Here is a 55,723-nt window from a genome sequence, read left to right on the forward strand (position 1 = left end):
AAATACTGCTTAATCTGAAAGCTCTAATTCTGTGAAAACATTCACTGAACAAGAGAGTAAGTCCGGGGGGATCTCCAATGAAAGACAGCATTAATTTTTTTAGCATTCATTTCAAAATACTTACGATAATGGATGGGGTAGATATTAAACACTTAGAATTTTTTTGGTAGCAGTTTTCTTTTTTTTTCTTAAATAATGATCCTTCATAAAGCTAGATGAAATACATGCAAAGATTGCCCTCTAGAGGACATTCTGATTGTTGATACTTTTTTTTTAAATTTATGGTTGCAGGATGGAGGGTCATTTATTCCTTCTGGTTTCATCCTTGTTTTGCGTTTTGCAATGCATGCATTCTAGGAGGATGAAATCCCAGGAAGAAAGGTACCAAAATATACCGTAGTCTGTCAGCCATGGCTTGATCTATCTGAAAACACATTGTTTTTACTGCGTGTCCTGTAGACAAATAAAGGAAGGACAACACCAAAACCAGAGGAATAGCTGGACTGTGTCTACCTATATTAGAACTTGACCACTATGCTTAACCTGATAGACTGGTTAATTGACACCCTGTAATTAGATGGCCAAAAAGTTCGCTTAAAAGCCTGTACCACAACTTTCACTACTTCCATTCTTCTATAACTTTACTCTAGTTGCAGTATCACATAAAATTCTCTGTCTCACTCTGCTACACTGCCTGTAAACTTGAATTGTACCTTGATTTCCAGCACTGTTATACCTGGCATTTATTGCTTCTCTGAATTTATCAAGGAGTTAGCATGGAAGAGCTGATGATACAAAACAGCACACGATGATGCAAAGAACTGTCAGATACAGACATCCAAAGAAAACAGGTAAATACAGCAAACTTTTATTAAATATACCATCCAGTTATGAACATCCTTTTATTATTCTAATAAATTTTGTTGGCAACACAAGCACAAAAGGTTCACAATCAACTTGTGCTTACTTTCATAGATCTTACTTGCTGCTGCCACTTGGTACATATATGATCCCTAGAACTAGGAAGTTCAAGAACTTTTGCCGACCCTTTAGATTTTTGGTGTGGATCTAAATACTTTCATTATTAGATCAAGTACAAATTTTATCAAACTCTTCATCTTACACGTTTAGCAGCATTCAACAAACTTCATTTTAAGTGTATTTCTTTTATTTGCCTAATTGTTTTTTTCCAGTGGGAATACAGAATGGCTTGCAAAATGAGAAAACTGTATGTGTAGCCCCATCTTTTGCATCTGAGAAGAGATGACTCTAGCATCTTGACAAAATATAAAGCATTCATCAAATAATGGTCTTTCTGTGGTCTGGGAGGTTGTTGTATATTGTCACGTATTACCACTGCAGCCTCAATGCTCCACTTCATGTTACATGTTCTCACCTGAAGGTTTGCAGAACTGGTTTTTTGTTTGTTTGTTTGTTTTGTTTGTTTGTTCTTTGTCAAGTCAGAACCTTACTTCTCTGTTTGCTCTGCTTGCCCCTTGCCATGGATAATAAAGTACTGACAGCTTGATCACTACTTTTAAGCAAGACTGGCATGGAATTGCTCCTGGCAGGGCAAAAAGCTTATTTAAATCAACTCCTTAAGTCTACCAATTTTGGTAAAACAAGGTATGGTTAAAATGGCTTATATGAAGTAGAAAAACTTTGAAGAGTTTTTTTTTTTTTTTTTTAAGTGCTCTACTGAGTGCAAGTATATACTCATGGACCCTGACTTCTTCCATTTTAGTTGCCTGATTTAAACAAAAAAAAAAAATCAAGAAACATTTAAAAACTCCCTCACAGTGTTATAAAGTGTACTGAAGAATTAATTTACAATGATCATGTTGTATTCAAATAAATAATTGTGTGGTAACTTGCTAGACACTAACATTGTTGAATCCTGTATAATCAGATTTCACAACAAATTATGGTAAAGCTGTAATTGATTTGGGTTTAGCCTAAGACCTTAAGCTCTTAGCCTTATTTCACATTAAAGGAGTAGAAAATTCATATATGAAACATACCTTAGAAAGCCTTTATCAAACATCTGAATATCAATCTCACTTGACTTGTATATCACGTTCATTTTAATTTAGTAAAAAGCAATATTTTTCTACATTTTAGAAAAGCCTCTAGCCTGGCTGTTTTAATTCAAGCAGTAGGAAATTCTGCTACAACAATTATCTTAACTATAAAAGCTACATGTGTGTAGCTACTTTGGTGTTCTTCATCCACAGATTGGGTTGTTCAGCAACTTAAGTCAAACTACTTGAATTCTAATTGCATCTCAGGTTGTTGGTGAATCAATCTCTGCTGTCAGTTTTTTGCCACTTAGAGAGGTACTGCCAGCTCTGAAGACACTTTTCAGCCTTGCTTCCTACAACTAAAAGCTATTTGGCCTAAACAGAGATCTGCAGCTTTAAAACTGTCCATACTAAGTAACTGGTATATTGAAAATAAGAGGTAATCTATATAGCCACTCCATTAGAAGAGTTAACCATAACAACAAATTATAATCCATTCATTCAAATAGTAGTTTTAACTACTATATATTTTGAGTTCTTCTTCTACACACTGTGAAAAAAGGTTGAGCACTTGGTTAGTGTCAAGACATCCGTTTTGCAGGATTGATTCCATTTCACTTATCTTACTTTTCTCCAGCATCTGTATCTTTTGCAGCATCTCTTTTCCTTTGTCCTGCAAAAAGAAATGTCTGTATTTCACCACAAGCCATACAAAATATGTAGTGTTCACCCTAACAAAATGCTGTTGTACTGTCCTTATCTAACTCTAATTGTTTCTAGGGTACAAGTTGGTGTTTGTAGAAGTTAGCATCATGGTAGATTTTCTTAGATCAGTGCTTCTTTTCTCATTATCTAGCACTCACTCTGTCTCCCTACATACTTTGATGGAATGCAAAAAAAAAAAAAAAAAAAAAGGGGGGGGGAGGGCAGGAGAGCTGTTCCAGGTGTTTATGTTAGCAACCCCACTTAAGTTTTGTCTCTCTCTTTTTTTTTTTTTTTTTTTTTTTTTAGAACATGTTAGCTGTGTAAACAGGAGACACTACTGTTACAGGTAAGTACCTCCCTGTTTTACCTTTGGGCCCAGCTATCTTTGTGATCTCTCCTTTCCTGGTGTCACACAGAAGTTCCTCAATGTGAACTGCTTAACGCTGTGTTGTTTGGGCTGCTTCACAGTAACTTACGTATTTCAGATTTCTATACTGCTACCTCCATACTGCCATTTAGGTCAGCAAAATTGGGGTCTACAAACTGTAACTATTGTCATAGAGCTACATACAAGTCAGGTGCTTTAAACATGTTTCCAAATTCTATCTGGTTTTAGTATTTGGTACTATCTGGTGCTGTCAGGATCTTGAGAAGATGTACTAGTGAATGTAGTGTCAAGGTCATTAGCGAGATGCTAATTTGGGAAAGAGAGGAAGAAACTAGCACTGGGGCAAGAAGAGAGAATAAGGGGGGGGTAAAAAGCAGCAGAAGATTGTGTCAATACATGACTAGAAGAACTGGCTTTACAACAGGAGCTGAAGTTGGTGTGGGTAAGGACAAATCAACTATTCAAATAAAAAAAGCTATTTCCATTGTTTATCGTGGTGGGGGGAAGAATGTCTCATTACCCTCTAACCCCAGAACTGACATACCGTAGTATCTAATACACTCACTAGGATTAGTTGGAATTTGGTGCCAAGATGTCATTATATTAAGTCAACCTGGGGCACTTACAGAAACTGAGTAAAATGCAAAATTCAGGTTTTGCTCCTAAGCTTGTCTGGTATATAGTGTACCTGAGGGGGTCTACCCTCTACCCCCAACACAGAATGGAAAAGGGCAGGATCTCCTTACTGACCCATATTTGCCTGCAGCTGCTCAACCACTCCTTGTTAGCTAACTAGTTTGTGCATTTGTGGCCTGCTTCTTTCTGTGCAATATAAGCATTACAAATAGCTGTACACCCAGGCCTAACCCCAGACAACTAAGTGCTAGTTTCAGTTTTTTGTGTTAGAAGCATATGCCTGCCAGATGCCAAGATGATTGGCTTCTGGTGCACTACAATGTTCTTTACTATCCATCAAAGGGCATTAAGTGGTATCGCATTAACAAAATGTGAGCAAGGAGCTTATACAAACCACGTGCTTGCATTGAAATCTAATTTAATCAACATACCTTCATGGCTTCCATAGCTACAGCAGCACTTTCATGTTTTTTATAGAGCTCATGTCTTCGATCTGGCTTACTCTGAAAACGTGGTTGCTTCTTAACTGGATCATCATGACCAAATGTAGGGGAGGTGGTTTTCAATAACTGAGTAACATCGGGCACAAAAATGAAAGGCTTGAATACAGACCTAGAAAGAGAAAATAAAACAGAGATCCTTCACTGATACAATTTTGATAAAATTAAGTCAGCAGATTGCTGTATTTTTCCCCATACTTCTACTTGCTTCTCTCAAGGAAGAATTTTTTAAAAAAACAAACAAACAAAAAAAACACTTCTAAAAAAAAATCCTTTAAAAAAAATCCTAATGCGTTTTTAAGTCAGTGTCATAGCAGTGTTCCAGTAAGTAAGTAAGTTGGTAGATGACACCAAAATGTTCATGAGCATTACTTTTGCCCTACTTTTTGATTTCTTTCAAAAACAAACCAAATCAAAAAGGAATGTAGTTAGATAAACTGCAATACTTTTCATTTAGATACTTGTACTTGCAGCTTTTTATCATAATGGCTTGTTACTACATCACCTTGCAGGGTCTGGAGTTCCTGTAAAGAAGTGAATACAAGGCAGATTAGGCTCCTGAGGCAGTACAGACACCATGCTTCCAGTTGTCATAAAACCGCCTTCCATATTAATGCCACTCTCTTTGTCACGAAGAATTTCCATCATCGTTTCAGAAGTGATAGAACCTATTTCAGATACAAAACAATTATTTACACAAAACTCTATTTATACTATCAACTAAATGGCATGTTTTCTACAACTGGCTGCTTTTACCTTCAGTAGGCAATGCTAATTTTAATTTGTATTGGCAAATAAAAAAAAATCCCAACAGTATGCTTTAATATGTAATATACTTTAAAATACTACTGTTTTCCCACAAGAATTTATTTCAGAGGGTAGGTGATAATGAGCTATAACATTTATGATCAGGGAGAGGAGGGTGATGTTTCCCAGAAGGGTAAGATACACATGGCTAGCAAATGGTCATTCACACAGTAACTTTTCAAATGAAAATTAGTAGCTTGGATTAAGGGCTGAACTTTCTAAGTATTATGTGGGAGTTGACAAGACAAATAATCATATTAGTTATTGGTATTTGTACACAGTTGATACCACCAAGCTGCTTTGAAAATATAAAAAATGATAACTGTGCATGGATTTTGCATGTTATTTTGAAAATGAAACACCAAGCCTGTGGTTATTTTTTTTTTTGGTTTGGTTTTAACATCTGACCTTTCAAAGCCCTTAGGCTACATATTGACAGTTGAAACGATGCACTGGAGTAACTTAAACCCAGAGTCAACAGAAACTAAAATAGTACATCCATTTGCAAAGAAGACTTAATCAATTACCTATGTGAGGTATAGTGTCTTTATGACAGTAACTCTTTCTTCTCAGTGAGGTGAAACAGAACCCCTTCCACTCTGCATCTGGCCTTCAAATGCTGTTGCTGTTTGTGTACTGTACACCAGAGCTTAAAGGCTGGTGTAGTATAGTATCACTACACAATCCAGTATTCTAACAGGCAGTACTTGCAGTAGTTTTCTTTTCAGATTTGGTGTACCAGTTGAACACGTGTAGAGCGGAAAAAGACTAGGTAATTCACTATTTTTTCCTTCTGCTTGAAGGTACTGTTAAATTTTTTTTGTTGTTGCCTCGGTGAAGTTCTAGCTGCGTATTTTTTTTTTAACTGCCTAGCCGTCTGTTCTTACAATATACTACTGCTAAGTCAGATGTTCCTTTTTTTTAATACACAGTCTGAATTGCCTGTAGACAGGCATGCTAGGAAATGCACCATTTCAGCAAACAAACACACGTAACTATTCCCACAGTTGCCTGGGCCAGTCAGAATTCAAAAAATCAGCACGCTAGATAAACTGAAGAAATTAAGCAGCAGCAGTCAGTTTGTGAGCTGCAAGTTGGCAACTTGTCCAGCAGAAAGGATGGTATTACATGTTTTCTACTAGTGTTTTTTTTTTTTTTTACATTACTTTATATTCCTGAAATACATTCCTTATATTTTGAAATGTAACTGTTTATCTAAAAATGGTGTTCCTGTGGTAGACAGCCTGGAAAAAAACTTTAATGCCACTAAGTGAAAAAGCTGGGAAGGGTAGATTAAGAAACTAGCGATTTTACTGCTGCTCTAAACTAAATAGCTTTTAGTTAAGGCACCTATTTTAAAATAAATCTCAACAAGACTGAAACCATATGAGGTTGATAACCTGAACACCTAGTGTGATTGTTAAAATGGTTCAGGTAAATGCCTGAAAATGGGGATTTAGAATGAAAACCCTGATAGAATCTCAGCGTTATCATCATACAGGTAAATACAGGTATTATGAAAATGCTTTCAGTATTCAGAACCTGCAGTTCCCAAAATGAATGCAGGATTTACATGATCACTATAGCAGGACAATAAAAGGTAATTCATTCTGATGCATGAACTAAATGCTAAACTTGGCCTGGCAGAGCTTAGCCAAATTAAAAAACAAAACAAAACAAAAACGGGTGCAATGTTATTTTGGTTCAGATTAATTATTTCAAATGAACAAGTGAATACGGATGCATCAAAAAGCTTCCAGATGGATGTATTTGGAAGTAATAGCTTCTCTCTATACAGGTCTGAAAAATAAGTTAGCAATTAGGAGAACCTGCTTACTATACAGAAAATTCTTTTATTCTGCTCTCAGTGTTGCATAAGGTTGCTGTAGCAGTTATTGGTGAAACCACAAAGATTTTAAAAACAATCTAAAAAATAAATGCAAGATGTGTGTGAAAACACTGTGCCGACGTCTTAGGACTGTATGAATAGGACCAGATTAAAGTTGTTCACAGGGCTGTTTGTGGCTGCCACCCAATAGGAGTCTCTACCTGTAATTACGGGTATAATAATAATACATAGCCTATCAAAATGTTTCAGAGCAGGGCTTACAGACTACTTAGCTGTATGGTCATAATGTGACCTCTCAGCATTGTCACTGTAGTTGTGTCTGATAATGGACCCTTGGCTTAATTTTTCCTCATCACCAAATTGGCAAAATGGATAGAAGACTCCAAAGTTCAGAGTTTCTCCTTTAAGGAAAAAGTTGTTCTAAGAAATTCTGGTTCACCAAATCATCTGCATCAGATGTTTAATCATTTATGATTTAAATTAATGTAGCTCACTAAACACTTTGCATCTCTTTAAAAAAAAAAAAAAATATCAAAAATGATACCTTTGTGTTTGTTCAGAAGTTTGTAGCCTTCACAATAGCGGCCCCTGGATGTAGTCATTCTGGCAGTATTTACGTAAGAATATGTGGCAGCAAAATCAAATTCCTTTTCCCCATCCCACCAGCCCTTGCTTTTGGCATATTTCTGCAGCTCTGGATGTTGTCTGTCAATCTTAGTCGTGATAGAGAGCTGGTTGGAAATATTCCGTACACCTCCTGCTGGGAAGGTGAAGAAAGAGTTATTTTAATTCTTCAAATGCTTTTTCCAAGCACTTTGTTTACATTTAGCTTAACAGCTTACTGAATCAAATGATGCATTGAAGAGTTTCCTACGAGATCTGTGCAATAATGTAGTTTATTTTTTGCACTCTCTCCCTGGCTGCATGCATCTTGATTGAAATTCCGCTGCTACCTCAGTTCTGAGTCATTTACTTCTACCACCACCATCATATTTCAGGTTCTGTCCTGATTATTCCTGTCTTTGCATTCTACCTCTTACACCTCCAAAGACATAGCTTGTCCCTTTAAGTCCACTGGAAGAATTGACTGCTTCAGGACCCAGTGCACTGAATCTGTCAGTATCACCCTGTCACCAAATGAAATTGTAAAATGAAATTGTAATTGATTACCATCATCTTTAAGACCATACATCTCATCCTGACCTTGTTGTACTCTGTTTTCCAACTGCAGAAGTGGTCATCTCTGAACAGGCCTCCTGTGTGTCTCGGCTTCTCTGTCAACCTGCTACCCTAAGATGTAACTCTTGTTGCTCACAGGCACATGTATGTATCTGGAGGTTAGTTTCATGCCTTAAAGAAATGGTAACTGAAAACTGGAGATTTGCCAATTGTCACTGCATTCAAAATACTTGAAACAAAGAGCGTCATCCATACCTTCTACTTTTTCTGCTGCCCAGTATTTTCCTGATGTCTCCAGCACCCAGGCTTCCTTTCTGTCAGCTATCAGAAAACTGTTATGGTACGTAAAAGCCATGTGGCTCTCCATACAGTTTCCTCCCTGTCCATATTTTTCTAGCAAATCAACTATGACAGTAAGAGCCTTTTCAGCTGTGTCCGCTCTCTCGAGTCCAAGCCTAAAACAAAAGGAAGACGTTATCTTTGGAACCATAAACTTTAAACATTATCTATTCAGCATGGATATTCAAATTGAATTGGAATTAAATTAACAATCAAAAGGAAATGCAGAAAGGTAGGCAGAGGGCTCTTAGGAAGTGCCTCTGAATCTGAAGTGGGTATTGGTCTGGGGGGAAACAGTGCAAAGAAGAGCTGACTGCCTGCTGCAGGTTAATGAGTTACAGTGGCACCCAGTGACACAGACAAAAGAAATTATCATTTACATGGAGATGTATGGCTAAGAGTGAAACTTAGTAGTATGTGTGTGAAAGATGGGGGAAACAGGAAATGAGAACAGACCCTAGGACAGCCCCTGTACATTTAACCAGCCCAAACACTAATTCCTGCGGTTCAGCTGTGCTTTTAAGAGTCTTGGCTCAGTTTAGCATATGCTTTGCAGAGAAGAAAGAAGTGTGATAGTTTCCTTGACAGATTCTGTTCTGGTGTGCGACACCTCTCAAGGCCTCCCAGCTCCCGGCAGAGCCCCCTGCTGTGCCAAGACATGCTTATCTGAACCAGGGCTGGAACAGCAGAATAGACGGATGTGTGTCCTGAAAGTGCAGGCAGGTATTACAGAACTAAGCAGGCGTGCTCTAAAGCTAAATTCCAGGCGGGGTACCATTGACCAGCCCAGCCCGCGCAGACCTCACGAGATCCATGCCCAGGAGAGCTTCATCATCGCAGACTTCGTCTCGGCCCCACACGGCCTCGTTGCCGATGCACACCCCGTGCTCGTTAGCGCCCATTTCTGCTCCCCACAGCCACGAGGGCCGGCTCAGGACGACGGCGTAGGTGTGCGGAACCTGCTCGATCTCGATGTAGGTGCACTGCAACGAGCCGGAGCGCGGGACGAGTCACGGTGCGGGCAGCCCGAGGGAGCCGCTCGGGCCGCGGGTGCGCAGCGGGGGAGGGAGGCAGGGAGGCCGCTCACCTGCAGCGCGGCGCCGGGCGGGTGCTGTGCGGCGGGGCAGTGCAGCACCTCCTGCACCTCGTCCCGCGGCCGGTCCGAGTTCTTGCCGAACACCACCCGGCCCCCGGCCGCGGCGGGCGGCAGCGCCACGAACGTGTCGCAGGAGCGGGGAGGCGGCCGGGCGGCCATGGCGCTGCCTCTGCGGCCGGGGCGGAGCGGAGCGCGGCGGGGGGGGAGGAGGAGGAGGAGGAGAAGGAAGAGGAAGGCCCGCCCGCCCCGGAAGGCCCGCAGCCGGCCCGGTGCGGACAGGCGGCGGCTCCCCTCTCGCAGCCGCAGCCATGGGGAAGTCGTTCGCCAACTTCATGTGCAAGAAGGATTTCCACCCCGCCTCCAAGTCCAACATCAAGAAGGTGAGGGGTGAGGGGTGCCGGGGGGGGCTGAGCTGGTGCCCCGGCGGCGAGGCCCGGCCGTGCCCCGAGCGCTTCGCTCCGTGGTGTCCGGGGCTTTCCGGAGCCGTGCAGGGGCTCGGGGGGGCGGCCGCAGGCAGCGGGGCAGGGAGCTGGGGGCCGGCGGGGTCGGGGCTGCCCCCGCGGCTCGGAGGAGCAGGGAGGGGTCGGGCAGCTACACTCGAGCTCACGCCCCCAGGAGATCCGCAGCGTGAAAGACCGCTGCCGGCTGAAATCAGGCGTTAACTGGACATTCAGAAGCGATTCGCGTTGATTTTGGTGTTCTCGCTTTCTAATGAACGTCTCCCGTGGCATAAACTGACCTGTCGTGGCAACGCCGTCCTCAGTGTTATCTTTTCAAGCTGATGATTTTGGTTTGGAAAAGCAAGTGTTAATAAACAGGGGGAGGAAAAGGCAAGAAAAAAAGCTTAAAAATAGTTGCAGTTTGAGACTTCTTCACAGGCTTGTGTAACTCTCTTTCCCTGGCTCCGCCTCCTGAACACGCATCTCCGTTGATAAATAAACACCATACACCAACAAGGGAGCCCCCCTCCTGGCACCGTGTGCTCTCCTTTTCCCAGTATTTCCCTGCTGTCTGACCTGGCTGCTGAGATTTCATCCCCAAAAGAAAAAATGTCACCATTCCCAGAGCTCCTGAGAGAAGCTGGGGTCCGATCAGGGTCTGCCCTGAGCCTTGGGTGTCAGGGTGTCAGTATGGGAAAGCCCAGGGCATTTTCTGAGCTTACTTTCCATTTGTGTTCCTAAACTTTTCCACGTTTTATTTCTGAAATGTTGTTGAAGTTTCAGCTTATCTTTTATACAAAGTCAATTTACAGTAGACTAAACAAGTGATGTAGTTGTACATGGATCTTTACAGTAAGTTCTTGTTTGTTTAAAGTAGAAACTGACTTGTTTTTACTAGGTATGGATGGCAGAACAGAAAATATCATATGATAAAAAGAAACAAGAAGAATTAATGCAACAGTATCTTAAAGAACAGGAATCCTATGATAACAGGTGAGAATTGGCATACCGTCACATGCTTCTTCCTTCCACCTCCTCTTTTCATGACAGCGAAGGTCATCTGAGTGTAAGTTATTTCACAGACTGTCCGCCACTGACCGTAAGTGAGGTCAGTGACTTGTGTGTTATTATCTGTTTAAGCAGAAGTCACAAGAACTTCTTTCAAAAGGTTTATGTGGGTCCTCATTTTCCTTTTAACATCTGCTACATTGAACAGAACAGCAAGTAACCTTGTACAGTGACATACTCTGATCACACAGGAATCTGTTTTCCATAATTTTGTGAACACAGAATTGTGTTTCAGTTGTGTTTGAAATGCGTGATCTTTGGTACGCAGTGGAGCATACAGAAGTGTTGACTGGTCTCTCAGTTCTTTTGATATTCAACGTTTGGTGCTCAGATTAACAAATGACAAATTTCAAGTTGCTATCACAATTTCCTGCTGCACATTTCTTTCTTTTTTTTTCTTCAATAATTAATACGAATGTGAATGTTTTGTGTGTAACACTACAAACTCTGTCTTTTTCATTTAGATTGCTTATGGGTGATGAGCGTGTGAAGAATGGTCTTAATTTCATGTATGAGGCCCCACCTGGAGCAAAGAAAGGTACTCTGGTTTCCTGACTGTGAGCAAACAGTGTTGCAAAGCTAAAATCACTCCAAAGAAACAAGCATAGTGTCTTATATTTTAAAATAACATTTTCAAAGCGAGTTAATGCTAGAAGGTATAGTTTTTAGTTCTTCCTGTGGGAATATGTGGAGATGCATACTATTTAATAATTTTGTTGTAATAATAGTTTGATTCCTCCTAAACTGAGAAATTGTTTTTAAGCAGCAGTTCAATGTGAAGAGAAGAAAAAGATAAAATAACTTTTATGGCAACAGCAGAAATTCAGTCCTTGACTAAAGGTGTTTCTCTAACCAATTACAAAGTCATTGCATGAGGGGCAGGAACTAGACCTTACCAACACAGTAACTCAGACTACACAAACCTGTGTTTGGCCTGCTCTCCTTTTTAGAAACAGCAAGGTCACTTTTGCTTAAAAGATCTGCTCAAAATTCAGCCTGATCCATGTCAGGCATGGGAGATATCAAGGAGTTAATTAGCTGAAGTGTTATAAAGAAATAAATACTGAATGATCCAACTCTGGTGGGTCTGTGTCTATGTTTAGTAGATTCATAAATATGAGTTACTGATTACTGTCCCCACTGAGCTGAATTTCTGAATTTTTATTTTTGAATATATATATATAATTCTATCTGCAATAATATAGCCAAAATATTTCATCATATTTGCCTGAAATATTTATTTTCATCATATTTAATATTTTCATCATATTTACTGAAATATGACCTTTTAATTTTTTAAAAGTTTTAAATATGACACTTTTAACATGAAGCTGTACTGGTAAGTATGGGCCCATGGGACTGACACAGTGATTGACACAGTAGTTTTTGTTAAGTAGCTTTTAGGGTATTTTTGAGATCCTTTTAACCAAAGAATTGAGTTTAATATAAATTGAACCTGTTTTGCAGTAAGCCCATGCCTGCTAGGAATCATGTTAAACTTTGTCAGAGGAAAACCTTTCATAAATTGCAATTTCAGTTTCATGAATTGGCTAGTGAAAAAACGTATTTTAACAGAGTACTGTACTGTAGGAGGCACTATTTTATTTTGAGAAATTTAGGTTAGGTTTCTCTACTAAGCTTCATCTATTAAATTCCAATTGAGTTGACTATAAAGTTAATGATAACCTACCAGGGCAACTCCTTGTATAACTGGTATGACAGACGAAGTGACTGTGAAACAAATCCTTCTCTCTCTGAAAAGCAAAGAAAACTTCACATTGTAGAGTCCAACTCCAGGACGTTTCTGCTGCCTGATGGTATAATGTTGCTTTGGCAAACTTCTAAAGTTTTTTGTGCTTCTATATCAAAGCAATATAATTCTAAGAAGATTTGGTTTCAAAGGATTTGTAACTGCATGTACTAGAAGCTGATTATTTATTAGTGTGCTCTATTTACTTTATGTTACTTTCTGAGTATTTGTGCTATTGTATTAGTATAAACCGTAAAATACTTTGTTTCCAGATTAGGTGACAGCTGCATTTTAAATGTATAATTAATGTATCATCTCTTTTCTTTTCATGATTTCTGAAAACTTGAAGAGGAAGCTAAAGAGGTATTTCATTACACCATTTCTTTTGCTTTCTACCTATTTACTTTATTATTTTTTTTTTAAAAATCAAACTTTCTGTGTTTTCTGTTTTATAGCAAGAAGGAGAGACTGAATACAAATTTGAATGGCAAAAAGTCGCCCCTCGAGAAAAGTAAGATATCTCAATTTTATCCAAAGAAATATATATTTTTTCCTATTTACCTTCCATAACCTCTTATTTTTCTTACTTCTTACTCTTTTTAAGCAGGTTGTATGTGTAACCCTTCCATTTCCTCACAGTTAATTAGTAAAACCTCTAAACCTGGAACCATTTCCTTGATCAGCTTAGTTTTTCTTTGAATTTTATGTCCGTGTTTGAAAATACATTAAAGCCAACATTTACCAGAAGCATATCTCTGAAATAGGTACACTTAACAATAAGAGGTCTCAAAGTAGTTTTGTATGTGATGATTTAAAAAAAAAAAAAAAAAAAAAAGTGAATTTAATATGTTTGTTTTTTGTGTTTGTGTAACAGATATGCTAAGGATGATATGAATATCAGAGATCAACCATTTGGTATCCAGGCAAGTTACATAAATTTCACTCTGTGGATGTCTTGGGTATATTTCAAATATTATCTAACCGCAGAACATTCACATGGACTCTCTTAATTTTATCATCTGTTTATCAGTGAGTTTAAAAGCTTTTTTTATGCCTAATAACATGTACATTTCTTTAAGTGTTAGGTTGAATTGTTAGGTAAATTATGGTTTGTTTGTTTGTTTTCCTTTTAGGTGCGGAATGTGAGATGTATTAAATGCCACAAGTGGGGTCATGTAAACACTGATCGAGAATGTCCTTTATTTGGCCTTTCTGGAATTAACGCGAGTTCAGTCTCCAGCGATGGTTCAGGTAGGCAGTGAATGCCTTTCAAAGGGTCTGGTTAGAAATTTTGGGGAAAATCATCAGGTGTATTTTGGAAGGTTTAAGTTTATCTTATTTGAAAGGGTTAATAAAATGGGGAAAATGCTTCTTTATTTCAACTGTGCTATCCCCAATTTCAAATTACTTCAAAAGCTAGGGATCTAATTGTTTAATTAGTAACACATTTTAAAAAGAATCTGTAAACACTGTTGCCTTTAATTCTATCTGTGGCAAAAATTCAGAAGCTGCCATTAAATTGTTTATATAAGATTGACAATATCTGTCACAAAACAAACAAACAGAAAAAAACCAACAACCCCATATTGTCAAAGACTGTCCCAGTTCAGAAATTCAGATTTGGACAAACTGCTTGGAAATCTGTAATGTGGCAGGATGTCTTTGCTAATCATCTGGGGAGAAAGGAGAGTTTTTTTTTTTTTTTTTTTTTTTTTTTTTTAAATATATGTAGTTGTTTTTAATATGGACAAAACCATCTTTACAAATGCCTGGTTTCTTCTCAGCTGTCTTATTGTTGCTTCAGGAACTACTTTTTTTTGTTTCTCTTTATGAGTTTTCTGTTAGTATTAGATTAAATTTAAAGAAGTGGATGGATATAAACATTCAAATTGAATGTTGTTTGCCTACAGTAGTTTGTTATAAGTTGACTCAAGTTTGTAACACTTCTGATATTCTTAAAGTTGTGGTTTGTTAGGAAACACCTGGTAACATAGGTGAGTCTTCAGACTTGTTTTGCATTTTAAGATCACGTGCCATGTGTATTCAGTTTTGTAGGGATACCATTACAGTTGCACACTTGATAACATCTATTTTTCTTCCATTTTTTCTCAGGTTATCTATTTTATGTAGTAGCTCTTAGTTTTATTACATGTTTAGCCTACCAACAATATTGCCGTTCAGAATTAGACCACCTAGATATGTCGTTTCTCTGAGATGAGACGTAGAAGACTTAAGTTAAAGGAAATAGTGTCTCTTACACTCCTCTGCTTTTAGGCATTGTCTGATGATTATACCATTGTATTAGCAATCCTGTAGTTTACATTCACAGCCTTTATATTCAATAGGTTATAACATTAAATCATTTTCTTACCTTGTTCTTATCTTAGAAGAAACTGTGCTTGGAGCATTTGGTGGTGGCGGAATTACATGGTGCAGCTGTAGGTGTCAGATATGCTTTTGTGCTGCAGAACTTTTTCTTTCAGTTCAAATTATGTGGGCAATTTTTAGGAGCGCTTGGCTGGGAAATTTGAAAACATTTGTGCATACTTGCACAAACTTGGGAATGGACTCATCATTTGTAACAGTGTAAAATGGACACTTTGCAGTGTCAATGTAAGGCTAACTACTTGCTTCAAACCTAACCAAACTAATTATCTAGATGCGGGCAAAGTTTGACTGCGTGGGTGTTTCCTACTGAGAGAGATTGTCTCTAGTTAGCTTCCCAAACAGCCATACGTAAGCCTAAGAGAGGTTGCACATGATGAATTTTGTATGAAGGAAAGAGCTGTAAAATTATTTATATGTTCTCAGACTGTGCAAATGACCTAACATTTTCGACGCTGGAACTTATACGACAGTGTGCTATGCTGAGCACAGACTTCTTAACAGGCTGAGAGGAAAGATTTCAGCAAGTAGGGGCGGGTGACAGATCAGGATTTGTATATATATAATTTGTTAGACACTGTTCTTGGATTTAAACAATCAGCTGTGATGATACTACTACTTTCTCTTCCTTTCTTTCAGGCAAACTATATGTAAAACCACTAGTAGTAACGTTAAACAATTACTTTTGATTTAATAGCAGATAAAAGGCTTATAGGAAGTAGTAATATCATTAATTAGATCAGCAGTAAAAAGGTTGTCTGCTTTTTCTGACCTCAGGCATGCAATCCTTTCGTCAGCTTTTCTAAATCTTAATCTGATTTAAAAACAAGCTAAATTATGCACCTTTAGGGACTTCTTTAGTTTGCATGAGTGTAAACGAAGCACACAGTTTAGTGAGAATACAAGTTACTGAATTCACTGATTCTATTAAGACTCGTAACTTATGCACAGGACAGATTAAGTTTGTCTCATATAAATAGTATTTTCTGAACCCTGAAACCAGTCCTGTGTTGTCTGGAATGGGAGTAAGTGTCTTTGCTGTGCTGTGGATCTTCAGTCAGCTCTGTAAAGTTAACCTAAACTGAAAGTCAGTCAGTCTGTCAGGGCAGTGTTTATTTATTTCATAACAAGACACTGTACTACTAAAAAAAAAACAAAAAAAAACATTCTGACATGTTCTGATCAATGCCCCCCTCCCCAGATATTCTTGGCTTTGACTATTTCTCTTTATTGCTCTTTGTATCCTTTCATTATATCTACCCAATGCTTTTTTTATTAGCCCTAATGCTGAATCAGTCTGCACCTCTAAGAACTTTCTTCTGTTCTTCTGTAAAACACACTTCTTCAAGCTCTGCTTTTATGTCTCTAGACTAAATTTCTAATTTTTTTTTCTGATTATTTTACAGTACTTCGAAAATATCTGTTGCCACACCATTCTTTTTTGATTGGCTAGAACTGTAGAAAATACTGCTGTGTAAGGAACAGGCTTGTTGGTTGTTTTTTAAAGGTGTATCTTTGGAATTTTTAGATAGGGTCCTTGAAAAGAGTTCTGTTGCTCTGAAGTTATTTACTTAGTAGCTCTTATTCTGATCTGTAGTCTTGTCATCCTAAAAAAAAGATGATCTAATGATTCTTTTTTCATTTAACTGATTTTTTTTTTTTTTTTCTAGGCAATGCTTGGTAGTCACACTACCTAACTTTAGGTTAGGTTTCTTAAAACTTTGAAAATCCTTCTCCCTTGTTAGAACATACCATGCATCAGCACAGTGTTGGAAGGTGCTAGTCCACGTACCACAAATCATCCTGGCTGGTAGCAAATTCCAAAGTAGTCAGTGCTTGAAATCCCTTGACCTTGTGGTAGTACAGTTGATACTAGATGCCCATTGACATTGCTGATTTCTTGAGAAGTATCTTGTGAGAAATGGTGTGGGTTCCCTGTGGAAGGCTTCTAAGAGATATGTTCTTCTGAACCTTGCTGTTCTGCTTTAGAGAAGCACACCTAATGCAGAGGAAGGTAGATAACTTTGTCTTGTTCGCTGCTCTCTTCCCGCATTTACCCAAATGTGAGTAATTGGATTCATGTCTGAATTGCATCATGCAATAACTTTGAAGTCTTTAAAAATCTCCTTTGTAGAATGGTCACTGCTCTCAGGAACATTACTGAACAGCTAATTAATCTGGAAAGGAAACAGTGGTAGGCCACAGTATTGCTAACAAATCTTGATGCATTTACAAAGGATTGGCACTCACCTAATAGGAGGGAAACTTTCATCTTTTTCCTTGGTTAAAAGCAAAAGCTCTTCCCAGAAAATGATGTGAAAATTGCTTTATTAGGAAAACTAAATTACTGAGTTAAAAACTGCAAAAGCAGCAGTCATTCCCCATCCTTCTTTTCTTCCCCCCAAAAAGCCGACATTCAAAGATCTTCTTTGAATGGCATCTTCAATTTAATAAAAGCACAGGGGGTAATTTGTATCTTTAAATGCCCAAATCAGTAAGTTTCGGTAGGACTTGGACTCGTTATTTGAATGAAAAGTTAAGTAATGCAGAAGCTGTTTTACCAAATGAGTATTTCATGTTAAAGGGAAAGAAATAGCATGTGAGCAGAACAGTGAATTAGAGGTTTGTATGGTGAGCTGCCAAAAAGCACAGTTCCTGCATTTCAGCATTTTTGCCTTTTTTGTTTGTTGACAGAAGTTTTCCAGAGTAGTCTGCCATTAGAAGGTGCTTCAAAAAATTTTCTACTTTGTTCTTCTACTACTAATACGAGAACTGTACACATGACTTCTAATAGCCAGCATTGTTTCCTTTGACATCTCTACAGGCAAAGAAGATATTGAAGAGCAATTAACACAAGCGCAGTATGTGTTTTGTTCTACTGTTCTCCTCCTCCAGGAAGAGAGCGAAGTAAAATATCTTATCTGGGCTCAGGCTTTTTTTTCAGCCTCAAGGGAAATGGTTGAGTTAAAAATGAATGAAAATGAAACTTCTGTGTCAAATTGAATTGCATTACCTAAAGCTCTTGCTCTTTTTCCTCATGAGGAAAGAGTTATTCATCTCCTATTTATAATTTTTCAAGCATCATAAATAACCACCATTTTTTCTTTCCCATAAATTCTACAAACTGCAATTCTCTTGTTTCAGCAGAAAGATACTTGTCATCGAATTTATCTTATGTGACGACTGCATTGCGATCTTCCTCTTGTCACATAAACCACAGCAGCAATCGCCAATCAGTTTTAGTGTTGAGTAACTTGCATGCAAAGAGCAGTTGACTTTGGTTTGCTCAGGTGGCACTGCTGCAGGTTAATGCATGCTTGGCACACAACTCTGTTTTATGAGGAAAAAAGGCCACTATGTTTTGGGATCTGAAATACACTGCAGCGCTCCAACAAACAGAAAAATAATTACCACCAGTACCTTAACTTAGGCTTGGTGGCTTGGTTATTTTGCTTCTGGGACTGCTTTACTAATCTAGCTCGTAATTCATACTGGAAAAAAAAATAATAATCTTACCATTAAAAAAGCGCCTTTTGAATAATATCTCACCAGTGAATAGAGATTATTTTTGCAATAAGGCAATTTCAGTGGATGTGGTTATCATGGGATAATCACACCCCTGGGGTACAGCCTTGTCTGTAATCTCCCAGGAGTGTAATTATTTCATGATAACTGCACCCCCTGGTGTTGCATTATTTCCATTATGAAATTCTTAGTTTTAGATATAAAGTAACTTACTTTGATCACTGGAAACTGCAAAGTAGTGTTAGAATGCTCCAGCTGTGAGGCTTACAGAGACCAACTTATAAGATTTACTTCTCCTTTGCAAAGTTAAATTAGGCAATCAAAATGCTGCTTTGGGCTAAACTGATTTACAGTTTGTTGTTTTTTTTTTTTTTTTTTTTTTTTACTGATAGAATCGTAGCTTTCAAAGTTCAGACGATGAAAATACCTGTTGTGGTGCTGACTTTGTGCAACTGCATGTATATGCATGTGTAAAATATGTAATGTGTACCAGGAGAAAAACATGTCAGTAGCCTCTGAAAGTTTGACTGTACATTTTTAAAAATTATTAATCAGCAACATCTGTTTTGTTGTGCTTTTCAATAATTTTTGTGTGTGAGGCCTGAAAAACCTTTGACTTTATTAGAACAGGGACTCATAGGTTTTATGTGCAAAAAGTTTTTGAAGTAATGTTGTTAATTCACTTCAACATTGCCTGTAACTGCCCTGGCTGGGTGAACTAAATACTCTTTTTTTTTTTTTTTTTTTTTTTTTTTTCGTGCAAGCAATCTATCTTCTTCTTCCATTTTGAAGGAGGCAGATGGAAGAAATTGATAAAAAAAATAAAAATAAAAATATGAAAGCTTAAACACTTACAACTTAAATTATATCTGTTTTGAACAACAAGAACAACAAAAAACTGCTAGGAAACAATTTATTACTTTCTTATGAAAAAAGGCATTACTACATTATGAAATGTAGTCTCAGATGGGGAGGTAATTTTATGAATGCTCTAGTTAGTGAGATACTAACATTAAAAAAAAATAAAAAATGTTGGCCTAGGAAACCTAATCCTGGAAAGTTCTGGGCATCCTTCTCTAGTATGAAATCCTTCAAATATTTTGCAATCAACTGGCTCTGTACATAATTCTTCCAGTGAAATTACAGTGAAAGCAAGTACTGTAAAATGATTTAAATGTTAAGGATAATTCAGACAAATAATAATAAAAATGTGACTGGATATCCAGAGCCTGATGTTCTACCAAGATTTTTTTGAAGAAAAACCAAAACAAAACAAACAAAAAAGCCACCTCAGTTAATGCCAATAATTTTTTTTTTTTTGAGTATACCTGAACTAATTGGGGTTGTGTCTGTCACTTGATGATCTGAAGCTTTTTGGGGTGTAAAATTCCTTTCTACGGTAAATGTTGAAATTATCAACCATATTGAGCCAGGAAAAATGAAATCTAAGCATATATTATTATGTCTGTAATCTCACTCCATTTTTTTCAGTGACAAGTATGGTACCATTTTGTTTTTCAACAGATAAAAATTTACATTGTATTGGGAACGCAGGACTGGATTGAAGTGTTCTCTTGAATCTGTATTAACAAAGAGAAAGTACTTGAATATGCTAACTGTGACCATTTGTATTAATGGTCATCTGTAGAAACGCATAGTGTATGAAACTTTCCTTTATGATCTGCAGCTGAGACCTTTGATTGTGAACAGTAGGAGCCCTAACAAAATCTCCACATAGTTCAAGAACTGACACATTTTAGAATAATCCTCCATTTATGCTTCAGAAGAAGCCTCTGTATTTGGTGTGAATGCATAAAATACAGATTTCTATTAGAAGCCTTTTGCTTGGCATTTGAGTGATAAATATGGATTGCTATAGCAGCTTGATAAGTTAAATGGTTTTTACTTCTTAAAAAAGTAAAAAGGAAATTCAAGATTCTCTGAAATAGCCTATGACAAAAGCATGGCAAAGTGTTAAATTCAGCTAAACTGCAGCTACTTCGAAGAAAAGCTAATTAAAAGCCAGAGTTTTTGCATTCATTGGTCTCTCTCAATGCCAACTGGAGCAGTTGCTTTGAAGTGTAAATATGGTCTGAATGCAGTCATCTCTGAAATGGATGGAAAAATTATCAGTAAAAATTTTCAGTTATGAATTAGTGGAGGCAGCATAAATTTGCTGGGTTCTTCAAGACAAGGATCATGGTCACATAATTATGATGATAACTCCTTGTCATTTAGATAAATAAGAAACGTCTATTCTTATCTCTGTCATAACCACCATAAAAATTCACACAAGATGCAGTGTGATTATGCTCAGTGCATTTTATGTCATCTGCAAAATAACATATCAAACTGCGCGGAGAGCACAAAAGCTGTATGGATATGTTATTGACAAGCCTGTCCATGCGAATTCGAAAATTAGTTTCTGTTTTGAAGAAAACCTAAAAAGCCTCGTATCCAAATGTTAGGCATTTGCTTCCACACAGAGAAGGTAACATTCTGAATTCAGAATATATTCATCCTCCTTGCGATGGTGTGCTAAGCTAAAACCCACTAGCAGCATGGTTTTCCAACACCTAGTTAACGTGAAAGAGCTGTTTGCAGTTCAGTTGTGTCATGTGTGAGCTTAGGATGTGCAGTTCATCTTTAATGGATAATTCAATAAAATCCTGTTTGTTTTGTTTAAGGATCACTAATGAGGGGGTTTTAAAGTCTGAGTGGTAGTTGCCAATTTGATCGATCAATTCAACAGCAGAGCATGACTTTAATATTGTTGTCACATAGAAAATCAAATTTCAATTTGGAAGAGTTATGGCATCATACTGTCCAAGATGCATGTAAGAAAGAATGATGACAACATGCTTAGGCCTACTTTGTTAACAAAAATTACGTGGCTATAAAGGATAAGTCTATAAAGGATACAAGAGTATCTTGTCCTTGATTCATAGGTGACTTTTTAAACATTGATAGAGGGGCGTATACTGAGTGCAAAGTATACTGCTGAATGGCTAGCATATCAGCCAGTGTGCTTTTTCACATTTATGTTCATATGAGCTGCCTCTCCATTAGGAAATCATGAGATGTCGAATGGTATGATGTGATATTTTGAAAATGATCACATCTGTAAACTAGAAGATATCCCACACCAGAATGCGTTCTTGGCATAGGAAAGCTCTACAAAACTCCAAATGTATTCTGCATATTCCGGTTTGATGAGACACAAAATGAGCATTAGTTAAAATGAAGGTTTAAAAGTTGTAATTAAAATGGCACCATGAAAAATCTACTCCTTTTTTTCTGTATTTTTAATTGAATAGTCTACTTCAATTTGTAACAATACATAACAGCAACCACTATGTAAGCGCAACTGGTTGCTATAATTTCCTTTGCTGCAGGTGGGCATATTGGTTACAATATTAGTGCTTCTTATCTCTTTGTTTTCCATATGTATTCCATGATAAAAACCTAGTTAGAAAATTAATTGATTGCAAAGACTACTTCAGTTTGTTATCTGTACTGGTGACGGCAGTGAAAGCTTTTATCAATAAATCGAGGAGATACTGTCGAGTATGCATCATGAGTAGATAGATGTAAAAGCGCTATTTTTAGTGATACTGGCAATCACAATATTATTGTCTGTCCTTCCTGCCACTGAAACTGTTGTAGAAAAAGTGGTATTTAATCACAGTTGTTATGAAAAGAGGCTTTAACATACTGTTCTCTAATGTTGGGTAATTTGAAAAATGTGCTTTAGACATTTTAATGGAGGTCTGCTGGATGGTGTGTTACAGCTAGCATTGTTCTCCCAAGAGGAGTCCTTTGCCCATGCTCATTAGAGGAAATACTTTGGCAACAACAAAGTGTTACACACACAGCTTCATGAGAAGTACAGACAGAACTGAAAATGAGTTTCAGCTATAGGTTTTTCTCATTTCTGGGCTGAGAGTGGGGGTAATGATGTGGGGCAGGAGAGCTTGCTGTAAGCTAGGCATTTAGTAATTGAAATCCAGAATTATATTGCCCCCTGGTTGTTTAATAGAAGCAGAATTGATTCTGTTAAATTGATCTCAGTTAAGTGCGATAAGAAATTGGAGTGTTCTTTGTTATAAAAGCAAATTGACAAAATGTTGTAGAAATCTTGGTATGATATCCTTCTGCAATTCAGTATAATTGATGCTCACATACGCTTCAGAAAAATTCTATTTACAGCTCTTCTATTTATTTAATTGTATGAATATTGTAGGGATGCACCAACAGCTGTCAAGCTAAGGTTGCACTCAGGTTGTACTTGATGAAGACTAAAAACCCTCTTTTCACTCTTCATTGAGTGGTTTGAGCTTCCAGATTTAATGCCCCACCTCTGAGTCAACTGAACTATCTCAATGTTTTCCTTAAATGCTATCTTAAAAAGAAGAAAGAATTAATGCATTAAGAACTTCTCTGAGAAGTAAGAAGCAGGAATAAACTGTAGCCTGTTTGCTTGAAAACATTATTCCTTGAGAATTGTAAAGACCATGAAAAAATATTTTTAAAATGCTTTTGTGAGTCTTTATTTATGGAGCCTGTGCAAGTCCTTAATATAATTTTAAGTACCTGTAGCTGCAGAAAACTTAACAACATGTCTTAACGCACAAAAATAAGTATGATATCAGCATACAATTAATTTCAATATGTGGCAAAAAGCTTTTCTGAGACTGGATTTTACAAAAGATAAATGTTTCAGTTTTAAACAAGTGTCATCTGGAAAAGTTTTAGGTTTTTTTTTTCCTATCAAAATGTAAATTCCAGAAAATAAGCTTGACACATAGTCATATTCAAAAATAGCAAGGTACTGTATTTGACTTGTTTCAGAAAGAATAAAAAACAGATGATGAAACATTATAGCTTTGAACTTATTTTTAGTTAGCTGATGGATGAATGCTGAAAGACTAGTTGTTAGAAGTCCTAGCAATCAGCTATTTTTACAGGATTCCTGTATCTAAATTGCTGTCAACTCATGACACAATGTCATCTCCAGACCTTTTCACCTGCATGAGATGATTCAGCGAGCTTCTTCACAGACCATCTCACAAGTCTATAAGGAAACACGTATATGAGGGCGTCAGTTTGCACAGTACACAGTGTTTTTCTACCTTCATGTATAAATGATTCCTTGGAATCATATTCCTTGCTGTTCAAGGAATACCTAGCTAGCATCAGTTCCCAATATCTTAGCCAAGAGCCCCTCAACTTAAACTTACTATCTGTTCTTACCATGTTAAACCATACAGGGTTGTTTTTTTTTGTTTTTTTTTTTTTTAATATTTTATTTATTTAATGAGAACTTAACTGAAGGAAGATGCATAGCTATAGTTGACTTCAGATTTTGTCTGAAGATCTTGCAGGGTGATGTTGTAAGTGTAGTCATAAATCAATGATAAACCGAAAGGATTTACCTCTTTGGCTTACCAAGTAAACAGTTTGATCACAGTGGACACCGTCATGTCTCTAACAAGCACGACTCCACAGCCAGTCACACCAATGAAAGGAAGATGCCCTCTACCTGAAAGCACACTGGTGGCTCCACAGTTTTAGCTTTAGCTCCTAATAAGCCAAGGACACTTCTGAGAATAATTTTTTTCAGACATGCTATGTGAGGTTCAGTGTTTGGTTTTGTTTTTTACTGTTTTTGTCTTCCTTGTTTGTATTAGCCAGGAGAAATATCCTACTTAATTTTATAGTGTGGAAAGGAGTGTGGTTGTTTGCTCACACATTGTCACCCACAGCTTTTAAGACTACTACAAAGCAAACTGGCCTGCTTGGGTTGTGCCTGGCCCCAGTCTGCGCATGAAGGGTTGTAAAATAGGACTTTGTTTTTTATTGTACTTTCATTTATGGGGTGGACTTATTTTCTGTTGTTTTCTGAACCCTTTGGTTATAGAAAAACTAATGTATGTAAAAAAGCTTTGTGGAGGCATTTCCTTACAAGCCAGGATGAATTTAAATTACTGTTCCCTCGCCACAATTAAAGGGAGACCAAAACAGAAATAACTTGATTCAGAAACCACTTTAGTCACAGGGTTCTGTGGGTATGTTTAATGTAGCTTGTATACGTGCAGAAAAGAGGAGTAACAGTGATTCGTTAGCTGTCCTTGTTATCGTAGTACCATCTTGCAACTAAAATGTAGCAGATGGAGCCATGAATGTGTTTCCCTGATGGCATTAATAAGCACAGAAGCAGAACTCATAAATTTATTTTTAGCCTAGTTTGCTTTCCTTTTAAGCATACCTAGTATGTGTGTTTGTTTTTTAAACCTAGTGCTGATTTCATCTCTTAAAAAGCAAATGGAAACTAACTCAGAGCTTTGTGTGTGGTTGTGTGGTGGATCCGGGCTTGAGCAGGCCTCTCACAGGCCTGCTCCCATCTGCTGGTCTGTGCTTTAAAGCACAACTGCTGTCAGTTGGACAGAAAAGCACAAACATCAGTAATATCGTGCATTGAGATTAGCTTTTTATGTAAAAGAGGAAATGACTTTACTTATCTCTTTCCAGTGCTGTTGTGAGTAAAGAATGCCTGATCAGTTAGCGCTGTGCTCTTGTAGGCAGGTATGCCTTCGTGCCTGTCTGTTCGTGCACGTCTGTTCGCTAGTCTTTGTGCATGACTGTAACAGTAGGGGCTCCCTCTTAGTCTTCTTGCAGATTTCCTGTATAAATTTGGACAAGTTGTGTTTCTCTGTTTACCTAATCACACTGATGGGAATTGTTAGTTATACAGTACAGTTCAAAGTGTGTACAGTGCCCCAAGACACCAAGGGGGAAATACCTGCAGAGTTAATTACCTTTCTTTGTTAGGCAGTGGCTCTTCCCATGTTTGAATAAAGGGGAGAATACAGGCTTTGATCAGGTCAAAAGTTCTGATTTCTTTGCTATGGTGAAATCTTTCTTTGAGAATTTGCACTTGTCTCCATTCAACTTCCTCATACAGGGCTTGGTTTTGATTCTGTACTTGGCACACACGCATGTGTGTTAACAAGCATGTATAGGTACACCAGGGAGCTGGAACTTTTGTTTCTTCTCTTTGATTAGTCTTTTAAATTTGAAATAAGCAAAACTGTAGATGCAAGAACACATATATGTTCATTAACATCAGTGAGCTTATAATTACACTGTAACACATATAAAGAAAAAACTCTTTTGTTAAAAATGTATGTGCAGGGGAAAAAAAAGCCCCTACTTAATAGATCATATAAACTCAAGGAGAGACTAAAAGGTATCTCATTAAAAAATTCCTTTGCCTGGTAAAATAAGAAACTTGTAAAGAAACACGGGGGCTCCTTAAACTATTTCCAAAGTTTTATCTTCTTCAGTCTTGTTTTACATAAAGGCCTGTTTGTTTCTGTGAACAAAGTGTTATACAGGAAAACTAAGAAAAAGATGAAGCTGACTTGTTTTGAGAAGGTACTATTTCATATTTTCCATAATAAAAAATTCCAATCACTTTTCATACTTTTCCACATTAAAAATTCATGAGTTTTGTTCTTCTCCACGACTAAGAAACTCTTAAAACCGCAAAGCGGGATCAATATTTTCCATAAGACTAAGTTAATCTTATCATTTGCAATTAGTTCTCTGAAGTATTGGTAGTCGTCTATTTGATGCTCAGTTTTACATTGCTTCTAATTGTACCTACTAGATTTATCTTATGCAGTATTGCTAATTCATTGACAGGAAGGCTAGTGAATGAACTGGTATGGAAATTTACTAATGTGACCAACCAGAGAGGGTATGTTTGGGGTGAACAGAAAGCAACTGATCAGAGAATTACTTCAGGTTTTGCTGATTGCAGTATTCGTTTAAAGCAAAAGATTGAGTTATGGGATGTGTAAGTGACACAGTCAAGCTTGAACAATCCAAGCAAAGCTGATGTGCCTAATCCTAAACATCTACTCTAATGCAACATACTGCATATTTTGAAGCTGAAACTCATGAGAAGACTTACAGTAACGCCCAGAGACCTGTTTAAGGGTCACTAAACTAAGTAAGGACGTAGATTAACTTTTTTGTGTATTTATTTTCCATATATATACCAAGTTTCTAATGATAGTTAGTTGCTACATTTAAGTCAATTCAAAAATATGTCATTTTGAAAAATGCCTTATTGGTGGCATATTATCAGTGTACTTTCCCATTGTCTTAGGGGAGAGGAGACACTTAAAAGTCTTACTGTATCGTTTAGTTTCTTTAGTTTTCCTGTGTTTTTTGTACTGTAGTAGAAATACACTACTAGACTTACCTAAATATATTGTTTTCAACATGACAAAGTTACATAAGAGAATCCCCTTGTACTTAAAGAAAAATGCAATTATTTTCTATTCTGAATCTCCAGACTGCTGTTTTAGAAAATCATATCTGATTATTTGCTCAGCAGAAGATTATTGACTTGATTTAGCTGTGATTTTACTTAACAAAGCTTCAACTGAATTCCTACTGTGGAGTCCAAAAAAGGTAGAGAGATATAAATGATACATTCAAACTGTGATTTTTGTGAACAGGGCCATCAATGCACCCCTCGGAGCTAATAGCGGAGATGAGAAACAGTGGGTTTGCACTGAAACAAAATGTACTGGGGAGAAACTTGACCGCAAATGATCCATCACAGGTAATGATCTTTTTACCAGTAAGCTGAAAATGTCTATAAATCTAAATGTGATTGCTTGTGAATTGCTACTTAATGTTTTCCAATATGCATATCCATAGGAAAGCTGAATAGCTGTACCAGTAGAAAATCTCCAGAAACTTACTGTGTTCTCCAGCTCTGTTTTAGTCAGAATGGTGAATCATGTTACTTTTTTAAAAACTATATGTAATAAATTAAGTACCTCATTTGGATGACAAGAAATTTAATTTTTCATGAAAGAATGGTTACGGGTTTTGCCACTTAATATTGTTACACCTGTTATTTCTGAGAATGCAAAAATTTAGTTGTCTTTATTTAGACTGCACAAGGTACACTTCTAGTTGAGGTGCTTTGATAAAAATGTAAAGTGTAAAATATATATATATATATATATATATATATTTATTGTGCAAGCCACAACGAAATAACCTTTGCTCATGTGGCAGGATAATCAAGCCAGCAAGTGACCAAGTTTGAAATAGAGAGGGGACAACAGCCCTCAGCTGTCCTTTAAATGCTGGAATAAATCAACAATTCAGTGTGTACCCGTGCATTTAAAAAAGCTATGCACCCCAGAATACATGTAACAGATGGGCACTGTTAAATGGATCACTGAGATACCAGTCTGTTTGCTTTATGTTAGGTGTGATGGTTGTTTTTTTGTGTGTATGTGGAAGAGCTTTTTAATCTTTATTTCTTCTTTCCCCTCCTAAGTGTGGCTAAAATTAAAAACATCATAGTGGAGAACTGTAGTGTTCCAGATGCACATAATTTGAAGAATTCAGGGTCTTAAAAGTAGCTATGCTTTGATTGTGATACTGTAGGCAGATTGTATGATTACAGTATTTTGCGTTGCTAGGACACTTTATGAACATTTAAAGACTAATAACGCAACAGGTAAGGTAGATGTGCTAATGCCCATTTTCCTAATGACTAAACTGAGATAGAAGAGTAATTTGCCTAAATTACTCTGGGTTTGAGCAGGACTAGCATCTTACCTGTTCACCCAAGCATGGTAACAATGAGGTGACTTATCCTAGAGAATCATATGGGCTCCAAAATTGGTTCATTTTTATTAACTATTTCAGAAATGTTTCTTTCTCTAGCAGTGATTTTTCATATGTTACTAATAACTTCTGATGTTTATCCCCCACATTATAGCACCTACTCAGTTTTGAGATAGGATGTGGGTGGGTGGTTTGTGTTTTTTTTCCTTATAGCAAGTATGTCGGTCTTCCAAAGAGTTTTCAGCTGACTTGGTAATGCAAGTATATTTGTGCTTGTGCAAAAATAAGGTACATGCAGATGCATCACTTTTAATACAGAAGTCTGAATGAAGAGGTTATTTTTATGCAAAAAATTAATGTCCTACAATATTTTCCTAGGAATTTGTTGCAAGTGAAGGAGATGATGATCCAGAAGTTGAATTTTTAAAATCATTGTCAACCAAACAAAAACAGAAACTTCTAAGGTAAGTGTTGGTACCTAGGGGAAGGGATCAGTATTGGCAGTAGTTCTGATTCCATCATTGTCTTGTGCAGCATTGTCCTTGTAACTCTTCTATGCCATTGGTACAGCAGAACATCCACTTAGCTTAACATACACTTGACCACAAATAGCACTGTGCAACGTATTTTTTTTAATCCAGCTGTTCTGTTTTAATACATCCATTCTAACCTAGTTGTGCTGCATTTGCATTGTGCCTCATTTCTAACTGGGATACTGAAATAATAATTGGTTCATTGAAAATGCTGACAATTGGTATTTAAAAATATTATTTTGCATTCTGTTGCTTACAGTATCTTCTTCTGGTATTAAAAATTGTATGTGCTGGTTTACTGGCTTACAATTTGGCCAAGTTTGTTATCATCATCATCTTCTGTGCAGCTAAAGTCAACTTGATGGTTGGCCTAGCTGAGCACTGCTCTAGGATCAGGGTTTTGTAGTTTGCTGCTTTAGCTAAGCCAGCAGAGGGAGCTCCCCGTATTTCTCTAGTTCTAATAAAAAGTTAATGAGGTTTTCATTCTTTGCTTCTACCCTACTGACTTTGTACGTCAGGCAACTCACAGTTTTTTCCTCTGTTAATTTGCAACATTATCTTGAAATAACCTGAGCGTTTCTAAGATGAAAAGTATGAACTACTGCCAGGTAGATCTCATACAGGTATCACTAGTTAAAACAGCAGTCAGCCTTTTGGGTTAAAAACACATGTTGTATACATGGGGAGCAGAAGGGGAGATAGGTGTATGGTTAAGCCGTACATGGGTAGGGTAGGTACATATGATATTTGCATATATAATAAAACATTATTTGAAAATATCGTGCATATTATGTTTATTTTAAGTAAGGAACTTGTATGTAGTCTGAGTAACTTAAAGCAGTATTTGTGAACTTCTGCTGCCCCAACACAATTAATTATAGAACTTTATATTTTCAAAGTTGAACTTCATTAAGTATGTGGGTCTTTTAGATGTTAGGAGTCTGAAAGGATTTTTTTTTCAGTGCGCTGAAACTAGTTTCACTGTTCAGTCACTGAGTTTCTGAGGATAAACACAGAAGGCAATGAGTTGAAAATAGAAAGCTAGGTAAAAGTAGTTGAATGGCAGTGAATGCATGTGAGTGATAGAGTATTGTAATTGTGGCTAGAAATTTAAAATTTCTAGTTGTGACAGAAGAGGTTATTGAAAACAGCAGTATTATTTGCCTGGAGACCTCTGAGACATAGGTAGGCTTTAAAGTCTCAATTTCCATCTTTTTGCTAATGCTAATTGCTTTTTTTTTTTTTCAATTTCAAAATCTGCTATGAAGATGCACAAATAAAAGAGCAGATTGACAATAAAAAAGCACTACGGAATACATGTATTCCTAGTGATAAGGCTAAAACTTATCTCTTTGTAAATTAAGGAAATGCAAAATTATATTGTAATTATGGTTAGCTCAAGGTTAGAAGCTTAAAATAATTTTAAATACTTGGCTGAAAGAGGATTGAAATCAACATGCTTTTATGGAAAATAGTGTATTTACTGTGTAGGACATCTGAAGTAGTCAACTTTAAAAGACAATGACTGTAATTTAGAGTGTCTTAACAAGTCTGATTGCACTACTCTTTTATTTTGAAAATAAAAGGAAATTGGATCGTCTGGAGAAGAAAAAGAAAAAGAAGGACAGAAAGAAGAAAAAGCAGCAAAAGAAAAAAAGCAAGAGTAAACACAAGAAACATAAGATGAGCTCCTCTTCCTCATGCTCCAGCGAGTCTTCAGGAAGCAGCAGCGATAGTGAGACTGACAGCAGAGATAAAGCAGCACAAAAGAAGATGTATTCTAAGAAAAGAAAAAAAGACAAGTTTTCAGAGGCTAGCAGCAGTGATTCAGAAGGAAAGGCAAGGACTAGGAAGGAAAAACTTTATGAAGATCTCTCCAGTAGTCACGGTAACAAGGACAAAGACAGGGAGAAGTATAGACTTTTAAAGCAAGATAGTTCCGCGGAGAACAACAAACAGAGCTCCTGTGAGGGGGAAGGAAAGCCCAAAAGCAGATACCACAGCACCAACAAGAGAGAGACTGAAAGAAAAGAGAGGGATAGGAGAAGCCAAAGTGTGGATGAGAGGCGAGGGAGAAGCCCGTGCACAAGTCACAGCAGTTACAGTAGGCAAAGGCAAAGAAGAAGTCCAAGTGAAAGCCCAGCTGAAGAGCGGCACAGGAAAAATGAAACCAGAAGCCCCAGCACAGATGTGCACAGACAGGAGAAAAAATACAGAGAGAGCAACGGGGACAACTGCAGTAAACTGGAATATAGAGAAAGGAGCAGACGCAGTAGAAGCAGAAGCCGAGAGAGGAAAAAAAACAGATAGTGTAGGGGACAGGTGCAAACAAAAATGTCTCCTTTTTGATGAATACCTTTAACAAGGGCTCAATTACATATTGCTGTTCATTTTCCAACCTCCGTAACTAGCATTTCCTAAATAAAGCCAACAGCATCATTTATCTAATGTTATAATATTTGTAAATTAGGACAAATATTACGGTATTTTTCTTACTGTATAAATATACTTGTTGGCAAATATCTCTTGTATACATGCGGTAATTCATAGACCTGATTTTAGTGTTTTAAAATATTTCAGAGCAGTATGTGATATTCTTTGTTTTGTCAAGGATAATTTTTGTTTTTAGATGCAACTGTGAAGGGAAGCAGAGAGTAATTTGAGAAGAGTCCTGGGATATGTTAAATGATAACAAACACTTGAGATAGGACTGGATAAAATCGCTGCTTCCAATATCAAGACATCATATTGTAGAGTTGGTTGTGTTGTTTTTTTCATACTGAAGCATTTTTCCTAAAGTTCCCCGTAAGAGATCAATTTCATGAGTTAAAACAACAGAGAAACAGAGTTCACATAAGTGTGTAGCCAACATTTTTTTGACCTCCTGCCGTGTACAGCTTGGTCAGGGCTATCTAAACATCTTGAACCCCTGTTGGTATGTGTCAGTACAATGTCAAGTTATTGTTCGATAAGCTCTCAAGACATTAAAAGAATATTTACTGCCGCAACTGCTCCAGGTATTTCATTGTTTGTGGTAGAAAGTCGATGTAAATATTCATCTTCCTGGTTTTGTGAAACGAACTTATTTTTCTTGACCATTCTTGGTCATTTTCTGCACACACTATAAAGATGAACTTCATAATAAAACTCCTTATTCTTTAAAAACTGTAAGAATTGCCTTCTTCTCCAGAATTTGTTCTGAATCAGTACAAATTCATAAGGCTGTGTATTTATTGTGAAGGGAATTCTTTGCCAGTTCAGGGTGACAGATGGAAATATGTTAGTAGGCAGGTGAAAAGGTGTCGCTGTACTTAGTAATCTGACGAGCAGGTTTCTTCCCCTCCACTGACAGGACAAATGGGACTTTTATTACCAGTCCACTTCTACTTCTTAAAACTGTCATGCAGAAGTTTTTCAATATCACATGGAGTATAATATATGGTGGAAGTGACCTGGCTTATCTTTTAAGCACATGTGAATGAGTTTGAAAGGGTGAACCATTAAGCGATGTCACCTTCTTTTAAATGCTTTTGCATTAGGTTGCTCCAGGCGTTCTTGATGAAGTAGCTGGGAGTTAAAGGGCGTGCACAATTCAGTAGAGTCAGGCCATATATTAATGTGTATGTGAAAGCTCTGGTTTAGAAGGAACAGGAGGAGGTGGCTAAAATGCCCATACAAACAATCTAAACAAAATCTCTTGTGAAGAACATATTATCCCTCTGGGAAGGAGGATAGGCAGGCTAATGTGATAGGGGAAAAGGCATATTCTCATGAAACGTTTTCCTGTTAAATGCAGCATGAAAAACACAAAGAATAATAACTAAGTAACGGAATGTGCTTCTTCTCCAAAGAAAGACCTCTTCCTTACAGGTCGGTCTGGGTGTCGCTGTGTGGCACCGGCACAGGAATCTGCCCACTGCTGCCAATAGCAATGCAACCAACTTCCCCCCGGAGAAGGAAGGGCAGCTCGACACCGAGGCTTTTAGGCATTGTGGCGGGCCCTGCGCTGTATTTGTCTGCATGTAGCTGAGGTGTACGCTGCGTACAGCTGGCCTTTCTGCCCAGGAACACGGCAAATAGCAGGGGTTTGCTGCGATGGTGGCCGTTGCGGGTGGCAGTTAAAGCAGGACAGTGCCGTTTGGGAGGCTCCCATCTCACAGACCATCACCTGAGGGCTTCGCAGGGAGCCCTTCCCTCAGCCCACTTTCCTCCCCGTTCCCGCTGCGAGGGGCAACGGCCGGCGCCTGACGAGGCGGCCGTCGTGCAGCTGGGCCTGCCCCGGCCTGCAGGTGGGCCTGGGGCCCGGGGCCCGGCGCGGGGGCGAGGCCGGGGGTGGTCCCCGGGGCCCTGTGCGCAGGCTCCGGGCCGCGGCGCTCCCGGCGAGACCCCTCACGGCGGGGCTCGGCTGGGGCAGCCCGCCCGGGCCCGCAGCGCGGCTGCCGGCCGCAGCGCTCCCCAGCCCTGTAGGAGGTGCTGTCGCTTCGCGGATGACGGTAAGAACGCCTCGTGCTGTTTTATTATTATTATTCTTTATTTAAAAAAGAATTAAAACGCGGATACGGGTTAACGCGTGGCCGGTGTACGTGTGTGTGGGGGGGACCGCGGCACCGTGAGGCGGCTCCGTCAGCCCGGCGGGGGCCGGGAGAAGTTGTGAGGCGAGGGCGGGCGGGCGGCTGCCCGGCCCCGGGGCGGCCCTGAGGGAGGGAGGGAGGGAGGGCGGCGGGGCAGGGCCGGGCAGGGCAGGGCGAGGCTCCGGCTCCGGCTCCCGCTCCCGTCCCGCTCCCCCCGGGGGTCTCCTGCCGGGGGCGGCCGGCGGAGGGGGGCTCGGAGCCGAGGCGTGGAGGCTGGGTGCGGGGAGAGGCGGCGAGCAGGTGACTTCCCGATCGAGTCCCCCTCTCGGATCGTTACAATAAATATCCCTGAAGGAAGCTCTCTATTTATGTTGTCATTGATTAATTCCCGCTACCTCATTTGATTCCGATTTAGAACGATTTGATTCTAATTTAATTAGCGTGTAATTTGGATGTACATAATTACTGTAATTACCACGTTCAGGTGAGGCAGAGCTTTTAAGGCTGAAAGGCGAATCTCAAATTCGCCGCCGCCAGCCTACCTCCGCACCTCGCCGGCGGACGAGGGCTCCGCGCCCCGGCAGCCAGGTAGCAATTAGCCCGTCTGGCGAGCGGGGCGGCGGGCGAGCTGCGAGCTGAAACAGCCCGGGACGAACCTGAGGAGGAGGAGGAGGCGGCGGCGCGGCTTCGCCCGGTGCCCGCCGGCGGGGGACCCGCCGGCGGGCACCGGGCGAAACCGCGCCGCCGAGCCCCTTCCCCGCCGCCAGCCCCCGCTGCAAGCGGCTCGGGGCTGTAGGTGTCGCCAAAGAGCCGCCGAGCTCCGGAGAGCCAACCTAGAGCCACCCCCCCCCCCTTCCTCCTTCCCTTGACATAAAAGCCTTAAGGATGTTATTCCTTGAGGAAATTTGGAGCTAAATTGTTCTCACTTAAAATAAACACTCAGCGCGCCAATTACGCCCGGAGGGGCGGGATTCCGCCTAGGCTCCCTCCGTCGCCCGTGCGGGGACGGTGCCGGGGGATCGCGGCGCACGGGGGCTGGATGCGAGCGCACCGCGGCTCCCGCACGCAAAGTTTGTATCGGCGGCGAGGGGCCGGCCGGGCACGGGACAGGGCGTTTGCGCAACAAACGAGTGTTTTCCCGTTAGGACAAAAATATTCAGGGTGTCGTTTAAGTGTAAAGCCAGCTGTCGAAGCCGTAATTCGCCGCGGGGGGACAGGGGACAGGTTTCCAATGTCTCTCGACAGGGGCCGAGTGGGTGATACTAGCTAAACCTTGTCTCCTGGCGCTGTCCCCCACCACCCTTATTTTTTCCCCGTTGCTCGGTGGCTGCCGTCGTTGCCTTTTGTTGTGGGTTTTGCGTTTCCTTGCGTTTTCGTAACAAAAAGCCCAACAAAGGTGTCGAGGGGCGGTAGGCTCCGCCCGGCTCGGCCCGGGGGCTGCCTCCCTCCCGTTAGGGACCCCGGGACCCCCGGGGGCAGCGCCTCTCGCCGGGGCTTTCTTTCCTCTCCGGGGGTGCCCCTCGGCCGCGGCCGGCGAGGGGGAAACGGGGTTTGGGGCTGGGTTTTCGCGCCGGCCGTCCTTTGTGCAAAAAGTTCCCCAGACCATGTAATTATCGCCAACACGTCCGAAAGAATGGTGTCATTTATTCTTAAAAAGGTGACATGCTGCCTATTTTCCCGGTTAAACGAACCGGCTCCGCGGCCCGGAGCTGCTCCCTTCCCCGTTTGTGGGGAGCCCGCGGGTGATGGACGTTTTCTGACCCGAGGGGGCAAAGGCACTGCCACGAGGTCCTTGATCACTGAGCTGCGAATCGTAACCCCGGCCGGGCAGAAAGCGGACCCGCACGGTTCCCTTTGATGTGCTTTATCCCGCCCCGCACACAAAGCCGCCTCCCGCCCCGCACCCGGCGCATTCCTGGGGAGCCCCGACAGCGGCGGCCCGCGGGGAGCCCCGCGCCCCTTCGGCCGGGATGAGAAGGGAAGGGAAGGGAGGGCTCCTGGCCCGCTCGCCCCGTTCCCCCGGGCAGCCCCGGAGCAGTGGGTACTCGGTGTTCGGTGCGATGCTGCGTCCCGGCCGGCCGCCGAGCCCGTTTCCCCGTGCTATTCGCATCCCCTGTTTTGTGGCGGATTAAAATATTTGTATTCCTCCAATCTGTGCCGGGCAGGCTAAATTAACTTTTTTTTTCTTCCTCCCCCTCCTCCTTTTCTTTTTTTTTTTCTTTTTTTTTTCTTTTTTTTTTTTTTTCTTTTTTAATAACACAATTATCTCATTTAACAATTTGCCTTTAAAAAAATACTGTGGCTGTTAGGTTGGTGGTCAGGAGACAAAGGGAGTGAAAATAATTTTCATTTCAATAATTGCCTTCTGGTCAATTTAACTGTGCCTTATTTTGAAAGAGCCTGTCTAAATGAGATTCCTGTCCCAAATGTGTTCCCAGGCCTTAGCCCAGCCTTTAATTATTCCTGAGTTTTTTTTCTTCAGAATAAGACGCTGCACTGAGTAATCACAAAGAAGTCAGAGAGCATCCTTGAACCTTTTCAATAGCAGAGCCACTGATATTCAAATAACATGCAAGGACCATTTGACTGCATGGGGACATAAGCATTTCCAATTCACTATTTGCATAGATCAACTGTCTTTGAAAAGGAAAGGAGCAGTTGTCTTCCATAACATTAAAAAGCCTAGTTATCAAATCAAGTGCTTAGTTTGGGGCTTTTAAAACGTTTACATTTTATCTCAGGTTGCCCTTTACCGTTTGACATGCAAATTTGGTGCAGTTAATTTGGACAATTAAAAGGATCTTCAAGGGAGCTTTGTCACCGAGAATATTCGGAGTTTTCCCCGTGGACCAGCTGAGATAAAGTTGGCCAGAACAAATGATGTCTAGGAGATTAATTAGATATTTGATAAGACATGAATCCCTAATAAGGGAATACAAGGCACAGGGGGCTGCTGTGTGCTCTAAGTCAAAATTAATAACATTTAACAAGATTTTCATTTAGGCATGAAATGTCTTTTCCGGAGTATTGACTCTAGCGATTTATTCCCCCGAGATCCCCTCCCAGCCCGGACAGCCTTGTGGCGCTGGAGGCTTTGAAAATTAAATAAATAGTTCCTCGGCGCTGCGAGCCTTCCTCCCCGGCTCGGGGCCGCGCAGCGCGCCGGCGGGGCTCGGCTTCGTTTCGTTGGGGAAGGAGCAAAATAAAGGCGAGGGGGCTCGGGAAGAGCGAGCGGGGCGCTTCGACTGGCCTCGCCCGGGGGCTGCCCCCTTCCTTTCCGTCCCTTCCCCGGCCCTTAGCGCCTGCCGGGGGCAGCGGCAGGGCTCCGGCCGCAGCCCCGACCGTGCCAGGAATAAGGACAAAACCGCGAGCGTATTGTTCAGAGTCCTTTAATAATACCAAAATGAAAATATGTCGAGATTTTGTTTTTGTTTCTTTTTTTTTTCCATACAGATAAACGCATTTAATTTCTTTAAGTGACCTTAACTTACGTGTGTTTGAGTGAAATGTTAACTCAACATTTTAAATATCTTTTACATATATACTGACTTCCACAAAGTGCATCAGAAATTTAAAATTAAAAAAAAATAACGAAACCCCCAAAAGCTCCCTGAATTTCAGGAATTCACCGATAAGAAAAGGAAATCCCCGACCCCCCTATCAGATCAACATTTACAAGAAAAATAAGCAAACACAATCTGGTTGGGGTATTTTTTTTTTTGTGTTTTTTCTTTTTTTTTTTTTTTTCTCTTTGAACCCTATTTATACAGCTGTTTATGCGATACAGAGGAACCGTCTCGGGCTGCCCGTTCAGTTTCTCACCTCCAGCCTCTCTCGGGATGCTTTTCCTTTGGACGGGAAAAGGAAACGGGGAAAGAAAAGCAAAAAAATATATATAAAAAAGAAAAAAAAGAAAGAAAACCAGAAGGGCGGAAAACCGAAAGAAACCAAGACCCCAAGGCGAAGGAGCGAGGGGGAGAAGCGTCCCTGGGGGCGGCGGGCGCTGCCCTAGGAGTCGCCGGGCGGCTCCTTGGCGGGGGCGCGGGCGGCGCCCACCCCGTCGTGCAGGATGAGGTCGGGGGACTCGGAGCGCGGCGTCTCCAGGTTGCTGGCGTCCGTGTCGCTGTCGCTGCCCTTTTTGCCGCCGCCGCCCCCGTTGTGCGTTTTGATGTGTTTGCTCAGGTGGTCGCTGCGCATGAAGCGCTTGTTGCAGACGGGGCAGGCGAAGCGCTTCTCGCCCGTGTGAGTCCGCAGGTGCCGCTGCAGCTCGTCGGAGCGGGTGAAGCGCTTGCCGCAGAAGAGCCAGTTGCAGACGAAGGGCCGCTCGCCCGTGTGCCAGCGCAGGTGCGCCTTCAGGTGCGACGTCTTGCCGTACACCTTGCCGCAGCCGGGGATGTGGCAGCTGTGCAGCCCCTTGCGCCGCAGGCTGGCCCCCGCCGGCCCCAGCCGCTCGGCCTCCTGGCAGTTGGGGCAGTCGCAGGTGGCCCGGCCCGAGTAGCGCCGGGCGGAGCGGGCCGAGCCCCCCCCGGCGGCGGCGGCGGCGGCGCCCGTGATCATGGCGCTGGCCGCCGCCACCGCCGCGCTGGAGTCCGTGTAGGAGGGCAGCACGGGCTTGAAGCCCTCCTGGGCGAGCAGGTGCTGGCCGGTGGAGAGCAGGTGCGAGGCGGCCGTGGAGCCCAGGCCGGTGGAGCTGAAGGCGGAGTGGGTGAGCGAGCTGAAGTCGGGGTTGTAGGTGCCCAGCTGGGAGTGCAGCGAGGCCTGGGGGGCGCCCGAGTGCAGCGAGCCCTGGAGCCCCCCCGCCGGGTTTTGCACCTCCAGCCAGGAGCCCGGGTTGGCGTGCACGTCCCACCACGAGGAGGCCGCCCCGTTGGCCACCTCGCCCGCCGACAGCGTGGAGTGGAAGCCGGACTTGTACCAGGACTCGTAGGGGTGCGCCATGCCCACCCGCGGGTACAGGCTCTCGGCCGCCGAGCTGTGCACCTTGGAGATGAAGGCCGACTGCCCGCCGGGCTCCTGCGGCGACACGCCGGCCGCCGCCGCCGCCGAGTTGGAGAAGAGGCCGCCGTAGTCGCTGCTGAAGGCCGAGGAGGTGGGCGAGGTGGAGGCCAGGCAGAAGGCGCTGTTGGCCGTGCCCGTGCCGCTGGCCAGTCCGCCGGAGCCCCTGCTCGTGGCCACCGTGAAGCCCGAGAGGCTGGAGCCCAGGTTGCAGCTGGACGTGGAGCGTTTCCAGGGGTGGAAGCCCCCCTTGGCGAAGGCGCTGGACTCGGGCAGCGTGGTCAGCGGGCTGGTGTTGCCGATCTTGTTGCAGGTGGCGGCCAGCATGGCCAGCGGGGTGGTCCCAAACCTCGGCTCTTCCTAGGACAGACACAAAGCCGGAGCGCTCCGTCAGCCTGGCCGGGCGGCCGCGGGGACCCGACGAGCTCCGCGCCGGGAGCGAGGCTCCGGCCCTGCCCGCAGCCCCGGGGCCGCCTCACGTCGGGGGCCGGCCGCCCGCGGGGAGCGCGGCCGGGGCCGGGGCCCGGCGGCGCCGAGGAGCGCAGCGGGGCGGCCGGGGGCTCGCGGAGCGGCGCCGGGAGCCGAGCCGGGCACGAGCAGCGGGCGGGCGGAGCGCTCCGCGGGTTGGTCGGGGAAAAACAAAAGAACGGCAGCAGAAGGGAGAGGGACGCGCCGCCCGGCGCAGCCCCGCTTCGCCCCGGCCGGGGGAGCGAGCCGAGCCCCCGGGACCGCCCCCGCCCGCAGCCCCGCGCGCCGACAGCGGCAGCTTCTTGGTCGTCTCCCCCATTCGTTTTATTTCCCCCCCCCCACGCAGGGCAGCGGTGTCGCGCCGCCGACTTACCCCGAGTATAGACGTAGCCATAGCACGGCCCTGGGCTCCCGGGGCTGGGGCTGGCCGGGACGCGAGGGGACGGGACGGGGACGGCGGTGCGGCCGCGCTGCCCCGGCGGCGCCACGGACACTCCGGCGCGGCGGGGCCAAACTCTGCCTAAGTGCGGGGCGCGCCCGCTTTGAAGTACCGCTGCCTGCCGCGCTCGCCCAATGAGGGCGCGGGCGGAGCGGGCCGGAGCGGCCCCGCAGCCAATCAGGCGCGCGGAGGTGCTCGGCGCCGGGGCGCGGGGCGCGTGCCAGCCGAGCGCGCGCGGGCAGAGGACTCCCGCGCCGGGCTGCGGGGAGCGCTCCGCAATTAGCGGCCGGCGCCGGGCGGCGGCACGAGCCGGGGCGCGGCGGGGGGCGGCGGGCGGTGCCCCCCCGGCCCGCAGCCCCCGCCCGGGGCAGCGCCCGCCGCTGCTCCGCGCCGTCACCTTCGCTCGTCCCCCGCTGCCCCTCTCCGGCAGAGGCAGCGCTGCGCGGGGGCGGCGGGGGGTGCGCAGCCCCCGGGCAGGGGCCGGGCGGCGCTGCCCCAACAGGTGCCCGGCCCCGGTCCCGGTCCCGGCCCGGCGGGCGGCCCCCGGAGCCGGAGGCGTCCGTCCCTGCGCGGCGGGGCTCGGAGCCGCGGCCCCCGGCGAGGGAAAGGGAAAGGGAAGGGAAGGAGAGGCGGCGGCCGGGCGGGGAGCCCCGCTGAAGCCTTGGGGGGGTCAAGTGGCTCCTGGCGGGGCTTTGCGCGCTCCAGACCCCGAGTTTTTAAACAAAGATCGATGTGTTATGCTCAAGTGTCGAGCCGCCTGTTAAAACATTTGGGGGGATAATGACAACGTAACAAAGGCCTGGTTCGGAGTGAATCATCACCCTTTTAAAAGTTAAAGCAATTTTCAGGAGAATAGCTTTCAGCAAACGCTTTACATTATTCAAAACGGCCAAATAATGCTCTATTATAGCGCCTGAATGCTGCCAGTCAGCCCATAAGTGCAATTTGTGCAAAGGCTCGGTGCCTTATCTCCACTTCTTTATAAAGAGGTGAATATAAAACAATTTCTTCCAAACCCAGACAGAGAGCACGAAAATTGCTTCCCTTTCTGCAATCAGGGCAATTTAACTGGAGTGCAATTAGCACTATTAAATGTCGATTCTGCATAAACAAATCTGACTAAGAAGCGAAAGTGGGGTGAGAACCTCACATAAACTGAAACTGATTTTTTAAAATTATGTATCCGGGTCCTTCACAATTGATCCGTGACGTTTTCATCTCGGCATATATTTACATCATAAATACATTATGTTTAAATCAACAGAAATCTTTTAAAAAAAAAACTCAATGTGAATCCTAGTAAAGAAGAATAGCCTAATTAAACGCAACAGTTCGCTTCCTTTGAACAATATTGTTTCCCATCTTCCCTTCACGCGTGTCTTTTGATCTGTGCAAGTGCTAAAGTTGGTGCCTTTCGGAGGTAAAGCCGGGAAACAATTCGTTCATTAGAGCTGATTGGGAGGCTCCCGGCTTCTTGTGCGAGAGCGTCAGATGAAACGGCTCTTCTCCTCAAACCGAGCTCCGGGAAAGGGCTGCCAAATATTCCCCAAATAAATCGATTTACCAGCAGTTCAACGCGAGGGTGCCGCACAATTTCCCGCGAGTCCTAGGAGGGGCACGGAGTTTTACACGGGGATGTTACGGGTGGGGAAGGGGCGAAGCCTTCCAAGTTCAAGAGCAGCAGCATGATTTTCTGCCAAGCAGAAGGGACGTGTGCAGGAAACAGACAAAATGCTCATCGCTTGGGCAAATAATTGCGTCCTGCTTTTTTTTTCTCCTTTTTTTTTTTTTTTTTTTTCCCTGCCACCAGGACTGCCATGCGAACCTCTCCCTCCCTCCCTCCCTCTCTCTCCCTCAATTATACTTTTCATTTACGTGATCTAGAAACCACCATTGATTATCAGAGCAACGCAGAGGGGGACCTGGTGATAAATTAATAACTTCAGTTAAGAAAAGGCTTCCCCACTATTCTGCCAAAGAGGAGGTATTAAAAGGGGGACGAATAGATAGAGATGGTGCTGAAATACAGCCCTCGGTGCCTGTTGAGCCCACTGAATTCTTTCTGCTGTAGACTTTTTTCATTTGCGGGGAAAGATGAAGCGCGGCTTTTGATTAGAAGGGAATCTTTTTATGGTTAATAAAAAGGGAATGAGCCCCGGGATCAAATAGATCATGGAAATTAAATGGAAATTATGGCACTCTCCAACAATTTCTGCCCGAGCCTGCCGCCGATCCCGGCCGCGTAAAGCTCTGGCTCCTGCTCCTGCCCTGCAGCCGGAGCCGGCGGGGGCAGGAGACGGGGTTCGGCCCGGCCCCGGTGCCGGGGGTCCCGGGGGTCCCCGGGGCCGCCCCGCAGTGCCCGGGGGCTGCCGGAGCGGCGCTGCCCGGCGCTGCCTCCCTCGGGACCGCACCTCGGAGCCCTCCCGCTCCGCTCAGCGCCGCCGCCGCGTTACCGGCTAGAGGCGAGGCCGGTGGCAGGGGAAGGAAGGTGACTGCCGGCTGCGCGATGATTTTAATTACCGCAATTACTGCGAGATTATTCAGCGGCGGCACGGAGCCGTGCGCTGCCTCGCCGGGGAAGCCCGAGGAGCGCCGTACGGGGGCCGCTTTCCCTCCCGCTTCTTCCCCTGCTCGGCGGCGCGGCGAGCCCCGGCTGCGGCACGGCTCGGCTCGGCTCGGCTTGGCCGGGCTCCCCGGCAGCCTGTTGCGGGGCCCGGAGCCCAGCCCGGCGGGGCCCGGCCCGGCTCCGTTCGCCCCCGGTGTTTGGGGCGAGCTGGCCGCCTCTCGGCAGGGGTGCGGGCACGAACGGAGCGGCCGAGGTGACCGGCGTTACAAAGTTAGCCCCGGCCCGCCGTGGCCGCCAAACGCGGCCGGCGGGTCCCCCGGTGGCTGCGGGTCCCCCGGTGGCTGCGGGTCCCCCGATGGCAGCGGGTCCCCCCGTCCCTTCCCCTGCCCCAGGCTCGGGACCAGGACACGCGGAGCCGCTCCCGTGCTCCCGACGCGTCGGTAATTGCTGGCGCTCCAGCCTAAGGTGAATTTCAGCCCGGATCATGAACCATTTCACGTCCAAATGCAAGCTTGCAGTACTTTCCTAGTGCCAATTAGGAGCCTATTACAAGCCATTAGATTGATCAATGTACCTTAAACAATGTGAATGATTTATATGGCAAAGAAAAAAAAACTGCTCGCATCCATTGTACTGTTCCGGCGGCCAACCTGGCCCTGCGTGTCCATTCATCACAGCTGTGAACAACAAAAGCGATTTATTTTGAAAACTTGCATGTGAAGAGACAGGCTCAGCTCCTCCGTCCTGAGACCATGCCGGTCCCTGGTGGCAGGGGCTGTGGGCACGGGGGTGCTGCTGCTTTCCAGAGGGATTAATTCACCCCCTACCTGAAGGGGGGAAGGAAACAAAGGGATCCTGGCTGCTGCCGAAACAAGCCCCTGGCCTGCTGGGCACGTTTGAGGCAAGGAAGAAAGCAGCAGTTACCCATTTGTGTAACGAAGCAGTGGGGTGGCTTCCCAGCCTTATATTGAGCAGGGGGGGTGTAGAGCCACCAGCTCTTGAGGTGCTGGAGCTGCTAGGTAAGAAGGGAAGGAGTAGGGTATGGCCTCCTGTGCCTAGCAGCTCCAACCCGAGGTGGTGGCATGTTAGGCACTTGCTAGGTCAGAGCAGTTCGCCGGTAGGCCTTGGCCTGCTTGCTTGGTCAGAGGGGCAGGAAATGGCTGGCACCTGGGAAATGCCTTCATTTCCTGGGTCAGAGGCACTGGGACTGTGTTTTGCCACAGATTCAGTGGAGGGCCTCTGTTTCTCCCTTTCCCCTTACCTTCTCGCTAACCTTACTTGCCCTGCTCCTTAGCACTGTAAAATTGCTGTCCTTTCTACAAGCTGAGTGAGCCAGCAGCTTGGTGCTAGCCAGCTCTGAATCTGAACTCCTGAGGGGGACACGCAGTGCCAGCTAAGCAGGCTGCTCTTTAAAGCAGTGCTCAGATGGGACTGGTGGCACTGTTTGTTAGGAAAAGAAATACACTTCTACTCTTTCTTCAGCTGGAAATCTGCTCTGAGAGAGCGTTACTAATTTAAGATCCCAGGTATCGTTGGTGTTTCAGCAGCAATCTGGTCGTCTGTTTGCTATGTTCTGGCCTCCAGAAATTGCTACAGCACTTGTTAAAAGTCACCATTTTATCATGTCATTTTCTGCAAGGAGGTAAGCACAGGGTGCATCGATACCGGGACAAAGAAAAGAAACAAGGGAAGGGTGTCAAATCCTGTCAAGGGATATGACCTTTTTGTCGCAAAGCGTGTGTACAACCACTTCAGAGTCTGATTTTCCTAGTTGTTCATATGGCACTGAGACTATTCACTTACTAATCTAGTCATCAGCTGCTTCTTTTCTTGATAAAAAGGGATTAGGAAAACGCAGCATCTGCCGTGTAAACTGAAGGATGGATGCAATTGGAATACAAGCCCTCCTCCCGCTTCCCTATAGGAGATGCCGTGATGCGAGAGGGAGTGTTTCTGTTGAGCTTGTCACACAGAACCCAGTCCTTCCCATTCTGCTAGAGCCTGCACCATCAAGAGCTTAACACGTGCAGCTCACAGTGTGTCCTGCTTACCTTACGGTTGTTCTTTCTTACAGAGAAGATGTGAAAGAAGAATAAAAGATGTGGAGGCGCTTTCAAAGGTTTTGCAGAGTGCGTCCCTTAACCATTGTGCTTTTAGGTCTTTTTCCTTCTCCAGAACGCTGTGTTTGTCACTTTACCCAGGAGAAGCACTGTGCCAGCCTTCTTGGGACAGGCTCTGGCCTTCCCCTCCTTCAAGTATTCCTACAGATGCTGTCTATTCAAAGTGCTTTCTGCAAGCCCTACCGTATGCATTTATACTCTCTTGTGAAAAAGCAGCCTATGTTTCCTATCATGCTGCTTCAGGCACTTACATTCCATCTGGGTTGCATTGCCCTTTAATTATCAGTCGTCTTATTGTGATCAAGTGAACTTTTACTAATCTCCACATTTATTGTTAAGGTAAATAGATTCTGCTTTTAATCAATACAGAGGGCCACACCAATGCAGTTCGACGTAACTTAAGTCAACTGTAAAGAGTTCAATGTGTGTATAATTACAGAGGACGTCGGCTATTCACTCCAGCCTAATTCAGTGTCTCTTCAGAGGCAGACCTCTTCGCTTCCCCATCCCGCTCTCACCTCACATGCTGCCCCCACCCCAAGGAGGTAAGAGAGGAGCAGCAGGGGCCGGCGAGCCACAGCCCTGCTGAACCTCAGGCTGCTCGGCAGATTGGAGCTGCCGGGTGAGCACAAGCCTCCGGGTACAATGCGGCACTTCCTTCCAACAAAAAAGATTGATTGCATCTTGGCCTTGGTATTAAATGTGCTATTATCAGAAGAAGCTGAAATAATGCATACAGTTGCTGTAAAAGAAAGCAGGTTTCCTTTGCGAACATACCTATTATTTCAATAGTACTTGAGAACTGTTTCAATAGTGGCCAGGTTGTTGCTTACTGAAATACATTTGAATTGAATACATATATATCAAGGTTTTTTCTTAATTTTAGTTTGAGTTATTCCTGAAGTTCTCATTAAATTTACCATTTGTAAAGGACAGATTAAATGAAAATGGCTTTCAGAAAAATAGAGCTGGAAATTATTTTGGCCTTTCTGACCTGGAAGAGGTGATAATTTGCAGCAGCACTACATATTGGACATGTCTGACATTTTAGGTATTCCCTCACAGTTTCAGACCTTTGTACGGATGAACTCCGTCTGGGACAACCCAGCAGTCAACTTTTTGTTACCTTAATGTAAATGAGAGGACTGCAGCTGTCTTAAGCAATCTAGGCAGACAACACCGATGGAAATGAAACTCGGGTAAGGGCAATGATAAGAAAAGAATGTCTATTATCCACAATAATGCTCCTAACATTTTCTAAACAGCTATTACCTGTGTCTGTCCATAATTGTCCTTGCTACAGTAACGGTGCAATCTTTCTTTCAGAACACTTACAGAAATCTTTCTCCACTGACTTTTCCAAATGTAAACAACCTATACAGCGTTTTCTAATGTAAAACAAATGTGGTAAGTAGGTCCCACATTAAAGAATCACTTTGACTGGAATGTCTGAAATGCTCCAGGGATTTTGGGGTGGGTTTGAAAATGCTGCCATTTGCATTCAGTTTCCAAACCCAGTTCCATAGATACCTACGAGTGTCAGTAGGACTTACATAGCACATTATTTCTGAGTTTGAATGGTTGCAGAGAACAGATAGAAATTAAGTTATGAGTTTTTTCTATCTAACTTCCATATTTCTCAGGGCTGTTATTGCACACTAACATGACTATTTTTCAGTGTTGGCACTAACAAACAGTTGCCTAGTTAGAAAATGATGCGACTCCAAAATTCTCTGTTACAGCAAAACAACTAGAAGCTAATGTCTGTATCATATGCCCCCCAAGTTCCTATTTCTGTTAGGTAAAACATGTTAGTTAATCTCATTTAAATGAGACTCAGTTTAAAAATAGACTGAGCACCTCAGAGTGATTGAAAGCAGTGTAACAAAATGTAGGTTCTCCCCTCTGTATTAAGAAATGTGATGTTCGCCATACCTATGCAATACTTACGCTGTGTAACTCTATTATGCCATTTAGAGGAAATTTAGCAAAGCTCCGAAGTGTGCTCAGTCTGAGACAGCAGTGCGTGGTGTTTGTCCTTTTTTTTTTGTTTGTTTGTTGGAGACATGACGAATCAAAATATAGGTCTGAGAGGAAGAGGCAGCAGCGTCCTCAAGCTCTTTTGGAGTATCCCCACACATACACTGGTAGGTAACACCACATAGCCAGGTGGTGTAGTCCCTACCCAGCTCGTTACTCACTGGCCTCAAGAGAAACCCTACCTGGGTACCTCAGAGTAAGGTGAAGGTGAGTACGTGGAGAAACTTGGGCTCATTCAGAGAAACTTTTTTAAAAAATTACAAGGTAGGTGATCCAGCTGCGGGCCTTGGACAGGCAGGGTGTTGCATTCTGCTTGAAATCCTCAGTGTGCGGGACCCCTGCTCTCCCCGCAGCTGGGGAGGTGCAGGTGCACACGTGGAACAGAAGTGATACTGCTCTGTTCTGGCGGTTGATGTGGTACTTGCAGAGAGGCTGGTGGGATCCTGTAACCAGGGAGTCCCAGAATACCTCTGTGCCAAAAGTGCAGACTGGAAATACTACAAAATGTGCTTTTATTGGTATGTGAGTGAGGCACTCAGCCCATATAACACTGGGTGTTCTTCCAGTCAGATGTAAAAATCTGCCGTACCTCAAGTTTTGCAGCTCTAGGACAGAAATTCTGTGGACACAGACTATCTGCAGATGCTCTCTTACCTGTGCACGCACACTTGTGGCCAAGAAAGGAAGAGGAAGGGAATCTCTGTAAAATCAGCTGCTTAAGAGGAAAACCAAATAGTCAAAGTACCAGCTTGGTAGTTTGATATTCGATTGCCTTTTGTTACAGTATTTTTCAAATAGCTGTTGCCATAACAACATAACATATTCTTCCTTTTTTTTTTTTTTCCTGTTTGAAAAAAATATTCTTGCCAGAATTCTTCCATAATAGCTTCCATTAACTGCAGTGGCTTCTCTTGGTGAGGCCAGTGCTGATGTCTCCTGCTGTCACAAGTCACTCACAAATCTAGCAGATGTTTTGTTTGATAAGGCCAATTTGAGCTTTATAAAACATGTTGTGCGGTTGTTTTCTCCCCCCACCCCCCCAACTCCGAAGAGCAAATATCAGTAAGGGTGGGATTCAGAGCTGATCATTAGCCATGAAACAAGATGTTTGATACCTGTTGTTAGGATTTTGCCATACATGAAAATCTGGATCAGACCAAACTTTAAATAACCTACTTTAAAATACAGACAGTGTACCAAATACTAAGAATTAGATTTTGACCTATTAGGAACATATATATACCTACTGGGGAAAGGGGAAAAAAAAAAAAAAAAAAAAAAAGAGGAATAAAAGGGGTAAGAGATACAATATTTTGCTAAATTCTTAAAGTAAATATTGTAGATAAGAGAGGTTTAACATAATCAAACAAAAGTTACTGTAAAACAGTCAGAAAAAGCAAAAGAAAAGGAATCCCCTTCAAACACTGATGCTGCCCTGAAAGTGCTGGCAGTTCTGTTTTGGATTCAAACAGTTTGCATGACTAAGAAATAATCACTTTTCCAGGCCATCTGCACAGTTGACAGTGGCAAACATGTTCAGATTAATATATTTAATAATTTGTCTGCTAATACAGTCTTCTTTCTAGAAACAATTTAATACCATCTTCAAACAAATTCAAAACAATTCAATACTGGTAAAAATAAAAACAATTTAATACCATCTTCTTTCTAGAAACAATTTAATTTAAGAATTTAATTTATAGAAACAATTTAATCAGATCATCAAATGTAGCTGCCCCTCTGGAGAGTAGGTGTTGTACTTTCTTTTTCCTTGGAAAGGGAAACTGAGGTGCCAGCTATTCAAATGTTGCATGATTGCACAGATTGCCCACTTTTTCTCTCACTATACTTCTTTCATATTCAAAGTATATAACCTTGGACACACTGTTTTTCCAAGTCAAAATATGCATCCTTATTTACTTTCTAAATTGCATGTACTGCCTTTTCGTCATTATTAAATATTCAGTAGATCTAGGGACAAAACTATTTCTTTTTGCAAGGGTTATTTTGTAATTAGCTACAACCATGTTGTAAGTTATTTTGGTTTTTAAGTAGTTATCACTGAATAAGAAAAGGTCCAATGAATTACATTGTTGCTTGTGTCTTCTGTTTCATTTGTGAAGTCTGCAAACAGCAATGCTTAAAACAGCATCACAAATCACATGATTTGTGGCTCTGTATTGAAAATTCAGAAGGGATCACAATTTCTTCCTGTGTAGCTGATATTTTTTTTCTGATGTGTAGCTGAATGATCTCCCCCTCTCCCCCCAATTTTGCAGTATTTAAAAGCATACCCACATTGATGTGTTTCTACTTTTCAGAATACAGCAGGTCCAGCACCAGTATGTCTGCTCGAGTGTCTCTCTTTGGTTTAGCAACAGAGCTGTGACGGGGCTGATTTAACTCTCCTCGATCAGCCATCACTTTCGGTAAAAAGGTGGAAGTGGTGCTACAGACTCCTGCAGCCTGATTGATAACGTGAAGGATGTTCATCCACACTGCTGCCCGCTAGATTTTATTTGCTGCAGCTAGGTTGTTCAGTCTGAGATCGTTTCGTACTGGTAACAAATCTGCAGGTTTGAAGTCGAGTGACAGGTACCACGTGCGCCTTTGTTACGCTCCACGTTGTTTGCATGTCTGTGTGAGAAATGTGAATGAGATGCATTTCATGTACCGACAGCCACTATCTCTTGCTTTCACACCACTGTGCCGTAAGTGGGGTTGAGAAGAGAGGCTTTAAACAAAAAGAGCTTTCATACCGTGGTCCTGTGTGACAAAGTCACTGTAGGTTGCCCTAGGACTCGGAACTACTGAGGGAACTTTTGAAACGGCCGCTATTTGAACTTCTGAGCAGGGTCTGCAATCTTGCTTAATAATTACATCAAAAGTGACAATTTAATTCACTGTAGGTACCCACAACTATTTCTGAAATTAATAATAGACATGCTTTGTAGCTTACGCATGCCAAAAGTTATAAGACAAGCCTCATCCTGGAACCTGACTATTTTAACATGACTTCCTAAATAGTCCAACAATTTAGAGCTATTACGTAACATTTTGTTCTTGCTAACTTTTAAAACAAAAATGTTTCCTTGCATTCGCTGGGTTGTCTGTAGTGAAGTGACCTCTACGAAAGGGTTACTCTTTGAAGTGCTCTCTGAAGAGAGCTTCAAGGCAGCTGAGTGTCTCAGATCGGGATTTTCTAGGTTTTGATGCAAGAAATTTGTTTAACAAACAGCTCCAAAATATTTAGATTCTGATTAATAACACCCAGTGGTGTGGTATTTAAATAATATAAAGTATGAAATCTAACATGTGGCCGAAGAGTGTGTGCTCCACATGGCTAGGAGAGCGGGAATGGGAGCATGCCAGTATCTGAGCAGGAGGGACAGTTACACAAAGCCAACTGAACCGTTCTGTAGGGTTATGTGGCTGTTGTCTCTGCTTGCACCAGACCTTTTCTGTTGACGTTTTGTCTGGACAGGATGCGCCTTCAGCAGTGCAAGGACCGCTGGTTGATGTCACTTTGTTCTTCAGAAGTCCACTTGTGTAAGAGTGTGCAGAGCCCTGCCTGTGGGTAACATGGGGTACTCAGAATGCAGCAGTTTGGGGGGATTAGCCGAAATTCCTAGTGCAGCGCTGTATGCGTAACGCTACCCAGGCTCAGGGAAACTAGCTGTGAATAACCCTCTCACACTGCTCACCCTGAAGCCGGTGACAGGGCCTTAGAACAGACAGTAGCAAAATTCCTACCCAGTTCTACAGTCTTCTTAAATGTTGAAACATTAGTGATAAAAGCTGCTTTGCTTGGCTGGAAGAATGCTTGGTCTGTCTGAAGGCAGTAAAATAGTAGTGTGTTAGGGTCTGTCTGACAAAAGGGCTTGGACTGACACTGAGATACTGAACTGGCCTCTGCTGAAGGGTTCATTTGAAAATCCCACCTCACTTGTACCATGTTTACTATTAGATTAGGATCACATCTAATCTCAAAGTAATTATATATTAGCTGTATATATTAGCTCTAGGATGAGATCTGATGTTTGCATACAAGTATTTATTTTATTAAATGAAAAGGCAGAAGGACCTAGAAAGCTCTGGCATCGTGTATCTGTACCTCATTTGCATACATACGTTTTAACTGCCAAAACAGAAAAGCTTGTGATTTTAATTTCCATTTCGGGACAAGCCAAAGGGGAAAAAAAAAAACACACTGATATTTTTAAATCAGCTTTTCTATGATGGAAACAAAATGAAAATCAATTAGCTCCTTACTATGAATACATTAACACTGTGAATATGCACGTTGTCATTTAGCATGCCAAAGTAATGCTGTAATTGTCCAGACGTAACACTGTCAGAAGATGAGGTATACCTGTAATTCTTATTGATTTTCAACCTTTTTTTTATTTATAAGGGTTGGAAGTAGTATGTAGCCACAGAGATACACACAACTGAAGAGACTCATAACCTGCCTTTGTGAGCAGTTTCACGTGTGATCAATCCGTTTTAAGAAAATCCTCCCAGATGCAGTTCTGTATTGGTGATGGGAAATACAAGAAAAGGTGTAGTGGGTAAAATCTGAATATGCTTTCAGCTGTGCATTACTATCTAAAATGGACATTGATGCTAAAGCTCATTCATCAAGCCATACTAATTATATCTAGCCCACATTTGCAAATTGTTTATTTGTAAGCATTCCTGGACTGGTATTACTGATTTGTAAGGATTATTTCACAGTTGTTCGTAACAAAATTAAAAATAGTCTCTGTTTAGTCTCTTTCAGAAGAGTTGAAGCTATATGATGTGGAAACAAAAGGTGTGTAATAAATAGAAGGCCTTATAAGCAAATGTCTTGATACTCAAGGAAATTGTTATTTCATGACTGGATTCTAACTTCAGACCCAATTACAGAATTTCCTTTTTAGAGTTCATTCACCCCATCGCAGAGATAATGTAATGAAGATTTTTATAGAACATTTTTATTAGGAGAAATGTGGCAAATCTTTGTGATTCAGGGTTTCAAGACTTTAGATTATCATCTTTAATTTCAGCTAAACAAAAGAGAGTCTCAAGCTTCTTAATTGCAAACACATTGCAAAAAATAGTATTTAGGGCTTTTGAAATCAGGAGATTTTATTTCAGGTGTTCTTCTGGGGTGAATTCCCAGTCTGTAGATGCAGATACCTACTACAGTTTACAGTCTGTACCAGTTCTACGTTTCAAAATTAAATAGTCTGGTACTTCTTCAGTCAATAACACTGCAAGGTACATACTGGAAAAGGGAGAAAAGCCTTAAAACCTTAAGTTATCAAGTATTTTGAAAATGCTTGATTCCTGCAGACTCCATGAATTACAGGAATATGAAACTTAAATACTGAAGTTGCACAGAGGTCTCTTTTTCTGGTGGACCCTTTGTCAGGTGCAGGAAGGCTAATCAAAGCCAGAGGTGGCCTTGTTGTAATTTATGTGCTCCAAACAGACCAACTCAGATGTGCTCCAATGCAGAGATGTAGGAGCATTATTTTTTCATTTGACTGACTGTTGACCAAACTGGCAAAGCTTCACAGCCAAACCCTTCTTACAGTGTGTCATTCACAGAGCTGGATCCAGGCAAATTCAGGTTTAGTGATTTGTACCCATGTCACCTTGGACATGTTTGTGAGCAATTAAAAAAACAGGTCATGTTTCATACTCTGGAGATACTGCTGTTTGTGATTACCCCCAAATTTAAATATTTTGCCTGCGTCAGACTGCTTCAGTCAGCTTACAGGGTTAATAGAGCGCCCTGCTGAGCAGCTTATAGGAGAGCTCACACTTTCAGGAAAACTCTGTCCAGTAGCAGGGAATTGCTACAAATCTCCTGGTGTGAGGTACACCCTCGCTTTACATCTTATGAGAGTGGCTTCAGTATCCAGCAGCTTCTGTGTCCCACTTTGAGTTGCACCCAGACATCTTTATAAACATATTCAAGGCTGAGAGTTTTAAAGAGGAATTAGCAGCAGCCCTTGGATGTTCAGAAATCCAAAAGTAAATCACTGTTTTACCTTTCTTCCATCCTTCAAAATGCTGCGTGTTCTTATTACTTTCAAGTCAAACTCATGACTCAAGAATTTTTGAGTTCTGTTGTGACTGAACGTTGAGCACATACGTAACTATCGGACCTTGAACAGAAACAATAAGTACAACTACTTTTTAAACTATTCATACCCATTCTCAGTGTATAGTATCTAATATGATGTTATGTTTTAGACAACATTGATATGAAAATGACATCTGAAGTAAGAAAAAAAAACAGGAATTATTTACTTTGTCAATTTGTCTCTGTATTGTAATGATTGCATTTGCTCATTGCACACTCTTACACATGAGATCTCCAAGACAGTGTTTTTGATTCATTGCCTGTTGTGGTCTTTGAATTATTTCTAAGAAAATCTGGTAAAGATGGCTAAGAAACTATGTTCAGTCACCGAACATCACCTGTAATTGTGCAATTAATGGTTTTAACTCATTTTGCAGCTTCCTGAAACACTAGAGAAGCTTTCCAGATTTTCTTATTTAAGCCCTGAAGGCACTAAAGAGTCCTCAAGCTCTGGCTGTTTCCCAAAAGCCCTTGCTTGGGTGTTTCTTAAACAGCTTGATGTTTCTCAGCTGGGTAGAAGAAAGTTAAGCAAGTCCTGAATTTAACAAGGCTAGGTAAGAGGCCACTGTTTTTAATTACCTCATTCCTCTTCTGGTCTTGAGAGCTGAATGTTGCATTCTGACTGCTCTGTCATTTATTCTTCCAGGTATGGGCTGTGGGGTTGACTGGAATTTGCACATCTATACAAGCACTTCATGTGTTTCTTAACAAGTGCTTTACCCACTTAAAGGTATTTTATTGTGGTCATTATTTTGCTCATTAAATATATTTTTGTGGTTAACAAAACTGGTGCTCTGGTAGTGGATGTAACTTTTCTTCAGCTTTGATGGTGTGGAGGTCATCCAGCCCCTTGTGTTATCACACCAGTGAGATTAATGCTGGCACTAGTGACCATCATCTCTTACTTGGCTGAATGCTGTTTTTTAGGCATTTTGTGCTTGACAATATACATCTTAAGGGAAGTGTGAATCTTCAGCTCAGAGAATCATGAGGCAGCGTTTCAGTCTCTGACACCAGTGATACACCAAGTGCTGAACAACAACAACAAAAACCACCACAGAAATGACAGAAGAAATAACTGGAGAAACTGAAGATCACTTCTGGCTTAAATCAAGAGGAATTCTTCTGCCCCACAGACAGATGAGTCTGCAGATGCTGCTGTTGTTAGTTTTCTTGAATATTTGACTTGTGAGACTGAAAGTGAGATGATAAGAGGTCTCCTGTGTTTCTCCACACACTATCAGCTTAAAAATACGCAGAAGATATAGACAGAATATCATCACTGGTTTCCTACAGATGAATGCTGAGAAATGGTAAGTATGTTAAGATTTGCATTGGGGTGGATTTTCAGTGACTGGACATCTCGATTGTTGGATGCCTTTATAAAGTAGCCTATATTTCTGCTGGAATTACACGGAAGACATTAGTCAACGTGAAAAGTGTTTCAGATACTGTTGTGAAACAGTATCTCTTACAGATAACTGTTGTAAAAAGTTAACTTGATCAAAAATTCTCCTGTGAAATCATCTGTATTTCTAGCTTTATCTAGTGAAAAAAGCAACAAATGTGTGAGCTCCTGTTTTTGTTCTAAACTATGGTGGCAGGTGAGGCAAAATTCTTAGACACTTACTTTCTTCATTTTTAACAACTTTTTTTATACTGCAAGCCTTTTTATTTTCTGCATGTTTTATTTATCATTTTGATTTGAAAACAAAATCTGGCTGTGCTTGGCTCTTTGCATAACAAAACAGTACTTTCATTGTGCAGTTTCATGCCTGAGTCTGCTCAGAAAACAACTTAGCTTTTTGGCTGGAATATGCTTTGAGTGATACAAATAGTGGTCAAATACTAGTTTTATCAGTTCTTCTCTGAAACCAAGAGGGATTAGGACTGGAACTTGCACTTGAGAAGGGACTTCAAAATTCATCCTAGCTAGAAAGAAAAGACAGTACCTTTACCTGGAAGATTAAAAAAAAAAAAAAAACAAAAACTAATATTGTTCTCAACCACCTACTTATGAGAAATGTCAATTTGTATCCAATTTTCCTAAATTGGGTATTGAAGCAGGGGTATCACTAAAATTGTCCCCATTTCTTTTAAGTCTTCTCTCACTTTGTGCTGCAAAACAGTCCCTATCATTTCATTAGAAGGGTTGGACAAAGCCCTACAAGCAATTGCCTAGATTTCTTTTCCAGAGGTTGCAAATGCGTCAGATGCGTCTGTCAGGCCGTACAACAATTAGCCAAAGGTAATGACACTTCATCTTTCCTGAAGCACAGCTATTTGAAACTGGCCATCTATCTACACGTTCCAACCCATGAAACACCATGGAGGGAAAGTAGGAGTGGGATGGTTGCGTGGCAGATAGATACCATAAATGAGGGCTCTTCCTAAGGCTTTTAGCTGAAGAAGCAGTGCCTCAGAATCAGTGAACCCACTGTAAGGGAAAGTAGTCAGAAGAAATTGTTAGTACTAACATTATTAAACAATCACTGGTCCTTTGGAATGTAAGCTGAGTGGGATGTGCAACATGTTCTCAGCTGTATGTTTTGAGCTAAATCAAGGCAAGTAGTATAAATTACCATGAGCTGCATGGGTTGGGGCTTGCTGTCCAGCTCCTGCCTGCCCAGGGCTCGCTGCCTGTGCCCAGGGCAGCCCTGATGCGAGTAGAGTTCCCTGAGGAAGCACTGTAAGAAATCCCACCAGAGAGCTGCATTTAAACTTCAGTGTGACACTGTAGGTGGGCCTGCACCCAGTTGTGGGGCCTGTTGACATGCATGCTTTACTGGGCCACAGATTTTCTGTGTCAGACTTCTTGGACTTTTGTCAGACTCGGTCAGGCTTCATGGACATTTCTGGCAGTTACTGGACTTTTGGCTGATCCTGGTGAGCATCACCAAACGTTCTTTACTCTTTGTGCAAGGCATTCCAGATCTTTGTTAGAGTCCTTTGAGCTTTACTTTCATCAGCCAAACTGAAACACTAGTGGCTATCGTTTAAGAGATGATGTAAAAAAAGGTAATGCTAATGTCACTGACATTCTTGGTTATCATTTTGTAATGAACTTTTTCCCCCTTTACTATAACTAGAAGACATTGTAGACTAGGTTACCATACCACTAATATCAAAAAAGGTGAGAAATGGGTCATGTTTTGATCCCTATTTTTAACCCCATTTACATTATGGTTTATTAAACATTTCCATTGTTCAAACTGGTGAACTGACATTATTCATTGAGATTTTAACTCTATGTATTTTCACGATTTTGGTTTCCATTATGTACTTGACATAGTTCAAATGTAACTAATTAGTAGTGAAGTACAACTTTTCATTTATCACTTTCATTTTTGCAGAAACACTTTTTTTAAGCATTTATTGTTACTTGTTTATTATGATACAGTGCTTCAGGTTAGAATCTTATCTAATTTTTAATGAGGATTCTAAATCTATTAATGTGTGTAAAAGGTCCAGAAAGAGTATTGTTATTTTTATAAAACAGTG

General features: G+C 42.2%; 3 protein-coding genes across 5 annotated transcripts; 1 reads left to right on the forward strand and 2 right to left on the reverse strand.

Annotated features, from left to right (window-relative positions):
- Positions 1 to 844: 844 nt before the first annotated feature.
- On the reverse strand, positions 845 to 9,705 carry SCRN3 (secernin 3). Of its 2 annotated transcripts, none has more exons than XM_082763655.1 (7): positions 9,512 to 9,705; positions 9,226 to 9,407; positions 8,341 to 8,540; positions 7,451 to 7,663; positions 4,756 to 4,918; positions 4,182 to 4,362; positions 845 to 2,694 (listed from the first exon to the last, which is right to left on the reverse strand). In XM_082763655.1, exons 1-7 carry the CDS (start codon positions 9,677 to 9,679, stop codon positions 2,536 to 2,538), a joined length of 1,266 nt encoding a protein of 421 aa, XP_082619781.1. In that variant the 5' UTR covers positions 9,680 to 9,705; the 3' UTR covers positions 845 to 2,535. The 2 variants fall into 2 exon arrangements, with proteins under 2 accessions (XP_082619781.1, XP_082619780.1); XM_082763654.1 differs by having other exon boundaries at positions 7,451 to 7,666.
- Positions 9,706 to 9,769: 64 nt separating this feature from the next.
- Positions 9,770 to 32,044, forward strand: CIRSR (corepressor of RBPJ and splicing regulator). Of its 2 annotated transcripts, XM_082763555.1 has the most exons (10): positions 9,770 to 9,900; positions 10,859 to 10,953; positions 11,493 to 11,566; positions 13,128 to 13,141; positions 13,234 to 13,289; positions 13,653 to 13,701; positions 13,912 to 14,029; positions 27,220 to 27,326; positions 28,730 to 28,815; positions 30,471 to 32,044. In XM_082763555.1, the coding sequence occupies exons 1-10, from the start codon at positions 9,829 to 9,831 to the stop codon at positions 31,192 to 31,194; spliced, it is 1,395 nt and encodes a 464-aa protein (XP_082619681.1). In that variant the 5' UTR covers positions 9,770 to 9,828; the 3' UTR covers positions 31,195 to 32,044. The 2 variants fall into 2 exon arrangements, with proteins under 2 accessions (XP_082619681.1, XP_082619682.1); XM_082763556.1 differs by lacking the exon at positions 13,128 to 13,141 and having other exon boundaries at positions 9,856 to 9,900.
- A 5,214-nt stretch (positions 32,045 to 37,258) lies between these two features.
- SP9 (Sp9 transcription factor) lies at positions 37,259 to 39,312 on the reverse strand (the record flags this gene model as incomplete). Its single annotated transcript, XM_082763967.1, has 2 exons — positions 37,259 to 38,810; positions 39,292 to 39,312. 2 exons carry the CDS (start codon positions 39,310 to 39,312, stop codon positions 37,464 to 37,466), a joined length of 1,368 nt encoding a protein of 455 aa, XP_082620093.1. The 3' UTR covers positions 37,259 to 37,463.
- Between the last annotated feature and the right edge of the window lie 16,411 nt (positions 39,313 to 55,723).

This window comes from Aythya marila (assembly GCF_965140915.1).
Source record: "Aythya marila genome assembly, chromosome: 6".
Classification (NCBI taxonomy): Eukaryota; Metazoa; Chordata; class Aves; order Anseriformes; family Anatidae; genus Aythya; species Aythya marila.

Bases quoted from the DNA above. Each gene is read 5' to 3' on its own strand.
- SCRN3 (XM_082763654.1), bottom strand. From the start codon at position 9,679: ATGGCCGCCCGGCCGCCTCCCCGCTCCTGCGACACGTTCGTGGCGCTG. The intron at 9,408-9,511 runs GTGAGCGGCCTC...GGCTCGTTGCAG, and splicing joins CGCCCGGCGCCGCGCTGCAG to TGCACCTACATCGAGATCGA. The intron at 7,667-8,340 runs GTATGGATGACG...TCACCTTCCCAG, and splicing joins GGCAGCAGAAAAAGTAGAAG to CAGGAGGTGTACGGAATATT.
- CIRSR (XM_082763555.1), top strand. From the start codon at position 9,829: ATGGGGAAGTCGTTCGCCAACTTCATGTGCAAGAAGGATTTCCACCCC. The intron at 10,954-11,492 runs GTGAGAATTGGC...TTTTTCATTTAG, and splicing joins CAGGAATCCTATGATAACAG to ATTGCTTATGGGTGATGAGC. The intron at 14,030-27,219 runs GTAGGCAGTGAA...TTTTGTGAACAG, and splicing joins AGTCTCCAGCGATGGTTCAG to GGCCATCAATGCACCCCTCG.